This window comes from Lactuca sativa, chromosome 5 (genome assembly GCF_002870075.4).
Source record: "Lactuca sativa cultivar Salinas chromosome 5, Lsat_Salinas_v11, whole genome shotgun sequence".
Taxonomy (NCBI): domain Eukaryota; kingdom Viridiplantae; phylum Streptophyta; class Magnoliopsida; order Asterales; family Asteraceae; genus Lactuca; species Lactuca sativa.
In genome coordinates, this window is record NC_056627.2 from 237,091,236 (window position 1) to 237,163,324 (window position 72,089).

The 72,089-nt window shown below is 40.5% G+C and overlaps 2 protein-coding genes and 1 long non-coding RNA gene across 4 annotated transcripts; 2 read left to right on the top strand and 1 right to left on the bottom strand.

Annotated features, from left to right (window-relative positions):
- The first annotated feature begins 18,397 nt into the window (after positions 1-18,397).
- On the top strand, positions 18,398-20,421 carry LOC111887203 (deSI-like protein At4g17486). Of its 2 annotated transcripts, none has more exons than XM_023883359.2 (4): positions 18,398-18,890; positions 18,988-19,275; positions 19,572-19,649; positions 19,995-20,421. In XM_023883359.2, the coding sequence occupies exons 1-4, from the start codon at positions 18,629-18,631 to the stop codon at positions 20,120-20,122; spliced, it is 756 nt and encodes a 251-aa protein (XP_023739127.1). In that variant the 5' UTR covers positions 18,398-18,628; the 3' UTR covers positions 20,123-20,421. The 2 variants fall into 2 exon arrangements, with proteins under 2 accessions (XP_023739127.1, XP_023739128.1); XM_023883360.2 differs by having other exon boundaries at positions 19,998-20,421.
- Positions 18,572-19,999, bottom strand: LOC128134102 (uncharacterized). Its single transcript, XR_008232435.1, has 2 exons — positions 19,464-19,999; positions 18,572-19,379 (listed from the first exon to the last, which is right to left on the bottom strand). It is a non-coding gene; the product is annotated as an uncharacterized LOC128134102 (long non-coding RNA).
- Positions 20,422-34,249: 13,828 nt separating the features above from the next.
- On the top strand, positions 34,250-35,824 carry LOC111887206 (F-box/kelch-repeat protein At3g06240-like). Its single transcript, XM_042902286.2, has 2 exons — positions 34,250-34,689; positions 34,777-35,824. The coding sequence occupies exons 1-2, from the start codon at positions 34,413-34,415 to the stop codon at positions 35,550-35,552; spliced, it is 1,053 nt and encodes a 350-aa protein (XP_042758220.1). The 5' UTR covers positions 34,250-34,412; the 3' UTR covers positions 35,553-35,824.
- The last annotated feature ends 36,265 nt before the right edge of the window (positions 35,825-72,089 follow it).

Here is a 72,089-nt window from a genome sequence, read left to right on the forward strand (position 1 = left end):
AGTGTGTAGTTATTTCTTCTAATACAATAATACGAAGTATTTTATATAAAAATACGTGCTATGTGTATATATTGGGTTGTGTTATGTGTGAATGAGTATTCACTCTCTTCTATCTTATAGATCTGCTTATTTCTTTATGAGATATGTGTTATGTGTGTGTGTGCCTCATCTGTTATGTGATATATGTGTTGATTCAAGCATGCTATACAGGTTTTCTTTAAACTATGTATACAAATGTATATTTTTATCTACTAATATGTTGGGTAGAACATGGGTAGATAGTTGGTGTGTAATAAACAGATGAGAGGCCTCGATGTTGTTGTTGTTGTTGATCTAGTTATTCAGCGGAGTATGGATAACGACCACGGACTCTTTCTAGACAGTCCAGTGGAACGCTAGCAGGTTCATAACCTGTAGGTGTTGTGAACGATGTGTTCACCGGTGTACTCTATCCCCCTCATGGTTGCCTTTAGGATATCTATTGTTGAGGAAACCCCTTCGCAGTGATGTCCGTCCCGATGAAAATCCTAGATTAGGTCCCTTGAGATAGTTGTTTTAGGGACGTAAAGTGAGGATAACGGGAATGGGTAATCGGGATAGTGTTTGGTTGGTGAAATTAAATATAACTTATTTATTGTGGGTTGAAAACCCTATATGCTCACCAGGCTCCCAAGCCTGACCCACTCAGTTTTATTTGTATTACAGGAAGTGGCACAAGGGCGTAAGATGGATGGATCATCTTGTTGTTTTGTTTACAAGTCTGTATATGTATATATTTGTTGAATGACTTGTAATGTTTATCGTTTATGCTTTATGGTCTGTATCGGAACATGACATCCCGAGTTTTGATTATATAATGAAATGCATCTCTTGATGAAATGCTTTGATAAATATTATTTTATCATGTTTTGTTTTGGGAACAAATTCCGCAACTCTTTCAAATCAAAAGGATTTACTCTGAAAATATTTAAAAGCATAAATGAAAATCGGTCTTTTCTGGCCGAGATTTTGGGGATGTCACAGTTGGTATCAGAGCATTAGTTTAAGCGAACTAGGAATTTGTAGGATTTCTAGACTTAAACTTAGAATGCTAAATGTAATGATGAGATGTGTGTCTGTTGGATTTTAGACACGAGCACTAGTTTATTTTAGGAAAGTTGCCTAAAATGCTTTTATGTGCTAAATGTTATATGTTGCCATATATGATATTATTTGTTCGGATCTACGGTTTGTTGCCAACCGGATCTGAAGGTTTATGTGTTTAGGATTCTAAGCGTATGTATACGATATTAGAACTAGCATGTAATCGTTTGGAGTAATAAGGTGAAATTATTCGGTGTGTAGATCAAAATGGTGAGAACAAGGAGTGGCGTTGGAAACGCAGATGAAAACAGGAATCAACCGCCAGTGATTGAGCAAATACCTGTTGTAGCAGCAGCACCAGAACCAATAACAATGGCAGCGGTGCAAGCCATGATTCGGGCTATGCTAGCCGAACAAAGGGAGGAGATGCGACAAATGTTGCATAATAATAGGGATGAACCTATCATACCTATTGAGGAACCGGAATTGATTCCCGAGCAATCGGAGGAAGGGAACAATAGTCGCATGGTGAGTCAAGTTGGGACTCAAGAGGAACGAAGGAACAATCCAGAAAGGAGAAACAACAAGGATGGGCGTATGTACAAGAATTTCTTGGGCGCCAAACCGCCAAGTCTTTCTGGGAGCCCAAAGCCGGTTGAGATAATGGATTGGATCTCCGAAATGGAGATGGTATTTGAAAGTTGCGACTGTAGCAACAAGCAGAAGACCGTCTTTGCAGTTAGACAACTGAAGACTGGGGTCTTGAGTTGGTGGAAGTTGTTGGCAGATACTATGCCACGAGGAGAAGCTCTGAAAATGTCATGGGAGGAGTTCTTGGAACAGTTAAGGGTGCAGTATTGTTCGGAGATAGATCTGATTGATCTGAACAATGAGTTTCAAAACTTGAAGAAAGGGAAGATGAGCATAGATGACTATGCTACTGCATTTACTGAGAAGATGAAGTTGTTTCCGTACCTAGTGCCGACGGAACTCTCCAAGATTGAGAGGTTTGCTAACGGACTGCCTGCTGACTTTGGTCCGACAGTCAAGATGGCAACCACTCTGAAAACGGCTGTTCGTGCAGCTAAGAATGTGGAGGCCCAGCAGAAGGAAAAGGGTCTGGAAAGAATAGATGTTGGTGAGAAGAGGAAGTTCGATGGAACTTCAGGGTCCAACAAGAAAAACAAGTTCTCGAAGTCTGGTTCGAGGGGAGGTGGAGGTGAAGCGAAATGGTGCGACAAATGTAAGAAGAAGCATCATGGAAGATGTGACGTGGCGAACACATGCTACAAGTGTGGAAAGCCAGGGCACTATGCCAATGAGTGTACCCTCACAAAGAAAGTTTGCTATGGTTGTGGTGAGGAGGGTCATATGTCGAGGGACTGCCCGAAGAAGAAGGAGGCAGCTAGACCCAACATTCCGCCAAAGCCAAAGGCGAGAGCATTCCAGATGACACTGGAAGCTGCTAAAGATGAAGCTGATGTCGCTTCAGGTACCTTTCTCGTTAACGAATTGCCTGCCCAAATTTTATTTGATTCTGGAGCCAACTACTCCTTTATATCGCATGAATTTGGTAGAAAGCTAGCTTTGCCTGTTGTTAGACTAGATAATGCTTTATTAGTCGAAGTTGCTAGTGGCAAGTTTGTACCTGTTAGCTATCGCATGAAAAACATCTTAATTGATCTGAATGGGAATAAGTTCCACGAGGAATTATTGCCTATCGAACTTAATGGTTTCGACATCGTATTGGGAATGGATTGGCTTAGCGTCAATGATGCCGAAATTTTATGCAAGAAGAAAATAGTCAAAGTAAACCCACCTGGGAAAGATTCGTTTATGGTGTATGGAGATAAACGCAGAGTGAATTCTGGAATCATTTCATTGATGAAAGCCAGAAAATGTTTGACCAAGGGGTGTACATCGTATTTAGCATTCGTGATTGATGCTAAGAAGGAAAAGAAGGTGATGCAGAATATTCCAGTTGTGTGTGATTATCCGGAAGTATTTCCCGAAGATCTTCCTGGATTACCGCCTGATAGACAAGTGGAATTCCGTATTGACTTGTTGCCAGGAACAACGCCAATTGCGAAAGCACCTTATCGATTAGCACCGACGGAGATGAAGGAACTAATGATGCAACTTCAGGAGTTATTGGACAACGGTTTCATTAGACCTAGTTCATCGCCCTGGGGAGCTCCGGTGTTATTTGTAAAGAAGAAAGATGGAAGTATGAGAATGTGCATTGATTACAGAGAGCTGAACAAGGCAACAATAAAGAATAGATATCCGTTGCCGAGGATTGATGACCTGTTTGATCAATTGCAAGGTTCGAGTTATTTCTCGAAGATCGATCTTAGGTCAGGATATCATCAGCTAAAAGTAAGAGAGCAAGATATCGAGAAGACTGCATTCAGAACAAGATATGGACACTACGAGTTCTTGGTTATGTCGTTTGGACTAACCAATGCTCCAGCAGCGTTCATGGATTTGATGAATAGGGTTTGTAACCCGTTCCTTGATAAATCCGTGATAGTGTTCATAGACGACATTCTGATTTACTCGAAAAGCCAGGAGGAGCATGGCAGACACTTGCGAGAAGTGTTGGAAGTTCTGAAGAAGGAGAAGCTGTATGCTAAGTTCTCCAAATGTGATTTTTGGATTCATGAAGTCCAATTCTTGGGTCACGTGGTCAACCAAGAAGGGATAATGGTTGATCCAGCAAAGATCGAAGCTGTGACGAAGTGGGAACAACCGAAAAGTCCCACGGAGATTCGAAGCTTTTTAGGATTAGCCGGATATTACCGAAGGTTTATCCAAGGCTTTTCTTCGATCGCTAGTCCATTGTCAGCTTTGACCCACAAAGGAGCTACTTATGCTTGGGGTGAGAAGCATAAGGAAGCATTTGAGAAGCTAAAGGAGAAGCTATGCGAGGCACCGATACTTTCTCTACCCGATGGAGTTGAAGACTTCGCTGTCTATAGCGATGCGTCTGGTGTTGGTTTGGGTTGTGTTTTGACCCAAAGAGAAAAGGTGATAGCATATGCGTCTCGACAGTTGAAAGAGCATGAAAAGAATTACCCGACTCATGATTTGGAGTTGGCAGCGGTAGTTTTCGCTCTGAAAATATGGAGGCATTACCTCTATGGCACGAAGTGCAAACTTTTCACTGATCATAAGAGTCTCCAATACCTCTTTAATCAGAAAGAATTGAATATGAGGCAACGACGCTGGCTAGAATTACTTAAAGACTATGACTGCGAGATACTTTACCACCCCGGTAAAGCTAATGTTGTTGCTGACGCTCTCAGTCGGAAAGTCAATCCTGAAAGGAAAAGGCCAAGAGCGTTGAGAATTGAAGTTGTCTCAACTATTTTGGAAAGTATAAAGAAAGCTCAGAGCGAAGCTTCTGAGAAGAATGACAGAAAGGAGGAACGTTTGGGCAAAACGTTGGTGTTCGGTGTAAACAGTCATGGACTGAAGGTGTTCCAAGATCGGATTTGGATACCTAAGACAGGAGGAGTCAGAGATCTTCTGATGGAAGAAGCTCACAAGACCATGTACTCGATTCATCCAGGTAGCACTAAAATGTATAGGGACCTGAAACCCTACTACTGGTGGCCGACGATGAAGCTTGATGTTGCAAAGTATGTGGCCGAGTGTGTGACTTGTGCGAGAGTCAAGACACAACATCAGAAACCGTACGGGAGTTTAGAACCTTTGCCTGTGCCTATGGGTAAGTGGGAAGACATTGCTATGGATTTTGTCACTAAACTGCCCAGAACAAAGAATGGTCACGACATGATTTGGGTGGTCGTTGATCGATTCACTAAGAGTGCGCATTTCATAGCGGCCAGGGAGAAATGGTCTATGGAGAAGCTTGCGAATTCTTACGTGAAGGAAATTGTGAGGCTTCACGGTGTTCCGTTAACGATTGTGTCGGATCGTGATAGCCGTTTCACATCGAGGTTTTGGGAAAGTCTACAAGAGGAATTGGGTACCAAGTTGTGTTTAAGTACAGCTTACCATCCGCAGACTGATGGTCAGAGCGAACGAACGATACAAACACTTGAAGATATGCTGAGAGCGTGTACCTTGGAATTCCTAGGTAATTGGGATGAACATTTACCTTTGGTAGAGTTTTCCTATAATAATAGTTTTCACTCGAGCATTAAGATGGCACCTTACCAAGCTTTGTATGGACAGAAGTGTCGTACGCCGTCTTGTTGGCTTGAGGCTGGGGAAAAGCAGTTTATGGGACCGGAGTTGGTTCATCAAACTGCTGAAAAGTTGAAAATAATTAGGGAAAGAATGTTAGCGGCTCAGGATCGTCAAAAGAGCTATGCTGACAAGAAGCGGAGACCGATAACTTTTGAGGTTGGGGATTCGGTTTTGCTTAAAGTCTCGCCGTGGAAGGGACTTATAAGATTTGGTAAAAGGGGAAAGTTGAGTCCAAGGTTTATTGGACCGTTTAAAGTTCTTCAGAGGATTGGGAACCAAGCTTACAAGCTCGAATTACCCGAAGAACTTAATGGAATTCACAACACTTTTCATGTGTGTTATTTGAGGAAGTTCACGGGAGAAGTTCCCGACATAATTCCAATTTCTGAATTGAGAATTGATGAGAACAAAAGGTTGATTGAAGAACCAGAGGCAATTGTTGACCGAAAGACTAAGAAATTGCGACGCAAGATGGTTGGGTTAGTGCTTGTCCGATGGAAACACACGAATGGGCCGAATCTCACCTGGGAGACGGAGAGTGACATGATGGGTCGCTATCCGCATTTGTTTGTTGATGTGTGATTCCGGGGACGGAATCATTCTAAGGTGGAGAGAATTGTAACGCCTGTGTTTCCAGGCTTGCCATATTTAGCAATATAATAGTCTAGGTTAACCTTTGTAACCCGTTTTGAAATAATAAGAATGTATTATTTGAGTATTATGTGTTTTGTGCTTAATTGCTTAATTATGTGGTCTGATTAATTAAGAATAAAAATAAGCGTCAAAATTTAAGTGTGAAATAAACTTAATATCTTTGGTTAATGTTGTAGTAGTCGAAATGAGGTTTCCGAATATATATATAGAACGCCCAAATCTGACTTCGTATGAGGAAGTTATGATTTATCGAAGTTCCGGCTTAGCGGTGTGCAGCCCGAAATACTCGAATTGAGATCGAGCGGTTGTTAGCCGAAGCAATCTAAATGAGAATCGAAGATCTCGTTGTTGGTATCAAAGTGATACAAAGTTAGGCGAGAACGGACGTCAATCGAAGAAGTTATGAATTTATAACGAAAGTTTCTGTCGCGGCCTATTAAAAATAATTAATAAAAATAAAGTCAAAATTAGCCGACGGAGTCTAAACGAAAGTCGTAGAGCATGGTCTCACCTTTCCGTGGATATAAAGAACGTCGAAAACGGAGTTCGTATGAAGAAGTTATGAATTTCCGAAGTTTATTAATCATTTTGTATTTTTATTTAATTCAAAATCGGAGGCATTATCCGAAGCCGTGTCACCGGTGTAATCCGGAGTACGCCCCGCGTACGAGGTTACGCTATCGCGTAACTCCGATAGTGTCGACACTTCGGATGACGCATGCAGTGACGATTTCGGACGCGTACGCGCTGCGTACGCCTGTACGCCCCGCGTACTCCGAGGCTCCAGCCTCTATATAAAGGATCCGAAGGCAGCCTCATTTGTTGTTCAATTTCTTCTCTTCTCTCTAGTCTTTTGCATCGTTTTTCGTGCCGAAGCTACCCCGAAGCCCCGGTATCATACTCTAGCCCCGAGGCAAGTCCCGAGACCCCGAAGATCCCGAGAAGCGCGGTTCCCGAGTCGAAGCTCTGCCCGCGAGAAGTTCGATTTTCGAGGAGATCTTCCAGATCTGCTGTGGATACTACTTCTATAAGCCGTAGTGCTGTCGGATCGTCTTCTGATCATGTGAGTGTGTAGTTATTTCTTCTAATACAATAATACGAAGTATTTTATATAAAAATACGTGCTATGTGTATATATTGGGTTGTGTTATGTGTGAATGAGTATTCACTCTCTTCTATCTTATAGATCTGCTTATTTCTTTATGAGATATGTGTTATGTGTGTGTGTGCCTCATCTGTTATGTGATATATGTGTTGATTCAAGCATGCTATACAGGTTTTCTTTAAACTATGTATACAAATGTATATTTTTATCTACTAATATGTTGGGTAGAACATGGGTAGATAGTTGGTGTGTAATAAACAGATGAGAGGCCTCGATGTTGTTGTTGTTGTTGAGCTAGTTATTCAGCGGAGTATGGATAACGACCACGGACTCTTTCTAGACAGTCCAGTGGAACGCTAGCAGGTTCATAACCTGTAGGTGTTGTGAACGATGTGTTCACCGGTGTACTCTATCCCCCTCATGGTTGCCTTTAGGATATCTATTGTTGAGGAAACCCCTTCGCAGTGATGTCCGTCCCGATGAAAATCCTAGATTAGGTCCCTTGAGATAGTTGTTTTAGGGACGTAAAGTGAGGATAACGGGAATGGGTAATCGGGATAGTGTTTGGTTGGTGAAATTAAATATAACTTATTTATTGTGGGTTGAAAACCCTATATGCTCACCAGGCTCCCAAGCCTGACCCACTCAGTTTTATTTGTATTACAGGAAGTGGCACAAGGGCGTAAGATAGATGGATCATCTTGTTGTTTTGTTTACAAGTCTGTATATGTATATATTTGTTGAATGACTTGTAATGTTTATCGTTTATGCTTTATGGTCTGTATCGGAACATGACATCCCGAGTTTTGATTATATAATGAAATGCATCTCTTGATGAAATGCTTTGATAAATATTATTTTATCATGTTTTGTTTTGGGAACAAATTCCGCAACTCTTTCAAATCAAAAGGATTTACTCTGAAAATATTTAAAAGCATAAATGAAAATCGGTCTTTTCTGGCCGAGATTTTGGGGATGTCACAGTTTAGAGGAGTATGGTACGTATGAAGTCCACCTTCGATTGGCAGGATGATGGAACGACTTGTGTAATTCTTGAAGTTGTCCCGTAATCTAGAATTTCCATCACCAATCGAGTTGAAGTATGATTGATGATAGAAGATACGCATGGAAGAAGTCCTAGTAGAGTCTAGGAAAATTTTTATGATTATTTGGACACATTCGTATGTGTTAAATTGTTTTGTGATTTTAGGACTTGGGGACTGCGAGACAATACTTGGGACGAGTATGAGTAGGTGTGAATAGCAGTAGAGATCTATACTACTGGAAGCACATGACTCACGCTTGGATCAGGGAAAGTTACAAGGTTACCAAGAAGCTAGTGATTGGTCTCGTTTTATTCAAGTATGTCGTTACCATTGTTTCGGTAATGACTAATGTGATGATTGTTATTTTGACCCTAGCGGTCATGACAACTTGAGTCCGACTACGATGAGTTTGTTACGTGGTTCATAAATGTGATTATATCACGTTAGAATATGAAGGAAGGTATAATCCATTCTGGAATTTGACTCTAAGAGACTTGAGTCTAAGCGTTGCATCATACGATGAGAGGTCATTAGAACACAACCCATCGGTCTGTTACAATAGATAAAGGAATGTATTTATCCTAAGAAAAAGAAGGAGTTCACAATAAGGATTTATTTTGTAACTTGAAGGTTACGATTGAAAGTCCATCATAGTAAGAAGAGCAGATGAAGGACTGAGCATCACAATTATTACTTAGGATGGAGAGATAACGTATGGAGTTAGTATACGAATCCTGTTTCGTTGATGATTCCGGGACGTAATCATCCTAAGGGGGAGATAATTGTAACGCCCGTAGATCAGGGCTAGTCAATTTAGAGACGATAAGCATCAAAAATGACTTTTTGATGGAAGATTATTTAGAAGGATTAATCTTAACTAAGTTATAGTATATGTTACAAGGATTCCGTACATATAAAGAACGCCAAAATCCGATTTATAACGAAGAAGTTATGACCTGTCGAAGTTTCACGACAGAACCGGCACGACACAGCGCGACGTAAATAGTGAATTTACGTTAGAGCAATATTTATCCAAAAACATCTAAATGAGAATTGAAGATCTCATCGATAGTAGTGCAACGACGGAAAGACAGACGAAAACGGACGTCAGACGAAGGAGTTATGAGTTTATAACAGAGTTTTCCTGTCCCGGCCTACTAAAAATAATGTATAAGTAATATAATTATAATATATTAAAAATAAAGTCAACATTAGCCAATGGAGTCTAAACGAGACTTGTAGAGCATAATCTTACCTTCGCGTCGATATAAAGAACGTCGAAAACGGAGTTCGTATGCGAAAGTTATGAATTTCTGAAGTTCGGGGCGCGAAACCCCAAAACTGTTAGATACCACGACGTGGCAAGCAGTTCCACGACGTGGCCAGTCTTCTGACACCTCTGGGAGTCCCCCAGATGTAACTTGCGATGACGCATGTAGTGACGACCAAGCCCACGACGTGGGAAAAGGTGCCACGACGTGGCAAGGGCCAATTTTGCCCTATAAATAGATTTGAAGGGCCAGCCGTTTAGGGTTGCTATTTTCTCTTCTCTCTCTCTCGTTTTACCTCGATTTACGTGCAAGAAATATCCCGAAGCCCCGGTATCAACCCCGAGACCCGAAGCGAGTACCGAAGCCCCGAAGATCACGAGAAGAAAAGAGTTTCCGAGCCGAAGCTCTGCCCGCGAGAAACCCAGTGTGTGAAGATATCCCGATTTCACCGAAGAATACTACTCTTAGAGCTGTAGTGCTGTCTGATCATCTTCTGATCAAGTGAGTGTATAGTCCCTTTCATAACACGATTTTAATACAAGATATGTTGCGTACTTATATTTTCCAAGATACAATTGTACAAACCAATCTTCCAAAATTTGATTATATATCATCCAATCTAACCTTACATCTCATCCATTCAACCCCCATCTCACTAGATCTCTCTCTCTCTCTCTCTCTCTCTCTCTCTTTGTGGTGTAGTTTCGCCGGAAGAAAACAAGAAGCCAACCGGAGGCTGCTGCCTCCGATTTAAACCACCACATCACCCATTTTTACCCTTCTATAAAGGTCATACTGAATATGAAGAAAACAGAAACTGTTGTCTTCCCCTAAAGTAATCGTTCGTGTGAGAATAAGTAGACTAGTGATTCAATTGAAAAAGACCTGACTCCCTCAGATTGTACATCTCAGCTTCACAAGTTACAAAGCTCTAAGAGTTACAGAATAGGCTCTAAGAAAGAGGGAGTACTCCAGGATATAAACCAGGGAAACAAAAGTGGAGCATACGGCGATCTCGCCCGTCTTCATTTTGTGGATGTCCCCGGCAGAGGAAAGGGCTGTAGGTGATGGCATGTTCTGCTTCTTATCTAGAGAGGGGCGTTGTAATCCTTTCTATGGGCTCGTGCGTGGCAGCTGGTATAGGTGAATAAAGGCGGACCGAACGGGACTATATTAATATAATAGGCGGCAAAGCGGAATAGAAAAGCACGGACGAGCCACACGCAGGGAAACTTGCACGTGTGGTTCCGGCCGGGGACCCCGATATATTGTACTAATGTGTGTAGGTCCCCGTAATTCGAGTGAGATTGTCATGGCGCAAAAGCAGATATGGTCCGGTATTCCCTTGTTCCTTGTATTGGTTATGTTCTTTATTTCTTGTCTAGTAGAAACTAATCGAGCTCCGTTTGATCTCCCATAAGTGGAAGTTGAATCAATTGCAAGCTATAATGTAGAATATGTGCGGGATACGATCCTTAATAGTTCACTGTTGGCGGAAGCCAATGTCCCGGGGTCCCGGGGACTCATTCTGACTGAAACAAGGGGCGGGTCTTGTGACATCCCCAATTTCACGGCTAGAAAAGACCGATTTGTTTATGCTTTGTTTTATAAATCAGAGTAATCGTTTAAAGAAAACGGTTGCGGAATTTGTTCCCAAAAAAAGATATGATAAAAACTTATCAAAACATTTCTCAAAGAGAATGTATTTTCATTAAATAATAAAACCTCGGGATGTCATGTTCCGATACAGACACATAAGCATAAACAGAACATACATTCATTTACTCTAGTGATTTACGTCTCCTTTAATCTCTCAGTACAAAGCAACTTCGTATCTATACATGTGATACAATTAAACTGAGTGGGTCAGGCTTGGGAGCCTAGTGAGCATATAGGGTTTTCAACCCACAATAATATAATTAGTATATTTAATCATGAAACAATCAACCCAATTACCCATCCCCCTTATCTTCGTTTATCTCTTAAGTACCTTCCCTAAGGGATTATCCTAAGGGTCATCTCCTACATCGTATTTACCTCTTATCTCCTTACATCACTTTTCCTTATATGTTTGTTCCTAAGGATCATCGCATGAATACGTAGTCACAACATCGCCTGGACTAGTAATTCATAGTAAGGGTTAGAGTATCATCGCATGAATATGCAGCTACAACATCGCCTGGACTCGTAATTCATAGTAAGGGTTAGACTATCATCGCATGAATACGCAGCCACAACATCGCCTGGACTGGTAATTCATAATAAGGGTTAGTCTATCATCGCATGAATACGTAGCCACAACATCACCTGGACTCGTAATTCATAATAAGGGTTAGACTATCATCGCATGAATACGCAGCCGCAACATCGCCTGGACTGCTAATTCATAACCTATCTATCATCACCTAATTATCCTCACCTTTCTATCATCACCTATCTCTCATTACCTAATTATCATCACCTATTTCTCATCACCTAATTATCATCACACGTCATCTAATTCATCTACCCATGTTCTACCCAACATATTTGTAGATATAAAATTCATGTACAAATTAACTCATTTAACACCAATATAAGACATCCATTCCACACTCATCTCAAATAAACAACAATATATAAACACATAGCACGTATTTCATAGCAAATACTTAATATATATATATGTTAGAAGAAAGTGATCACATACTCACCCAAAACATATACTTAATACATTCAAACAATACTTGTATTAAAATAGTGTTATGAAAGGGACTATACACTCACACGTATAAACAACTTTATATTATACACATAGCACGTATTTTATAAAATACTTCATATATATGTGTAAGATGAAAGTAAATACACACTCACTTGATCAGAAGATGATCGGACAACACTACGGCTCTTCAAGTAGATATTTTCGGTGAAACCGGGATCACTTCACACACCGGGTTTCTCGCGGGCAGAGCTTCGGCTCGGAAACTCTTTTCTTCTCGGGATCTTCGGGCTTCGGGACTTGCTTCGGGTCTCGAGGTTGATACCGGGGCTTCGGGGGGTTAAAATTGCACGTAAAACGATGTAATATGGGAGAGAGATGAGAGAATGAGCAACCAAACTCGACTGGCCCTTCAAATCTATTTATAGGGCAAAACTGGCCTTTTCCACGTCGTGGCACCTTTTCCCACGTCGTGGGCTTGGTCGTCATCGCAAGTTACATCTGGGGGACTCCCAGAGGTGTCAGAAGACTGGCCACGTCATGGCACTGCTTGCCACGTCGTGGTATCCGACAGTTTTGGGGTTTCGCGCCCCGAACTTCAGAAATTCATAACTTTCGCATACGAACTCCGTTTTCGACGTTCTTTATATCGACGCGAAGGTGAGATTATGCTCTACAACTCTCGTTTAGACTCCATTGGCTAATTTTGACTTTATTTTTAATATATTATAATTATATTACTTATACATTATTTTTAGTAGGTCGGGACAGGAAAACTCCGTTATAAACTCATAACTCCTTCGTCTGACGTCCGTTTTCGTCCGTCTTTCCGTCGTTGCACTACTATCGATGAGATCTTCAATTATCATTTAGATCACTGAGGATAGATATATATCTACCTTAAATTCACTATTTACGTCACGCTGGGTCGCGCTGGGTCATGTCGGTTCTGTGGCAAAACTTTGACAGGTCATAACTTCTTCGTTATAACTCGGATTTTGGCGTTCTTTATATGCATGGAAACCTTGTGACATATACTACAACTTGGTTAAGATTAATCCATCTAAATAATCTTCCATCAAAAAGTCATTTTTGATGCTTATCGTCTCTAATTTGACTAGCCCGAATCTACGGGCGTTACAGGTCTTTACCAACTTTTCAATCTGCTATTTTAGGGAAGCCAAAAAACGTGAGCGCCTAGCGCGAGCCTGAAAAGGCCCTTTACTAAAAACATAGAAGGTAAGGTCGGCTTTTGAGCTGTAGCTTTACAACCATATGGCTTAGATAGGCCCTGAATTCTTATTATATTAGTAAGATAGGTTGCTTGAGAGCATTTTTACCCTTTCTATTAGTAAGGTTGTCGTATCGATCAAGGCTAAACTTGAGTTTGATTGCAGGGTCCGACGTCAAGTGTCGGAATTGCTGTCGAAGGGGCGGGAGAGTCTCAGTCCGTGTTCAACACCTGCTTGACTAGCTCAAAAGGAGGCAGCTGGAGTGTGTAGATGGGCTTTGAAGCAGGGCCACAAATATTTCAATTCGGAGACGGGGTGGAAAGACTTTCGTGAGAAGAGATGGTAGGCTTGATACGGATACAACTGCTTATCACCCTAGAATCAACCAGTTCGACTATACCCGCCTTAATTCCCTCATTCAGGACAGATGGAACCAGGTTATGGATTTGTTCAAGTTGGTCGATCAATCCCTCCTTTGTTTCCCCTACCTTCGGGCACCTTAGAAGAGATTTGATTAGAAGGAGGGCGAGGAACGAAGACAGTGGTTTGACTGCTGGGATCCCAATCGGCCTGCATCAGCGGAAAATAGAACTATCGAATCACGGGTGACTCCCTTTATCGGGATGGGAGGAATTGCTTAATTGGCATTTCTGTCAATCGGCGGAAGACTCATGCATCCTGGGAGGGTACGACTTCAAGGGATGGACTCGATCGAACGGCCAACCACTTTCCATTTTTGTAGGATATTAAATCCAAAAGACCATTATTAGCGTGTAGTAGATTGGCCCGAATGCGTATTACGCCAGTCGAGAAGAAATCCCATCAATGGATACGGTAGAGGAACGAAAGTGGTCGGCGGCGGTGTAGAGCTATAACTATAAGGAGCGAAGCTCACACACACCGGCTGATGTAGGGTGGGATAAAGTTGCCAATGCGGGTCACGCGCTTCTATATATACTGAATAACGAACCCAAACACCCCTCTGATCAGATGATGAACTCAGCGAAAGCAGCCTCGAACCATCACTAGTTTTGTGGGTTAGTTCTCCGGATAAAAAGGGCCATCGGTTACCACCGATTCCTTCATTCTTCTCATCTGTTTCGATCCTCAAACAGTTCCCTCGTCACCTCCTGTTTCATCCATCAATTCCTAGGTGAGAAATCCCTTCTCTCTGATTGTTTTTCAGTTGCTAAACCACAAGCTAGCCGCCACGCGCCACCGTGGCTGGTGGTGCGTGCAGCTCCGGCGACGGAGTCCAGTGATAGTTTTGGTCTCAAGGCAGTTTCCTAAAGTGTTATACTTAAACTCTTTTCTGTTTTGATTGTATCTAGATCAAACTCGAGGCTTTCAAGTGTAGAACTCGTTCCGAGCTCAAGTTCGTGAAAAACCTGTCATTCCCGACCCACGCATCTAGGGGGGGAGGGGGTACATGTGTGTTGATATTGAAAGCTATAAATATGAAAAAGTATATACATTTTGTGAAAAACTTGTTATAAATACTATAATATGTATATTTACTAAGTTAAGAAAACTATAAGTTTTCTTGATGATAATATCATGAAGGTATGTAGATGCAAATTGTTAAAGTCATGTATCAAAAGAATGTCAAAGTTGTTATCGGGGAAAAATAACAAAGTTATGATTAACTAGTTAATAGTAATGTTAGTCATAACTAAGAAGTATTATAAAAATCGATTTTATAAGTATATGGGTTTATTAAATAACATAGTATATTGCATGTTATTAAAAGAATAAGTTAGTATTCGGTAAATACGATAAGGGTTTCTCGTTAAATAATATAGTGAATATATATACATGACATGTATGTTTCAACAATATCATGGAACATAAATCAAAACACAAGTACATATATATACATATTCATACGACTAAAATGAGATAATGCGTAATTGATTTATGGCAGTATAAAAAGGATTATGGAAAATAAAAACCCGGTGGCTATCGTGCATAAAGTTGTTTACCTAACGATGAATGTCGTATTAACCCATTGATGAAAATTACATGATATTAAAATTATATGATATTAAAACCATGAGTTTTAAGTAAAGTAGAATACAAATTTTTTATGAATAATCATATTTATAATGCAACAATAAAATACGACTAATATAAAATTCCAAAAGTGGTTGGCATTACCAAATGTCGTTTCCTTAAACGACAAAGTGACTATAATATTTTATTGAAATATTAACAACAAAGGTCAGGGTTAGGATACCTACGTTCGCCGTTAGAACCAACCATATCCGGGCATTCCGATATGAACCATTTTATAGGTTAAGATCCAAAACCACAAGGTCCCTTGGTAAAAGCCCTCCCGATTATAACTGTATATCTGCAGAGAATGACTAATGACAAATATAAGTGTTATATTAATGACCTATATGGTTCGACCGCTCGTCTGGGAATTGCTAGCTACAACAACGTTTGACGAGACAAATTTTTGGCGTTGACATTAGTACCTTTTAAACATTCCCTTGTGTACCCCAAGGTGAATGGCTCGAGCATGCCTTTTTAAGGTGTCGGTGCAGAGTATGGTGTCATAAGTTAAGTTGTAAATCGTTGTATAAACCTGAAAACCCAAATATTGTACGATTAGGTAAAGAATTAAGGAAAGTAAGAGGGGTTTACCTTACTGATACTCCAATTTGCATTCAAAGTAACCATTAGTACGATTCGGTAGAGAATTAAGGAAAGTAAGAGGGTTTTACCTTATTGATACCTCATTTGCCTTCAAAGTAACCATTAGTACGATTCGGTAAAAAATTAAGGAAAGTAAGAGGAGTTTACCTTACTAAGATACCGTAGAGTTTGAATTAACATATATGCAAACTGTTAGTAATAATTTAACATATGATGATTCGGGTATCCAAAATTCTAGTTAATAATAACTTCTCATATTAATCTTGTGATAATTAAATAAAGTTCGAAAAAGAGAAAAAATGATTATTTTGTTGTCTCGAAAAATAAATAAAGATCGTTATTGTATAAAATATTTTATATATATATATATATATATATATATATATATATATATATATATATATATATATATATATATATATATATATATATAAAATATTTTATGGAGTCAAAACCTGTAGAACTCACTAACAATTTTGTTGACGTATTTTAAGATGTATCCTTAGAAAATTAAGGAATAAACTCTACGTAAGGAGTATAAGATCGTCAACTTATGTTTCTGTTATAAATTATGTCTTAGGTCCTCTTTTTTGTTTCTATGAAAATTCATAGTAATAATGTAATAACGTAAGATATAAGTATGAATCTGTGGTGTAAAACTTTAAGTGATGTTGTAATGTTTAATATATGCTATGTGTTTGATGTTCGATCTAAGTCGCCCTCCCGACATTTTCGTCGTCGGCTAGGGGTGTGACAGATTGGTATTAGAGCCTTAGCTATAGCGAACCAATATTTATTTTAAGATATACAACTATAGCCTAGGGTAAGACTTCTCTGATAAAGGTTTAGCCCTCTAAACCAGTAAATACACAAAGGATAACATTAAGTAATAATACGTGTCAAAGTAAAGTAAGAAAGACATACTAAGTAACCTCAACGCATAGTAATTAATAAAATGAACTTGAAACTCCAAATTTTAAGATCAAGTACTTAACTAAAGTTTTATAGTATATATGTCGTGCCACAACTAAACCTAGCTTGCGCACCTAAGTTTTATTATGGACCGATCGTATGTACATTTAACTTAAGGATAGTAGTTGATACATTAAAATTTCTTAGAATTAATGGCCATGAAGTAAAAACATTTCATAACTCAAACCATAACTATAATGATCAGTTTCAACTTGGATTATATGTAATAGCTGTCAAAATCGAGAAATAGGAATGTAGAATAAACTCTAACGTCAAGGAATATAGATTTCATATAAAAATGAGAAATCCATATCCAATTATCATATCATGAGCATTGACTCAAATATAATTGTAAGTTTTACTCAACAATAGGTTAACTTTAATTTGAATCATAATCGTTTTAATAAAATATAGAGATCTTTGCTCAAACGTAACATTTGTATAATCAGAATGCAAAGTGACACTTTCATGTAGGATTTGTGACTATTATTCGGCATATGTTCCCCGATAGAAGTCTAGCGGTTGATGTGTAAAATTCAATAACAAATGTTCAATGTGCAAACATTGCACGCCCAAGATATCGGTAGTGCTCCACGATTTATCTTCCATGTACTGAGTCATGGGGTCCAAATATCTCCAAGGGGCGTGGTTTCCCCTTTAAAAGAAACATGTGGAAGCTCCACATTTTTTATAAGCTTATTTAGATGTTTGGTACGATGATATCAATGACTTAATTCAAAGGTCCACCCAACCAAAGTACTTATAATCTGACTTTGGGCTCTACAAATCAGAAACAAACTTTATATTTTTAAGGCAAGACATGAAGATTTTGGATTACATGACACTAACCAGAGAATTAGGGCAAACATCAAACCTTCTTTCAAAGTTGTCTTTAGTCTAGCTAGTGCATGTTTTAACTTTCTTCATGCAATAACACAAACCTTGGAGATTGATGGATGATCTACAACTACTCCAAGAGGAAGACGAAGTCATGACACCAACTGTTTGCTTTATTTGTCACCTAAAACATCTTATTATCGAGTAAAGAAACCCGCATTGCTCATATGTACTGCAAAATGGACCCGAGTAAGCCAAATCAGGTTCAGGTTCAAGTCTATACCCGCTCATAGTGACCATTCGGGAGAAAATAAAAAGTTTGTTGACCTTTAAAATTTAAACCAAGTTAAACGACAAAATGAATACGAACTTAAAAGTTAAGTGATCAAATTTGACCTTAACCTTTTATTACATTATAAGTTTTATTATTTGTCCTTAATTATTGATTTTAAAATACATTTGCCAAAATAAAAGTTAGCAAAAAATGTATATCTTTTACATATAGTTTGCTTAATACATAAATCAAATTAACGTGGTTATAAAACATTTACACTAACCAAATTTCCTTTTAGCGTAATTATATGAACCATCCAAAACACATGATCCATATAGCAGCGCCTTGGTCGCGGCAAAATGAAATTAAAGACAATGAAAAGCTTCATTACGTCCAAACTCCGCCCCCCCACGGAGTCCGAGTTAACTCAGGAAGCTATAACTCGTGGCTTCCCTGATTTCATCTCTGTTCTCTAACACGATTTGATTCAAAAGCTTCGATCTTTTTCACTCTCCGGCCGGAGAGGGAGAACCCCTTTTGGTCGGTGTGTGTGTGTTTCTGGGGACAAATATTAATGCGACCCAGGAACAACCCATTCCTGCAATTAAAGGGGTTTTTTTCTTTCTTGCTTCATCTTCTTCTTCAATCGGTTCTTCCGAATCGATATAAGAGATCGAAAATGGGGGTGGGTAACACCTTATCACCAAACTGCTCAATCATAGGAACAAATGATGGATTTATAGATAGAGAGGTGTTCTTAAATGTATATGATCTTACCCCTCTTAATTCTTACAGCATCTGGTTAGGATTTGGTGTTTTCCATACTGGTATCGAAGGTAACAATCTCATCTAATCCCATTTCAATTTTCGTCAATTTGGACAGATTATCGTTTTGGGTTTTAATTCTTGAATGTTTCTCTTCAATTGTTGCAGTTTATGGTATGGAATATGGATTTGGAGCCCACGATTATTCAATTAGCGGGGTGTTCGAAGTTGAACCGAAGAGCTGCCCGGGTTTTAGCTACAGATGTTCAATTTCATTAGGGCATTTAAGCATGTCGGCTTCAGAGTTTAGGGAATTCATCGAGGCCATGGCTTCCGACTACCATGGCGATACTTATCACCTCATTTCCAAGAATTGCAACCATTTTTCAGATGATATCTCTCAACGGATAACCGGTAAACGGATTCCCGGGTGGGTCAACCGGCTCGCAAAAATAGGTTCGTTTCCTTTTCTTCACTCAAAAAATACATTTTTGTATCATGATAATGATGATTTGATTTGGGATTTGCTTTTTTATGCATCAAAGTTGCTAACTTTATCCCTGAAAAAAATTGGTGATAAAAAATCGGGCTAAATGCAAGAGACAACAACATTGTACTTACAAAAATTTATTAGGATATTATACTTTTTCAAAATGAACTAATGATGTGTTGCAAACGAAATTTGGATTTAATGATTGTGAAATATGCTCCAATGTATCAAAAATTTACGGGTTTTGGATGACTGTTTCCAGGTGCCCTTTTCAGTTGTCTCCTTCCTGAAAGCCTTGAAGTCACTACTATTAAACAGATGCCAGATTATCATACATATGGTATACTTTCACTATTAAATTGTTCTTTTTTTGCATTAAGTCAAAACAAAATATCCATATATATCATATATAGCTTATTAGATTAAGTAATTTAACTCAATTATTTTAGCTTAAATGGATGCATATAATATATGCATGATAGCGTTCTTTGTTTAGGGCATTTAATATCTAATGTTCGACATATTTGTTTGGTCTTATAAGGTGAGAGGAGAAATTTAGATGTAAAATGAGATGGGGCACATTTTACCCTTGTTAATGATAGTAAAATGACCATTTTACCCTTGTATGCTTCTAGAAGGTGGATATAAAATGATTGTTCATCTAAAAATTGTTGTAAACTTTCAGAAGATTATGGAAGTGATTCCGCATCAACTTCAAGTAGTCATGAAGCTTCAGAAAACGATGAGGTAGACCACAGGGTTTTGCTTTCACCCGCAACTGAAATAGTTTTGATTAGAGAGGTACCAAGGTAACATATTCCGTTTTTGCCCTTGTGTCTTCGTTGTATGGTCGAAATCGTCATTTCCATGATGGGAGATCGCAGAATCTTGAAATATTTGGGATGATCTTATTCAACGATGACTCATGGAAAATCCTCAGAAACACGACATGTGTTTTGTTTCTTTCTCGGGTTTTGAGTGGTGGCGACTTTTTGCATTTGCTTTATAATTTTTTGTAATTATTGGTTTCATGTATGCACGAGCGTGTTTGTATGATACAATCGTTGTAATAAATTATTATTTTCGATGAAGGGTTTTCTTTTGTTTCTAAATCGTTGTAATTAATATATATGTGAGTCTAAAGGGTAGTTGGGATTTGCTTCTTTAAAACAAATTTTTTTTTTCTGAAAGTATGTTGACTTGAATGATATTTAAAAGGAGTTTAAGAAAAAAAATTGTTTCGATTAGCTTCTGGTAGTGCCAAAACGAAAACTGTAAAAAGTTGTTTTTTAATGTTCGACAATTATTTACCAGCTATATATCTTAAAATTACAAAAAAATGACAGAGTAAATCGGTGAAAAAACGATACCTAGTACCAAACCAAACTAACATTACCAGAGAAATGTACAATTTTCGGCACTAGACTACTAGCATCAGTATCCAATCTCAAATTTCATAATTTAAGAGTACCGACTACCGTTTTATATGTTTACATTCAATATTAGTTGTATGGTATCAGTATGTGATCGAAATTTAGTACTAGATGCTCATCTCTAAGTAAATCCGTACTCCTCTAATATGATCATCCACAATAGACAAAACATAATGACTCCAATTTAAAGTGGCATGTTGATAATGGCCCTAAATGTTGGCATTAGTCTTCGAATGTAAGTCTTGTATAAGACATGTGTGAGGGAAGAAAGTCATGAACATTGTAAATCACTAATGAGTTGACTTAGGGACAATAGATTGTAATTGAAGTTTGGAACGTTAAGACATGTTTTGAATTAAATCTATCAAAAAGGTGAATGCCACATATCCTCTTAACTGGAATAGTGTCACCGTTAGATAGGATTACATAGGAACTTTATTTTTGCTTTGGTTATTTTCGACCAATATTTATGAGGTGTAATGTGCTCACTAGCTCCCTAGTCAATTACCCATGAATTTTGAGAATTAAGTTTATCAATCATATATGCCTTTGAAGTAGTGTTTGCCTTACCAATCATGTTGGCTTAGGGTTCGTCATCATGAATTTTTATGCACGGATCATTTTTATGAGATTATCGTATTCTTCCTTGGTAACTTTTGGTATGTCATAGTTTTCCAAAACCGCAGGAGCTCTTGCTTGTGGTTTTGGTTTTCCAATATAGTTTTTGGAGTTAGATGTCTTTACATTCTACCATTCTGGGTACCTAGTTTGCTCGAAACAACCATCAATGGTGTGGCTTGACTTTTGAGAATGATTGTACCATATATCTTCATTCTTTGTGTTTTCCCACGTTTATATATCTTGCTTGCTAGTTGTAAGAGAAGTTTTTTTATGGTTGTTTTGCAACATTCCTTGTCGTTTTGAGCCCAGCAACATCCCATGTCCGATCAACCATCGTTGCTTGTCTCGGCTAACAAGATGGTAAGTCGTCCAAAGTGAAGGAAGCAAATTGTTGATATGAGTTTTGACAACATTACATATTCTTCATTGAGTCCAATTAAGAAAGCATAAATACACTCTTTGTCATACATTCATTGTAATTTCTTTAGATAATTTACATCAACATCCTTTACCAATATATGTGGGCAGTTGACTTATTGATTGAATCTTGACCCAAACACCTCTTATTTTGGTGTGATAGACTGAGACAGTCGTTCCTTCTTGATGTATAGTTGTGATTGTTCAATTGAGTTCATAGGCTTTTGGTGTGTTTACTTTCCCAAACATTTCTTCGAGATCCAAGCACATGTTTTGGGTCGGGATTGCATATTTGACATTGCCCTTGATTTCTTTTTCCATCGAGCTTACAAGCTATCCTTGTACCATGACATTACATTGTTTCCAATTTATTAAATCAACTAAATCATCAAGTGCCATTGGTATCAAACCATATATCATATATGAACCCAATCTTATTCTCGGCGAACAAGACCTTTGTCATCTCCCTTTAGCAATTGTTATAAGTTCCATCACGAAGCAAATTTTCCCTAATAAAATTTTGTCCCGTGTGATATGCACATGTAAGAAAGTAAGGGGACGAAATATTCATTAGAGGTGAGAAAAAACGAGCCGAAAATCGCAAAACCAACAAAACTGAAACTGACAAACTATAAAAATGACAAAAACTGTGGTTCGGTTCGGTTTTGTATTATAAATCCACCTAGAAAAAAAGACCGACCCATGGGGTTAAAAACCAACCAAAAATAGACCCACAAAACCGATTGATCGTATATGATATTTAACGTTTATTTTATTTTAAATATTATTTTTATTTACTATTCATATTTTATGTTTAAGAAAAGTAAAAATACTCTTAGGTGGTTATTAGTTAATAGTTAATTTTAGTATTAATTTAGATTCAATATCATTTATACTTTATAGCAACAAACTTTCAATGTGTTTAAACCTGAAAACTTGAAAAACCGTGAGCACATACATGGGTTCAAACTGAAAACCCAAAAATCCAAACCAAAAAACTGATCCATATAGTAAACTGGCCCTTAAAAAACTGACTTCTACGGTTTGGGTTCAAATTTAGCTAAAAACTGATCCATGCTCAATCCTAATATTCAAGATCAAATTTTCTTTCACCACTTGGCTATGTGACGCTTCTTCAATCATTTTTTGAAAACAAAACTAGGGTTGAGTCCTCAGAGCGTTGATACCATATAATATTTCAAGAAGTAAATTATTTTGTTGCTTAATCTTAAGGTTAATACAATAGGTTATAATATGTTGTTAAAATCGGGATCTTACCCACAATCGCTTTATGTTTGCAAGATCGTGATCGTAAGATCGGATTAAGATCGAAAGATTGTAACATTCATCTTTCAGGTATTTTCCTTTTTAGCCAAATTAGTTAAATTTGTTGCAATTTTAGCCATTACATTGGGCATACCTGGAGTACGTCGGACGTAGTTGATGAAACTTCGATTGCGGGTTTCCCTCTGGTACGTTGGGTGTACTCGTGACGAACTTAAACCCTAATTTTAGGGTCTTGGACCCTATTTAAAGGCCTTAACTCTTGGAAAACCCTTCTTACCTCCAACCTCTAGTATCTAGGTCTGTAAACGAACTGAACAAACGCGAACGGCGGCTTGTTCATGTTCGTTTGTTTAAGTTAGACGAACAAATGAACGAACACGAACGGATAAACAAATGAGTTTTTTTGTTCATGTTCGTTCGTTTAACAAATTACATTGTTCATGTTCGTTTGTTTATGTTCGTGAACAAGTTAAACAAACATAAATGAACAAAGCTAAGAAAACATAATTGAACATATATGAACATATAATATAGTAATGTAATCAAACACGATTAAACATATATGAACATAAAATGAACTTATATGAATGAACATAAATGAATGTAAATGAACAACATATACGAACGTTCACAAACATAATTGAACGAACGAGACCATTGTTCATGTTCGTTCGTTTAACTGAACAAATGAGAATTTATGTTTGTGCTTGTTCATTTATTAGATAAACGAACATAAACAAACTTCCCGCCGAACGGTTCATGAACAGTTCATTTACAGCCCTACCAGTATCCCTCTCATCCTATACGAAACCCTAGCTTCTTTTGTGTGAATCTCAATCCTTAGTGTGATTTTTGGTGTGCTTTAGTGAAGAATGAGACCTTGAAAGAAGCATTGCTTGGCTTGAAGCTTGTGGATCCAAGCTCTAATCATCTTCATCAGCCTCAAGGAGGTATAAAGTCTTAACCTTGTTGATTCCTAGCTTAGATCTAGGTTAGTTAAGGTTTTGAGCATATTTTGGTCCCATGAGTTGATTCTTGTGAGTAAAAGCTACTCTAGAAGATGTGGGCTAAATTTATTGGTGTTTCTGGGGTCCCTTGTTCTTAAAAATCATGTCTTGATGGTTTTGGTCCAATCATGCATGACTTAATGGCTATCTTAGGAAGTTTAGAAGCTATAAATAGAGTTGTTTATGCCTTTTCGAGTCATGCAATAGCATAAAGTTGGCAACTTTATGTAACACTCGGAATCTTGAGGAGAATTGTTGGGAGTAAAGCACCCTTTTAGGATTGGACACGACGTGTTGGAGGAACCAACGCGACATATGTAGATTTGAATAAACGTGAAGATTAATGGACCAACACGGCGTGTTGTGGTATCTTAACACGGCGTGTTGGCTGTTGGGAAGGAAACCCTAATTTTAGGGTGTTACACCCTATTTAAAGGCCTTAAGTCCTCATGGATGGCCTCATTACCAGCCTCCATTGCCACTCAAACCCCAATTCGTTTCTAAATCTTTCTTGGTGGTTTTCTTAAGCCTTGAGTGGATTCTTGTGGTTATTTTGCTCATTCTAAAGGAAGCTTTGAAGATTGAAGGTGCTTAGATTGGAAGGAAGATCATAGATCCATAATCTCTCCACTTCTTGTAGTCTCTTTGAGGTATCAAGTTTGCATCTTGACTTGTGTTTGATTAGATCTCCTCATGGCTAGTTATTATGATTTTGGTCTCCTTTTCGGGTCTATGGACGAGTTGGGTTGTTTAAGGGATTGTTTTTTCAGATCTGAGTTTATTTTGGTATCCTTGAGCATAAAGTTGCAAGATTTATGTGAAGAATGGTGTCATGCATGTTTCAAACCCTCTATTAAGTCCCTTTTTAGTGTAAGAGCTTCATTTAGTCATGTAGGGACGTAAAGTTGGCAACTTTACATGATAATCCAGCTCAATGAGGCCAAATATATGTTTTAGGGCCATGTCTTTATAGATTAAGTGCTTAATGGTTGACCTGTTGAATCTAGGGCAAACACGATGTGTTGGCTAGGGATTTCTCGATTTTCTGGATGATGGAAGAACACGGCGTGTCCAAGGGGGCAATGCGACATCTTTGGTCAACATGGATTGTTGACTTTGACTTTGACCATAAGTTTGATCCGGGTTGACCATGAGTTATGTTGGGCTATGTTTGGGCATTAGGGTAAGGCCCATGTAAGGGGTTTGAGCCCAATTTGGAAAATTGGGCCAAGTATGGGCCTTAAGTGATTAATTGGTTTTGGGCCTTTTAGATTTCGAGTTTGGGCCTCAGTCTTGGACCAAGCTAAGTTAGGGGTAAAATGATATTTTTAACCCAAGTATGAATTTTTGGATTATGGATTGGAACCTAATTGTTAACTGGGTGTTGTTTTGATGTTGGCAGTTCGGGGATCTGTCAGCCAGCAGCCAGGGATTGTCTTTGTGATTCGGAAGTGCAAGGTGAGTTTCCTCACTATGTTTAGCGGGCAGGGCTCGATGTCGGGCGAGGCCCGATGAATGGAATATATGCTAGTGTTTATGATCTTTTATGTGTTAGAATGATTATGTGATATATTGTATGTGTATAGTGGGCGAGGCCTGAGAATAATAGATATGTAATCCGAGTGGGGCTCGATGTCGGGCGGGCCCGAGGCCGAGTGGGACTCGAGACCGTGCAAGGCCCGAAGGAGGGCGGGGGCCCAGTATGTGATTTATGTATGTGTGGTATAAGGTATCATGGGGAACTCACTAAGCTTTGTGCTTATGGTTTTCAGTTTATGTTTCCGGTACTTCGGTTTTCAAACGAAAGAGCTCGAGATGGTTGCAGGGCACACACCACATGTTTCCGCATTCTGTGAGTTACCCTGATTTGATGCAGTTTTACTAAATCTTGATAACCATGATTTTATGGAAATGATATGCATTAACTATTTATTAATTTGAGAACAAAATTTTATGTCATTATTTTTGGGACGTTACACTTTATGGATTAAGACCTTATTTAGAAGTAGATCTAAGCTTTAGATGTTAGGGTTTGACGGGGTTAAGACGTTTTGATTGACAATTGGAAGCTGGCCAGTACGTCGAATGTACTTCAGCGTATGCTGAGTGTACTGGGATTTAGTCCGCTTTTCGGTGATCGCCGTGTACGTGCTACGTAAGGCTAGGTATACATAGCGTACTCCCAACATACCTTTTGGGCCAATTGGGATTGGGGCTTGTTTTGGGCTTTAAGGTTTTAACTTGTTGGGCCACTAGTCTTTCTGAGTTGGGCCTTTGTTAGGCCTTGTGCCTTTATGGATTTGGGCCTATATTAGGCCTTGAGTGTCTTTTGGATTTGGGCCATTATTGGTCTTTGAGTGCCATTAAGTTTGGGCCACGGTTAATTGGGCCAATTGAGGGAAGGGTAAAATGGTCTTTTACCCTAGGAGTCGGGATTAGTAAAAAGCCTCGATTATGGTTTATGAACCAATTATTGAATAAGGTTATATTTGATTGGTTAACACAAGGATTCTCCGGTCTAGTAGCTTGAGCATCTATTTGATTGTCAACGGACTGAGGTGAGTTTGCTCACTATACTATAGGACACTAGGGATTGTATATGTGTAACATATCGGTTTCCAGGTATGAGATTTATTATTTTTAAAAGTTAAGTTTTCCTTGGAACTCTTCGATTTGATGCCCTCAACTCGACGTGTTGAAGAGCTTTGGGCCGCAAATCTTTTTGGACCAACTCGACGAGTTGGAGAGGCAAACTCGATGAGTTGGTGGCTGATTAAGAAACCCTAATTTTTAGGGTGGTGTACCCTATTTAAAGGCCTTAATTCCCATTAGTGGCCTCCCTAATTGCCTCCTCTGTCCAGAAACCCTAATTTTCGTGCATCCTCTCCCAAGTTGAGTGTGTGAGCTTGAAGAGTTGGTCCTTTTGGTGTTCTTTTAAAGGAACTTGAGGTTGGAAGTGCCTAGAGTGAAGGGAAGGCTTCAGATCTAGAAACTCTTTGAGTATTACAGTTCTTTTGAGTTAAAAAGTCGACAACTTGCTTATCTAATGCTTAGATCTCTTCCTTAGAAGTTTATTGTCATATTTGGCTCATATTTGGGATTGTTCATGGGTTGAGTATTTCATGAAGTTATCACTTCAGATCTGGATGTTTGGTTGCCTCATTGGACTTAAAGTTTCAAGATTTATCAAGTTCTAGGCCTCCTTCATGATTTAGGTCCCTTATTAAGCCTTCCTTGAGTTTTGGAGCCTGTTTGTGTCATGTATGGACGTAAAGTTAGCAACTTTACGTGGTTTTCTAGCTTTTGGGTATCATATCTACATTTTAAAGCATTAGACTTGATGAAAAAGGAGTAAATGTGTTAAGCTGGGAAAACTTGACGAGTTTTCCAGCCAACTCGGCGAGTTGGCTAGGGTTATCCTGATTCTCTGAATACTGTAAGAACTCGACGAGTTGGTAGGTGCACTCAACGATTTAGGTCAACATGGATTGTTGACCTTGACTGTTGACCTTGACTGTTGACTTTGAATTTGACCCTGGTTGACCAAGTTGACTTTTGAGGGTATTTTGGGTATTTTGGAGTTTGATGGAACTGGTCGCATGGTGGTTGTAGGCATTTGAATCAGGAGTTGAGATTTGGGAGTTGGATCTTATCAGTCAGCACTGCTTGTGAGGTAAGTTTTCCTCACTATACTTAATGGGTCGAAGGCACCAAGGCCGACCCATTGGATTGTTACCCTGGTTATTGTCTGATGCTATGTGTAGGGATCTGTTAGATCTGTATTCCAATTATAGAATAATGATATGCTTAGTAATCTGTTAGATCTATTTGACTGATTGTGCATGCTAGCTAGTGCTTGATATAATATATATTGCTATGTTATCTGTGGTTGGGTTGAGGCGGTCCTACTTTGTGCTGAAGGCCAACAAACCCAGGGCATCCCAGATAGACTGAAGGCCGAAGGAAGCGTACCAGTCAAACCGAAGGCCCAGAGAACGTACCAGTTAGACTGAAGGCCAGTGGGGCGTTCTAGTCAGGCTGAAGGCTCTATATGCATGTTGTTTATTGTATTGTTCTAGTTTTGTTGTGTGTTGGTATATTGGGGGAAACTCAGTAAGCTTTGGGTTTACAGTTTTGGATTATGTTTCAGGTACTTCTGAGGATTGTCGGAAGGCGAAGGCGTGATCATGCACCTCCTCATGTTTTTATTTCATGATTTTGGGATCTCTCTGATGTTGAACTTATTTTGAAAACAATTTGTAATAAATGACGGTTTTGTGGTTATTTAAAAAGTTTAAAAATTTCAAGAATTTTTTGAATGTTACAATATGCTTGTAGTCTTTGTGACTCTTGTTGTATGTCTGAATGCATGTGTGCCTGTTTCCTATATGTATGTGGGGTGAAATAGACCTGAAATAGTGTTGGGCTGGCATAGACCCGGTACAACCTTGAGCTGACGTATATGTATGGTATGTAATATTTTAGGGAACTCACTAAGTTTTGTTCTTATGGTTTTCAGTTTATGTTTTAGGTACTTCCGGTTCGAAGGGGAAGAACTCGGGATCATCGCATTGCACACACCATGATTTATGCGCTATTTAACTCTGATGTATTATTGGGATGATTATTGATATACTCTGATTTCCTTTATGATTTTCTACAAACGTTTTTGGTTGATGATTTTATTAATACAAAAAAAAAATTGGTTCTAAATTTTTGGACGTTACAAGTTGGTATCAGAGCCTTGGTTTGAGGGATTCAAGCATACTCTCGGGTGTGTCTGAACTCAAACTGATGGTTTGGCATATTTTTCATAAAAAGAAATGTTTTATTAAAAGATTTTCTAATAAAAGAAAAGGGTGTGGTGTATGCAATCGACCGAGCTCAAGTAAGTTTTCCAAAAAAATCCATACATGCTCTTTGTGATTTCTAGATTAGAGCTAAGGATCTACTCAGGATTTCATGACAGAATGGTAGGAGAGATGCCTTTATATGCCTACTGTATGAGCTTATAGACTTGCATGTAAGTACTGGTTCAATAACTGATAATGGCTTGTTTGGGTTATGTTTTGATTATGATTACTCAATGCTCGAATGCTAATTGCGTTGTGCTTTTAAGAGTTCCCATTAACACCATCTAATTAGTAAGCAAATGTGTTAAGTTACATGTTACTAAGATTGGCTAATTTAGAAGGTTAGGTTTAACCCTATTGTGCAGCTATTGTCCGAGTCTAACCGTTGTAGTGTGAGACCTTTCATTTGGAGAATTATCTAGTGTCGGTGGTATGTAATTATGTTTGTAGGCTAGTTAGAAGGTGTTGAAGGGAGTTCCTTCTGCAGATGATGGCGAAGGGTGGTTTGATGGTAGCCCTACGAGGTGACTTGGTGTTGTGAGCTTGATTTGCTAAAGATCGTATGGATTGATAGGGAAGTGAGTTGCGGGAAATCGGGGTGATCCTTGAGGAAAGTACGGATAAATATGGAAGGTAGTATGGGCCCATACTACTGGAAGCAGAGGATCTATAATCGAGTCAAGCAAAGTCACAATGATACCAGGGAGCTTGTAGAATGTAGCATTCTTCGAGTGTGTTCTGATGGTTTGTATGGATTATTTTCAATATGGTGGTCACTCGAGGGAGTTCTGATATGGGTGCCAATGTTGGTTTTGGTGTCAGCGATGGTTCGGGTTCGGGCTTTAGGGTTGAACATATGGATGATCAGATGCAGGAGTTCATTTCATCAGAGGTTACCCACAGTATTTTGAAGCAGATTCCTATGATCTTCGGTACGATCAAGGAGGGTATCATGGAAATTCCAGATAAGCGCTTGGGCGTTTTTTGTATTAAGATGGTGGGAGCTCGCTTGTTGAATTTCCGAGAGTTTTGGGCATGTAGGGCTCCAAAGTTCTTCGGGAAGAAGGACCCTATTTTAAACAGGCGTTGGTTAGTGGATGTCACAAACGCCTTCCGTACTAGCTGCTACCCCGAGGCGGCAAAGGTTAGACTTGCATCATATCTTCTGAAAGACAGAGCTCGGGACTAGTGAGAAGGAGGTTGGTCACGCCTTGGGAGGCGAAGTGGTTGATTCGATGACATGGGAGGATTTTGTGTTGAGGTTTCGGGCGGAGTTTGCAACTGTGATTGAGGTCTAGTAGTTGGCGAGGGAGTTTCAGGACCTTTGCCAGACTACTGAGATGGTGTCGAAGATCACTGCTATGTTCCGTGAGAGGGCGTTATTGGTTCCACGGTATGTGGCTGACGTGGAGATGAAAAATGTGAGATAACACGATATGTTGAGGAGCGATATCAGACAATTTGTAAGCATATCCAGTTGCAGGACACTAAATGGTATGGTGGCGAGAGGCAGAGAGAGGGAGATTGACTTAGAGATGGAGAAGAAGAGAAAGACAGATCAGGTTCAGAGTTCTGAGGGTTCGGGCAAGAGGCCCAAGTTTTTTGAGTCGAGATCGAGGGGCTAGCAGGGTCGGGCCGGCTATGGCAAGTGCGGCAAGATGTACGATGGAGCTTTCAGGGGGTGGTTCGAGCTGCTACAAGTGCGGCAAGACTGGGCACTTTAGCCGAGATTGCATTGCCACCACCCAGGGATCGATTCTGATTTGCTTTCATTGCAATCAAAGGGGCCACAAAAAGGCCAATTGTCTGAGTTTAGTAGTGGTAAAACCAATTGCAGCACCCGCTACGGCGACCTTGAGGATTAGTGATGGCCGTCAGGGCAAGGTAGAGGCGCTTGTTGTGAGGAGCAGGGCATTTCAGGTGATAGCCGAGGAGGCTCGTGCAGCACCAGATGTGGTGACGAGTATGTATCTTTTCCTTATCCCTTTATTTATGTTTCCGAGTATGTATCTTTTCCTTAGGGTTGCTCCTTGTGAATGGTACCTCTGCTCTGGTTTTGTTTGATTCAGGGACTACCTGATCCTTTGTATCTCTCGCACTCAACAAGAGGTTTTTCGATGCTCTGGAGGAGCTGGATTATCCATTAGAGGTCGAGATTGTTGATTATCATCATGTGTGAGTATCGAGGGTTCATCAGGGATGCATATTGGAATTGTTTAGTGAGCGGTATCGGATTGATTTGGTTCCTATTCCCGTGTACGAAAGCAAGGTTATTATGGGGATGGATTGGTTGAGCCTAAATGGGGCAATGATTGATTGGGAGCATCAGTTGGTACGCATTCGGACCCCAACTTGGGGAGATTTAGTGATTCAGGGAGAGGGTGTTCAACATGGATCGACTCTTTGTTTAGTAGATAGGGCCAAATGTTGGGGGATGTCATTTTCGCCCTCAAGATTTAGCGACATTACCTTTATAGGGTCCATTATACTATTTACACGGATCACAAGAGTCTGAGGTGCTTGTAGTCATTGTAACTCCATTATACTATTTACACTTTCAACATGGATCAACTCTTTGTTTATTGGTGTTTTGGTTGAATTAAAAATAAAATTTTTACCTTATAATTTTTGCGACGTTACATAGCGATTGTATGTGCTTGTAGTCATTGTAACTCCTGATGTATGTTTGAATGCTTGTGTGCCTGTTTGCTATATGTATGTGGGGTGAAATAGACCTGGTACAACATTGTGCTGACATATGAGTTGAAATAGACTCGGGGATGAAATAAAATCAGTACAGCTTTGAGCTGACATATGAGTTGAAATAGACTCCGAGGTGAAGTAGACCCGGTACAACCTTAAGTTGACGTATATGTATGGTATGCGATATTTTGGGTAAATCACTAAGCTTTTTGCTTACGGTTTTCGGTTTATGTTTCAGGTACTTTCGGTTCAAAAGGGAAGAGCTCGGGATGATCATATTGTACACACCATGATTTCCGCGCTATTTGACTCTGATGTATTTTTGGGATGATTATTGATATACTCTGATTTCCTTTATCCTTTTTTTACAAACATGTTTGGTTGATGGTTTTATTAATACATAAACAAAACTTTTGGTTCTAAATTTGGAATGTTACAAAGATCCTACCAAAATAAGTTCATATTCAAATTTTTGGGTAAGGTATTGGGTGTGCGATATTCATTATAACTTAATGTTGATTAAGCTGTTGATATGGAATCAACTTTACCCATTTAAAAGCATGAACCATAATTTTTGTTGTTGCAAACTATAAAAATTATGAACTAAACATCTTAATCACAAAAAAAAACGAGATCATTGTGACCATGTACAACTAAAGGCTTAAAATCACAAAAGAAATATCATGAGTGTAACATGTATAATTCGAGATGAATTGATGAAGTGAAGATGCTCTATGAGGCTTCTTGCAACTTGCGATGCTTTATTTCAAGTTAAATAGAAGAAAAATTTAGTCTCGACTATATAATAAAACTAAACAGTGAGATCAAATCGTGTTAAGATCTTAAGATCCTAGTCAGATCTTAAGACCCACTATATATCTTACTTTAGATAGATATCACTAGTGAGATGGAGATTGTTTTTCACTTGTAGTGTCTTAATATCATAAGATCTTAAGATTCAAATCGAGGTTTTAACAACCAATTGTATCGCTTATATAGGGAAAAGTTTAATAGAGAATCATTATTAATCAAGGAACCAAGAAACTAATCCATAACGTCGTGATTTAAAGCAATCAACAGTAAAAGGAATGGTTGTAGATTTTTATAATAGATGCACATACACCAGATTATAACAAAACTCACTTCTTTTTTTAGTTTAATTTTTTAGGACATGTTTTTTTATCGAAAAAAAATAAAAATACCGTTGTTCATGATTTTTCGTCCTCTTTCCATAGAGATCTATATTGCTATATAAAAAACGAACTTTTTTTAAAAAAAAAATTCACTTCATTTTCTTTGTTTTTTTGAAAAGTTAAGGTCTAATATTTATCGAAAAAATTAATAAATACATCAAAATTCATATTTTTAGTACTATTTAAACATAGGTCCATATTGATATTTAAAAAAAAAATCAGTTCAGATTCACATTGTGAATCTACAATGTAAATATGCTCAGATTCACAGTGTGAATAATAGTAAGTCAGATTCACATTGTGAATTCTAAAAACTAAATTATATACAATTCAGATTCACAATGTGAATAAATCCATTTGTTGATTTTACAAAACTAATTTACGAGTAATCAAAACGTTAAAATATTCTAAAACTATATAGAAATATATTTTGATTCATATGTAAATTTTATTTAATTTGTGAATAATCAAAGAGTTGAAATAGTAAGTCGGATTCATATTGTGAATGTTAAAATTGAACTATTTACAGTTTAGATTCACACTGTGAATATAAAATGATCGAATTTTTTTAATCGATGTTGATCTTTATTAATAGAAGACACTAATTTGAAATTTTTAGAATAATCAGCTTTTTTTTTTATAAAAATAAACTTAGATATCGAGAATAAAAACAACAAAACGAAGTGGTTAGATCTCTATAGAAAGATAACGAAAAATCGTGAACAATAATATATTTGGGGGTTTTTTTTTTCGATAAAAAACGTAGTTTAAAAAAATTAAACGAAAAAAAAGATATGAGTTTTGGTAAAAAATGTGAGTTTTATGGTATAATTCGTTATATGTACGTCCAGTGTATAAGTTTACATTCATTCCTTTGGCCATTGATCATTATAATTTCGACTTAAATGATTATTTGTTAATAATAGTTTTCTATTACTTATTATATTATTATTTGAAAAACATAAACCGTGACAAATACATTGTGCATGAAAAACCTGTATTTGGAAACCTAAACGGTGACAAAAACTTAAACGTGTGCACGAAACCTAAACGGTGACAAAAACTTAAACGTGTGCACGAAACCTAAACGGTGACAAATATGAAGGGATATGAAATACCAAAGAGGCAAGTCAAAGGAAAGTCAAAGAAAAAAACTTGTGCATGAAGTAAATAACTTGTTCTTGAAGAACACGAAAAAATCAAATCTATAAAATGATTATGAAAAGCTAGTTTTAAGTTTACAATTTTTTTTATAATTATTTAAAAGTTTAATTTTACGAATTTGGATTTAATTAAAATTATTTAAAAAGATGGGTTAACATTTTTACAAACTCTGTCCGAATATAAAATCAAAATTTTCAACTAATTTAACTATAAAATAATAGAATCGTAGAATCAAATCATAACATGATTTTGTATTTGCTATTTTTTTTTCAAAAAATTTAAGATATACATTTTCTTCCACCTTTATCTCACCTTACATGTATCAAATAATAATACTAATCAAATAAGATAAACCTCTTCTCCGTTGTCACACACACCTATAAATACAATAAATCTCCACCCGCACTCATACCTACAAAACCCCCATGGCGGAGCACCACCGTCCCCATAAAAAGATCACGACGGAGCTTCCATCTGACATCCTATTCTGCAACATACTACCAAGGCTGCCGGCTGAATCTCTACACCGTTTCAGGTACGTTTCCAAGAAATGGCACTCAATCATAAGTTCGCCTGAATTTATCAATTCCCACCTCCACCACATCACCAAAAACCACCGTCAAAACCACCACAAACTTCTCCTCTTATCCACCACAACACCATGCAACGTCCACACCATCGATTGTGAATCACCTGAAAACGGTTTAAGTCCCCGTCGCCCTTTTCCAATCAAAGTGAGCCCTGAAAACATGACGATTATAACATCTTGTAATGGACTTGTTTGTGTAGGCATATCCAAACGTAACTACGATGATAACTACGATGATCTAATATTATGGAATCCTTTAACTGGTGACTACAAGAAGTTGTCTAAATCCCATTCTCGTAAAGAATGCTACTACGGGTTGTATTACAGTGATTCATACGATGACTACAGACTTCTATGTGTAACCCTCCATCACCATGCTTATATATACTCGTTGAAATCAGATTCATGGAGAAAGCTCGATTCTAAGACTAGTGAATTGAAACGTATAACTTGTCTGATTTCAGAAAGTTGGGGGGAGAGTATTGTACAGAATGAAAAAGTGTATTTTTTAAAACAAGGCAAGAGAAGAGCTTTAGGTCATCTGTCTAATTCGATTATAAGGTTTGACACGAAGACAGAGAAGTTCAGAAAGATAGTAACTCCATGTTTTGGAGTTGGAAGGAGAGATTGTTTGAATTTCACGCTTCTACATAATGATAGATATGTTTACTTGTGTGTGATATATAAAGAAAATTCTGTAGAGTTGAGTGCCAAGTTGTGGAGAATGGATGGAGATGGAGATTGGACAGAGATTATAAGCTATCCGATTTTGCCGAGTTTGTATTGCTTTCAGAAGCCTGTGCATTTGATGAGGAATGGGAATTGGGTGACATATTGTTTGCATTCTGGATGTCATGTGTACAAACTGGATCCGGAGAGACGTTTTAATGAGATGTCATACTCAAATTATGATGATGAGTTTGATATTCCTTCAAGAGGGAAATATATTGAGACTTTGGTGTCACCGAATCGGTAGATGAGACTTTTTTTTAACTTTGTCGTTGTTCTTGGTTATTGCTGATTCATTGTTATGATCTAAGTTATTCCCAAGATTATGCTAATATGTTCATCTATGTGACTTCTAAAAATTGAATTTTAGATCCATTAGATCCTTTTTATTTTGTTCACTATAATATGGGCTAAATGTAACATATAGCAATATGTGACTGTTATAGCACCCAACTTCCATTTCTTTCTAATTCTGTTAGGGAATTATACTTACAATATTTTTTCTTAATAAGTCATTGTACATTGTAAAATCTACCCAATTATAGCATTGTATTTTCAAGTTTTTTTTTTCTGATTAGGAAATTGTACCTTGAAAATACTTACACCATTATAGATTGATGTGTAATTGGAAAATATTGCTATTAGTGGATAGACTTTTCAGAATACAAAGTTGTAATAAGAATAAACAAGGAATGCTATAATAAACACACTAATAGAATTGTGTTGGTATTTCTTGGGATTTTTTTTAGACAACGTATCGTCGAGATAGTTTAGGTGCTACTTCTTTTTAAGAAGTAAAGAAACCTTATAAATTATGTACCAACGACTTGTCATCGTCATAGTCAATATACTTAATATGTTTCTGATCCTCTCTTTTGTGTTTTTTCTTTCTATACGCAAACATTTTAAAACAATAAATTTAATAACAAAAACATTAAAATATTATAGACACTCGGTTCAAACATCTACAAAATTCATACAAGTGGTTTACCAAAACATTTAAAATATCTTAGGAAATTGTTTAAAAGTTTCATACAATTTAACCATCACTTTCATCAATTTCTTCATTGACCCGATTGTTTGGAACTTGTAGTTGTGAGGGATCAAAATGAAATTGAAACGGTGGTAGGGGTTGGGAGTTTGGATTTTGAGACAACATCATTTGATGCATTTGTTGAATTTGTTGAGTCAATTGTTGAGCGAATGCATTGAAGTTTGTAATATTTGCTGAAATACTCGGCATGTAATAAGGTGATACATGTTCAGTTACCTACAAATATGATTGCGTCTTTCTCCAAATGCACGTATGAGGATTTCTACTGTAACATCCATAAAAACCATGCCAAATTTGAACTTTTTAAAACATTTAAAAATTATTAAGTTATTACAATTTGTTTTCAAAATAGTATCATATCAGAGTTCCCATAAATCATAATCATAAATCGAGGAAGTGTACGGTCACGCCTTCGCCTTCTCGCGATCATTTGAAGTACCTGAAACAATAATCGATAAATGTAAGCTCAAAGGCTTAGTGAGTTACCCCCAAAATACCAACGTCATGTAGATATAACCATATCATATAAACATATAGACAAACGGCATGCATAATGAGCCTTCAGCCTGACTGGACCGCTTCGCATGCCTTTAGCCTATCTGGACCGCTCTCAAGCCTTCGGCACGTCTAGACCGCCTCGCAGGGCCTACAACCTATCCGGACCACTTGCTGGGCCTTCGGCCTAGCTGAACCCCTTTGCAGAGCCTTCAGCTTAACCGAACCACCTTGGGTATGTTGGCCTTCAGCACAAAGCAGGACCGCATCAACCCAACCCCCAATCAACAAACATGTGCACATACATATCATACGCTAGCATATATAACAATCAAGACGATCTAACAGATCACTAATCATAGCAACATCCTATTACCAGGATACAAACCTAACCAGGTCACTAATCATATCACCATCCTAACTACCAGGATGTAGACCAATAATCATATCATGCAATAAACCCGGATACAAATCCGACAAGGGCCGACATTGGCGCCTTAGACCCATTAGATATAGTGAGGATAACTCACCTCACAACTGCCGCGCTGAAGTAATAAGCTAAACTCTCGGATCACCGTCACAAACTCCATCACCTATATTCACCATAGAACCATATCCATAAATTTCCAATTTTCCCAAAATGCCCCAGAAGTCATCTGGTCAACCCCTGGTCAAATTCAATGTCAACGGTCAAGGTCAACAGTCCATGTTGACCCGACTTGTCGAGTGCAGTTCACTGACTCGTCAAGTCCTTCCAGAACTCGAGTAGTCGTGAAATCCCCTATTGACTCATCGAGTTTTCCTGCGACTCGTCGAGTTCATGCATATCCAAATGTCGAGGAAGCCTTAGCTGATTCGCCGAGTCACCCTTCTGACTCGCCGAGTCCATGCAGAAGTCCTTTCACGACAACCTTCATCGGAATCGCCGAGTTGACCATCAACTCGCCGAGTCCCTTCGGACCTTTCTTCATTTAGATGCTTTGTAAGCCATTCTAAGGCTCCATATTGCAGATCAAGCTTCCTAAGGCATGTTTATCTCGTAAAGTTGCAAACTTTATGTGCATGCAAGGCTCTAAAGACTTAGAATATCAAATCCAAGCTTGAAATGGGGTTTAACTCATAAGGAAGGGTTTATACTTGCTAAAGCTAAAAAATTTATGGACTTAAAGACCAAGGTGAGCCCAGATCTGGAGTTGCGACTTCAGATCCTAGATCATACTCAAGAATAGCTACATAACATGCTAGAAAAGCCCTAATCTTCAGCAAAATAAGATCTAGGAGGAAAGAAGGTCAAGGTAACAACTTGATACCTTCAAATGATGCTAAACTGAGGTAGATTTCAGATCCACATACGTTCCTTACTTCAAGCTACTTGATCTCCAAGCTCCTCTTACCAAGATCCACCTTCCAAAGCTTAAATCACCCAAAAATGGAGCACACAAATGGATTAGGGTTTCTGGACTCTCAGGAGGCTGTAAGGGAGGCTAATGACCCTTTAAATAGGGTGCAAAACCCCAAAATTTATGGTTTCATCCTCCAGCTCCTACTCGTCGAGTCCTATCTTGGACTCGGCGAGTAGATCACTTATACACGTGGCCAAACCGGCTTCTACTCGACGAGTCAGGGCATCCAAATCGTCAAGTAGACATTGCAAATTATGAAAATTAAAGCCATAAAGTTAATACCTGAAATTCGAGGTGTTACAATTCTCCCTCACTTGAACTAGACTTCGTCCTCAAAGTTCGCTGCGGCAAACAATTCTGGGTAGTGCTCCCACATCTCCGCCTCCGGTTCCCATGTCCACTCAGACCCTCTTTGGTGCTCTTACTGTACCTTTACCAAAGGTATCTCCTTGTTCCGCAGAACCTTCACCTTCCTCTCCAGAATGGCCACGAGCCTCTCCACATAATTCAGGCACTCATCGACCTGGATGTCATCCAATGATACTACTGCCTCCTCATCCAGGATTCACTTCTGCAATTGCGAAACGTGAAAAGTGTTGTGGATCTTACTAAGCTCCTCAAGAAGCTCTATCCTATAAGCTACCTTGCCAACCCTGGAAATGATCCTGAACGGCCTAATATATCGGGGACCCAACTTCCCCCTCTTCCTGAAGCAGATCACACCCTTCCAGGGTGAAACCTTCAGTAATACCATGTCCCCCATCTGGAACTCCAACTCAGATCAGCGTCTGTCGGCATAACTCTTCTGCCAACTCTGAGCGGTCTACAGTCACTGTCTAATCTGCTAACTCTTCTTGACATTCTGGAAGACTACCTCTGTCCGTCCCATCTCCCTGTGTCCAACCTCGCCCCAATAAACCGGGGTGCGACATTTCCTCCCATACAACAGCTTGAAAGGTAGGGTGCCAATGCTGGAATGATAGTTGTTGTAGGCGAACTCTGCAAGGGGTAGGTGGGAGTCCCGGCTCCCAGGGAAGTCAATGAAACACGCCCTCAACATGTCCTCGAGGGTCTGTATGGTCCGTTCGCTCTGACCATCGGTCTGGGATTCTACGTTGTGCTAAAATGCAGCCTCGTGGAACTTCTGTCAGAAAAGGGAGGTAAATCTAACATCTCGATCGGAAACAATGGAGACCGGAACCCCGTGGTGAGCAACGATCTCGCGAACATACACATCGGCCGATGAACTCTCCCGTATGGCCAAGAAATGGGCACTCTTGGTCAATCGATCCACAATGACCCATATAGCATCAAACCCCTCCGTCGTCCTCGACAGCTTGGTAATGAAGTCCATCGTGATCTGTTCCCATTTCCACATGGGAATCTCAAGGGGATGCAGCATGCCATGTGGCCTCTGATGCTCGGCATTAAACATCCTACAAGTCAAGCACCTCTCGACGTACCAGACAATTTCTCGCTTCATTCACGACCACCAGTAACTCAAACTGAAGTTTCGGTACATCTTGGTGGGCCCTGGGTGAATAGAGAAGTGAGACTTGTGAGCCTCCTCCATAACTATCTATCTGATCCCACCAGACATCGAAACCCATACCCGACCGCATCGGGTCAATAATCCCCAACTATCCTGCACAAACCAGGTGTTCACACCCCTCATCCTCTCCAGTTTCCATTTCTCTGGTCGCATGCCCTCAACATGAGCATCTCTGATCAAACTCACAAGCGGAGAATCCATCGCTATCCTCATACATATCGCTAGGGTGGAAGACCCAGGTAACTTGTGGGTTAGAGCGTCTGCCACCAAATTTGCTTTACCGGGGTGGTCAAGGATCTCGCAGTCGTAGTCCTTGACTACATCTAACCACTTGTGTTGTCTCATGTTCAGGTTCAGCTGATCCATGATGTGTCTCAGGCTCTTATGATCCGTGTATATGGTACAGTGGACCCCATAGATGTAATGTCTCCAAATCTTGAGAGTGAATACCACCGCTCCCAACTCCAAATCATGGGTAGGGTATATCGTCTCATGCGGCTTCAACTGCCGTGATGTGTAGGCTATCACCCATCATCTTTGCATGAGGACTGCTCCCAGTCCCGTGATGGATGCATCACAAAACACTAAAAAATCTTTGACTCCCTATGGAAGATTAAACACTGGATCCTCGCATAAACACTGTTGGAGGGTCTCAAACGCCCTCTGCTGCTCAGGACCCACCAGAAATCCACCCATTTCCTCGTCAGACAAGTAAGGGTACTGCAATCTCAGAGAAATCATGTATGAATCTTCGGTAGTACCCTGCCAATCCCAGAAAGCTCCTGGTGTCTGAGGGAGATTTCAAAACCTCCCACTGCATGACCGCCTCGATTTTGGCCGAATCGACCAAAATCCCCTCTTGGTTAATGAGGTGTCCTAAGAACTGGACTTATCGTAACCAAAACTCGCACTTCGAGAACTTGGCATAAAGCCGTTCTCGTCTCAGAACTCATAGTAACTCCCGCAGATGCTCCTCATGCCATTCTCGGGTCTTGGAATACACCAAGATATCGTCGATGAATACTATGATTGAGCGATCGAGCATCGGTCTGCAGACCCGATTCATCAGGTCCATAAACACTACTGGCGTTGTAACGACCCAATTTTCACGCCCAAAAATTTCATTTAAATTAAGTAGTTTGTAAAACATTTTTAGTAAAGCATCATCCGATCATATCATTTCATAAAACATATCTCGTGTCTGAAAACCCAAAACATGAAAAATAATAATAATGTCAGAGTACAATCCCAGAACATCTCATAATGCGGAAAACCAATGTGTGTGTATGATGTGCCACTACCGCGCCAGCTCCTTCCCCTTCGCTGAAGAGGTACCTGAAACCAAAACTGAAAACTATAAGCACGAAGATTAGTGAGTTCCCCCATCGTACCACATACCACACAATCATATCACATACATATTGCCAGGCATTTATGGGGTGCCCGACCTACCCGGTAAGACCATTCTGGGGTGCCGACCTACCCGTACGACCATTCTGGGGTGCCGTCCTTCACGTGTCTAGCCATTCTGGGGCGCTGACCTACCCATGTCGAGCCATTCTGGGGTGCTGACTACCCTTCGGTCCTAACAACCGAATCTCGGGGACTATTTCACCCCCTACTACTAATATCACATATCACATAACATAAACATATTATCATACATATCTGGGGTGCCTAAACTACCCTTCGGTCCTAACAACCGAACTCGGGGACTGGTCCCCTCCTACTACCTCTATCGCATATAACATAACAAGCCAGCATGCAAACATATCATCACATACTGTCAGACGTATCTGGGGTGTCTGACTACCCTTCGGTCCTAACAACCGAACTCTACTACTATCACATACAACATATCATGCTAGCATATAACATATCAGGTAGTAGAAAACCTAGATGATATCACAAAGACAATCATCTATCATACATCTCCTACTAGTGGGCCGGCATTGTGGCCTTAGACCCACTGCTACTGGAAGGTAACTCACCTCGTAGTAGCTGCTGAACTGTACGGGAATCCTCCGACCGCTGTTGTTGCTACTCCGGAAATCCTTCGGCTAAAATTCCCATAAAACACTTAGTCAGAAACTGACATCTACTCTTAGGGTAAAATGACCATTTTACCCCTTGACCAAGTCAAAGTCAAAGTCAACTTCTAGTTGACCTGACTCGCCGAGTTGGCTCGCCAACTCGCCGAGTCCCTATCCTTCCATTAGACATCATACACATCTCTACTCGTCGAGTTAGGCGATGACTCGACGAGTTTTCCTTCTAAATGAACACCGACTGAATCCTCATCCGACTCGCCGAGTTGTATGAACAACTCGTCGAGTTCATCATCAACTGATACTCATGTCCTGCCTCTGACTTGCTGAGTTATATGAACAACTTGTCGAGTTACTCTTCATCTTATGAACACGATCTGTCCTCGACTCGCCGAGTTGATGAACAACTCGTCGAGTTCTATGAAGATTGCCTTGGACTCGTCGGATCCGTTCATGCACTCGCCGAGTACCATGAATTTCCAGAACAATTTGCTTAGTTCAGAACGTTGGGTCACTCCCCGGGACTCTCTAAAACCTTTCCACACTCATCTGGTCCTTTTAACCCTCACTGATATGGGACAGAACCCTTGGACTCGCCGAGTCGGTCACATCCCCTCCTTAAAACTTCGATTTCTGATGTACAACACTTGACCAAAAGATAGATCCATGCCCCTAAACTCGATCTAGCACGTAAAGTTACAAACTTTACGTGCATGCATTGGACTTTTGAGCTTAAAAGGCTTTAAAATGGTTCTTTTGTTGCATGGGGCCTTCCTTGAGTGCAAAAGCAACCCAAATCTGTCTTGTGATTCGAATAATGACATGATCCAGAAGCTCAAACCGCCAACCATGTTTGCAAACATGGTTGGCCACCAAAATGGCTTATAAAAGCCCTAAATCACCCCAAAGAGGGATCTAACAAATGAATGAGCAAGGTTCAGACTTTATACCTTCTATAGATTGCAAATGGTGAACCAAGCTCGAATCCTTCAGTCTCCTCTTGATCCTTCTATGCTCTTCCTTCTTCCTTGAGGTCAAAACTCACAAGAATCACTCAAAAGCCTTGGATTTTCTCAAAAACGGCTAGGGTTTGCTATGAGAAGTGCTTGGGGGCATAAAGGGGGAATGGAGGCTGCATAAGATCGTTTAAATAGGGTGCAAACCCCTAAATTAGGGTTTTTGTACAGACAGCGGCTACTCGCCGAGTCCGGGACCCGACTCGATGAGTCCGCAACTTAAACACCGTGCCTCATCCCGCCTCTACTCGACGAGTCAGTCCTTCGACTCGCCGAGTCCAAGGATAAAAATGCAAAAAAAAATGAAGATTTAATAACAGAATATGTACCAAGAACCAGGTGCTACAAAGCTCCCCCACTTATTTTAGACTTCGTCCTCGAAGTCTGCTGCTCGATCTTGAAACAGCTCGGGGTAGTGCTCCATCATCTCATCCTCCGTCTCCCAAGTCCACTCCGACCACTTCTGGTGCTGCCATTGCACCTTCACGAGTTCTACTCTTTTGTTCCTCAGATCCTTCGACTTCCGGTCAAGGATCGCTACAGGCCGCTCGATGTAATTCAGGCTGCCATCAACCTGAATGTCCTCCAAGGGTACCACTATTGATTCGTCCACCAGGCACTTTCGCAGCTAAGAAACATGGAAAGTGTTGTGTATCTGACTGAGTTCGGCTGGCAGATCCAGTCGGTACGCCACCTTGCCCACCCGGGCTACAACCCTGAAGGATCCAATGTACCTAGGGCCCAACTTTCCCCGCTTCCTGAATCGAATGACTCCTTTCCAAGGTGACACCTTCAGGAGAACCATATCTCCGACCTGGAACTCCAGGTCGGATCGACGCTTATCAGCATAACTTTTCTGCCGACTCTAAGCAGTCTGAAGCCTACCCCGGACCTGCTGAATCTTCTCTGTCGTCTTGAGCACTACTTCGGTGCTCCCCATGACTCTCTGGCCAACCTCGCCCCAACATATCGGGTCCTGCACCTTCTCCCATACAACATCTTGAAAGGAGGACGCTTCTACTCGGCAAGTTAGTCCTTCGACTCGCCGAGTCCAAGGCTAAAAATGCAAAAATAAATGAAGATTTAATAACAGAATACGTACCAAGAACCAGGTGCTACAGGCGCGTTGGTAAGCCTAAACGGCATCACCACGAACTCGTAATGTCCATAACGAGTTCGGAACGCGGTCTTCTCCACGTCCTCCTCTTTGACCCTGACCTGGTGATACCCAGACCTCAAGTCTATCTTGGAAAACCAAGACGCACCCTGCAACTGATCAAATAAATCGTCTATACTCGGGAGCGGATAACAGTTCTTCACCGTCAACTTTTTCAACTCTCGGTAGTCGATGTACATCCGGTGTGAACCATCCTTCTTTCTGATGAAGAGTATCGGTGCTCCCCACTGGGAACTGCTCAGACGAATGAACTTGTTTCCTAGCAGTTCCTGCAGCTGTGATGACAGCTCCTACATCTCTAGTGGTGCCAACCGGTACGGCGCCTTCGCGATAGGAGCCGCACCTGGAACTAGGTCTATCCTAAACTCGACCTGCCTCTCCGGAGACATTCCGGGTAACTCCTTCGGGAATCATCAGCAAACTCCCTGACCATTGGAACCTCTGATACTGAAATATGATCTCTGTCCCACGTATTCACCATGTACGCTAGATAACCTACACTCCCATGCTGAATATAATGTCGAGCCCTGGCAGCTGAACAAAACACTGATCCCTGTCTGGTACCCTCGCCATATACGATCAGTTCTCCCCCACTTGGGGTTCGAACCACCACTCGATGACCCTCACAGTCGATCATAGCACCGAATCGACTAAGCCAGTCCATACCCATAATCACACACGCACATCCCCCATGGGGATCAGAATCAAATCGATCGGGAAAGACACCCCAAAGATCTCCAACTCACATCCTCGGTAGACTGAAGAAGCACAAACCCCGTGTTCGTTGGCAATAGAGACTCACAAAGAACACTCTAGCTCTCCTACTGGCACACTAAAATCCCTACTAAACGTCTGAGATACAAACGACCGACTCGCCTTCGAGTCAAATAAATCCAATGCAGGCAAGGAGTTCACTAAAAACATACCTAATCACAGGTACAACAGATAAGTATAAAACAGATATAAGCGATAAGATAAGGGATAGAAACATACCAACAACCACATCCGGTACTGCTCTGGCCTCCTCAGCTAAGCTGGAAGTCGTGTCCTTGAGCCCTCGGGGGCTCTGCTCTACACTGCCTCCCATTGGTAATCCTCAATGTATCCAGCATTGGAGACTGCGTCGGCCTGGCAACGAGCTGCGGACAGTTGGTCTTCACATGACCAACCTGATGACAATGATAACATATCCTCATATCCGGGGCAGGGGCGGTCTGGCGGCAATCACTCGCATAATACCCCTCCTTGCCTCATTTGTGGCACCCGTTACCCGATCAGCATACCCCCAAATGAACCTTCCCGCACTTCCCATAAGTGTGGCCCTGCTTCCCTCCAGACCTAGTATCAGTGGTCTTGGACTGCTTCGGCGCTGGCTGGGACTGTGTCGGGGCATGCCTCTGGTCTCGAAGCTGCAACCCAATCTCAAGCTCCCGCCGCCTGGCGGCCTCCTGTAACTCTAGCAAAGTATCACATCGTTGGGTGGCAACAAACTGACGGATATTAGTCTTGATCATGCTCATATAATGCGCCATCTGAGCCTACTCATAAGCAAACTCCGGGCAAAACATCGCTCTCTCGGTAAATATCTGGGTGAACTCCGTCACCGACTCGGTACCCTGTCTCAGATCCAAGAACTCCTGAGCTAACCATTCTTGCTCAACTCATGGAATATAGCGAGCGTGGAACATATCCTTGAACTACTCCCAAGTAACTGCAACTCCCTGATCATCGGTATAGGACCCAGTCATCAACCTCCACCAGTCCTTTGCCCCAGACCTCAGCAGGTTTAGGGCACATCTGACGTTCTGGTCAGTATGAGACAAACATGGGAAGAAACACGCCTCCACATCAGATAACCACCTTATGGCCTTGATGGGATCCTGAATCCTATTAAAAGTAGGGGGCTTCGTGTTATCAAAGTCCCGGTACTAGAACGCCTTACTAGCTCATCCCCCTGTCGTTGTTACAACCGTTGTAGCTGTTGCGACAGCCGTCTCAGCAAGGGCTGAATATCTGTCATTGAAATACTCCATCATAGCGGTCTTTATAGACCCAAACAACTCCGGAATATGACCCCGGAGAATCTCGACTACCTCCTCATGGATGATCTCCCTGATACGATCCTCTGTCAACGCTGGCCCATCCTGGCCGATAACCTCGGGGGCTATCGGGGCCTCCTGATCGCCCTGCCCTGATCTCGATCCAGTCACAAAACACCTCGTAACCACCATACTAAAAATATAACAGGAATATATATGCATAAATAACAGGGAACCAACTCCGGACTAAACCCTAGGGGTTGTGACTTCCTTGCTACACGTATGGGTCCTGTGCTTTCAGTAGTACGGGCCCATACTACCTTCCACACCTACCCATATTTGTCTTAAGTATCACCACAACACCCTAACAACATACATATACATGGTGGTCGCTCAATCCTCACTCCTAGAGGAAGGCTAATTGTCTCACAACTAACCTACCGGCCTCACACAACCCACATATCCATTAAACTTCCACCAACCCTGCCGCACTAGTGTATGCTAATCATACATAACGCTGGAACCTATAGACTTTCTAATGTCTGATCCTACCCTAAGCCCCCAATCAGACAAGAACATAACATGTAAGGCCAAACCAAGCATTCTTAGGCTATAAGATCTTAATTGTGTACGACCGTGATGCATACACTAAGCAACTATAGTAATGATGTCAATTTCATATAAGGAAAACTCTAGGCTATCAGGCATCACGTAATCAGGAAATTCTATCATTCAATTCCTAAAGGTCCCGAGCCAAGTACTAGCATGTTGTTCTAACATATCACATAATCAAATAACCGCATGGTATTTTGGGGTCTACTTTCTGGCTTTGGCCGATCGTACACTTGCCTCCTCCTTCATTATTTTGAAAACCATTTGAAAATCATTTTGAAAATCTTTTCCTTGATTTGAGACTAGAGGCACACGAGTGTTCCTCCAATTCACTCAAACCAAGGCTCTAATACCAACTTGTAACATCTATAAAAATCATGCCAAATTTGAACTTTTTAAAACATTTAAAAATCATTAAGTTATTACAATTTGTTTTCCAAATAATATCATATCAGAGTTCCCAGAAATCACAATCATAAATCGAGGAAGTGTACGGTCATGCCTTCGCCTTCCGCGATCATCAAAAGTACCTAAAACAATAATCGATAAATGTAAGCTCAAAGGCTTAGTGAGTTACCCCCAAAATACCAACGTCATACAAATATAATCATATCATATAAACATATAGGCAAAAAGCATGCATAATGAGCCTTTAGCCAGACTGGACCGCCTCGTAGGGCCTATAGCCTATCCAGACCGCTCGTTGGTCCTTCGGCCTAACTTAACCCCTTTGCAGGGCCTTCAGTTTATTCGGACCACCCTAGGTATGTTGGCATTCAGCACAAAGCATGACCGCCTCAACCCAATCCCAAATCAACAAACATGTGCACATACATATCATACGCTAGCATATATAACAATCAAGACGATCTAACAGATCACTAATCATAGCAACATCCTATTACCAGGATACAGACCTAACCAGGTCACTAATCATATCACCACCCTAACTACCAGGATGTAGACCAATAAGCATATCATGCAATAAACCCGGATACAAATCCGACAAGGGCCGACATTGGTGCCTTAGACCCATTAGATATAATGAGGATAACTCACCTCACAACTGTCGCGCTGAAGTAATATGCTAAACTCTCGGATCAACGTCATAAACTCCACCAGCTATATTCACCATAGAACCATATCCATAAATTTCCAATTTTTCTAAAATGCCCCATAAGTCAACTGGTCAACCCCTGGTCAAATTCAATTTCAACAGTCTATGTTGACCCGACTCGTCGAGTGCAGTTCACTGACTCGTCAAGTCCTTCCAGAACTCGAGTAGTCGTGAAATCTTTTATTGACTCATTGAGTTTCCATGCAACTCGTTGAGTTCATGCATGTCCAAATGTCGGGGAAACCCTAGCTGACTCGCCAAGTCACCCTTCTGACTCACCGAGTCCATGCAGAAGTCCTTGCACATCAATCTTCATCGAACTCGACGAGTTGACCATCAACTCGTCAAGTCCCTTCGGACCTTTCTTCATTCAGATGCTTTGTAAGCCATTCTAAGGCTCCATATGGCAGATCAAGCTTACCAAGGCATGTTTATCACGTAAAGTTGCAAACTTTATGTGCATGCAAGGCTTTAAAGACTTAGAATATCAATTCCAAGCTTGAAATGGGGTTTAACTCATAAGGAAGGGTTTATACTTGCTAAAGTTGGAAACTTTATGGACTTAAAGACCAAGGTGAGCCCCCAGATCTGGAGTTGCAACTTCAGATCCTATCTCATACTCAAGAATGGCTACATAACAAGCTAGAAAAGCCCTAATCTTCAACAAAATAAGATCTAGGAGGAAAGAAGGTCAAGGTAACGACTTGATACCTTCAAATGATGCTAAACTGAGGTAGATTTCAGATCCATACACATTCCTTGCTTCAAGATACTTGATCTTCAAGCTCCTCTTATTAAGATCCATTTTCCAAAGCTTAAATCACCCAAAAATGGAGCACACAGACGGATTAGGGTTTCTGGACTCTTAAGAGGTTGTAAGGGAGGCTAATGGCCCTTTAAATAGGGTGCAAAACCCTGGAATTTAGGGTTTCATCCTCCAGATCCTACTCGTTGAGTCCTATATTGGACTCAGCGAGTAGATCACTTAAACACGTGGCCAAAATCGCTTCTACTCGACGAGTCAGGGCATCCAACTCGTCGAGTAGACCTTGCAAATTATGAAAATTAAAGCCATAAAGTTAATACCTGAATTTCGAGGTGTTACATTTACCTTATCGATTGACGATTTATCACAATGGCACCTTCAAGCAATGCATCAAATTTTGGGTCTAAACTAATTCCTTCTTTGCCTATATTTTGTTCATATGCTTTTGCTCTAGCATAACATCATCTTTTGCATCAAACATCTCATGTTTGATGTACTACGTTTTCTTCGAGCCCAAATGTTGTCAAAATCCAAAGTAGGATATTTCTCACTGTGATAAATCCATGTCTGTTATGATTATAGAAACCCACAGTCATGTATATGGGCATAAACCGTAGATGTATTCACACAATCTTTACATGGGCAACTCACTTTGCCTTCATCGTCAACATGTCTTTAGCAATCTCTATAAAGCTATTAAGACCTTTCAAGAATTCTAGAGACCTTCGATTTGGCAATTTAATCCAACACTTATTAATTGTCACAATTGTTTCATTATTACAAATTAGATTATATGCATAATAAATACATGACTAATTTGTTTATATTTAGTTATTGAAACTTCGATTGTGTAACCCGATTTAAGGTACTTTTCATTTTTGACCCTTAGTGTGTAGATAATTTGCAAATTAATTTGGTCCCAAAGTGTGTAAAATGTAACTTTAAGGTAAGCATGCGTACGCTAGGCGTACGTCGTCCAGGGACAAACCCTAAGCTTTAGGGTTTAGACCCTATTTAAGCATCATTATGACCCATGATCCCTTCATTTCTCAGCCTCCATTAACCTTTGAGCCTCATTTTGAAACTCTAACCCATCTATAGAAGATTCGATCCTGTTTGTGTGTGTTTTTGTGTGTGTTGGTGAGTCTTGAGGAAGAAGAATCTTGAAGAATGAGCTTTGACCAAGGGAGAGCTTGTAGATCCAGATTCCACTCATCATTTCCAACTTCATTGAGGTATTGTCACGCCCCGAAAACCGAAGGCGGAAACATTTCCGGGGTTGACTCCACGTTGAGTATCAAATCCAATGCACATAGTAAGTAAAGTAAAACAACCATTACATTACATATAGAAAAGTTTACATTTGTTTCAAAAGTAAAGTTATACATGTGATACATAGTATATATGAACAAAATGAGACGAGTCTTCTGCGCACTCCGTCTTCGCCAAAAGAGATTGTCGGGTACCTGTCTAATGCGGACCTGAGAATACAAGCGGTTTGAAAATCAGCATAAAGCTGGTGAGTTCATAAGTGGTTAGTTTTTCTGAAAATGTACGAGTTCCTTTGGTTTCCTGAAAAAGTAGTTATCCAAGAAAATCCTATATTTTCTTAAAAGTTGGTTACCAAATCCAAAATGTAATGTAAAAGGTGTACAATGAAAACATGATTGTTCTTGTCAATTGTAAAGTTTGGTTATCTAACTTGTTACACTTTTCTAGTTACGTACCACTGTTACCCAGGAAAATCCTATATTTTCCTACATGTGTGTGTGTGATGAACTGTTACCAATTCTGATTATGTTCAATGTTATCCCCAGGAAAATCCCATATTTTCCTGAATGTGTGTGTGTGCGAATTCTCCTGAAAGTCTGATTATCCTTAATTGTACATTAGTTTTATTACGTACATAAAACTAATAATTAAGTGTGAAGTGTTCATAATCTTGATTGCGAGTTCCATAACCATACTTCAGACCATATATGACTCGAGTTGTGGCCAGTATCCTTTTTATGACTTTTGTCACCCTTGAACCTTTCAGTTCGGCTGTAGCTAGCAGCCAGGTGTAGGATTGTCAGTCCCGTATAGATCTATACACTCAAGTCACGCTGCCTATCTAAGAGATTCTGGTTACAGGTGCGGTCCTCCACTCGCGTATCTTTGTGGAGTGTTCACCGAGGACGTGTCTCCAATCTTTAAGATTACTCTATACTCTCGTGTCTAGGGAAGTAGTATCTATGACTAACTAAGTTCTAATGGTGTCTGTCCTTTACACTCGAGCATAGGTGTTTTATTAAGGACATTACAAATGTTTCATGTTTTCTAATGGTGTCTATCCTTTACACTCGAGCCTAGGGTGTTTTATTACAGACATTACAAAGGTTTTATGATCTTTATCAATATAAGTGTGAACAATCAATTGTGAAACATAACAGTATATAATAAGAATTGAAATCGTTTGAACAAACAACTATGCAAGTTAAAAAGTTTGTTAGTAGGTTTTCAATTCTTAAAAATGTGCGAGTATGAAATCATTTAAATGAAATAATGAATTTAAGTACAAGATATTCTTGTACTTTTGCTTGTATTCCCCCCTGAAAACATTTAAAAACCATTCAAGAAGGGTAGGAGTATGAACTCACCGGACGCGGAATGTGACGACTAGGATGCTAAACGTCGGATCGAGGCTTGAATACGAGCGAGGTTCCTATGTAATATGAAATGGTATAAAAATATATCTAATTAGATTTATAAACTCTAATTAGATATTATATTACACTCCAATGAGCGAAAACACTTCAAAACGAGTGTTTGGAGTGACCCGGGTGACATCTACGGACGTGTATTGATACGAGGGACTTGGGAATTGAGTTTACTCTTCAAGAGTAAAGTCCTAATGGAGTTTGCGGCCTTATACACCACTCACACATGAGTTCACGACCGTGAACTCATGTTGGCAAGGTTTATGGTGATTAGTGGGTCAATAACACTTGGAAGGAGTTGGAACAATTTTACCTAAGGCATGGGAGTAATTAAATTCACCAAATGACATTATTTAAGGGAGTTTACGGCCCTAGCATGGAGCTTACGGCCGTAAGCTCCCATACTCCCTTAGATTGTGATTTTAAGGCCTTAGATTAATCACATGTGATTCCTATAATTTTTACAAGCCTTGATATGAATTTGGGGCTCCAAATGACACACAATTAGGAGTTTACGGCCCTGGAGCACATTCTATGGCCGTAAACTCTCAAATGAAGAGTTTTGTTATGTTTAAGGTCCACAAACTATTTTTGGTTGGTTCTATGATTTATTCTAAGGCTTTTGGTGAAGTTATATGGCTTTCTAACATGTTCGAAATGAGTTTACTCCCATGTTTGAGGGGTTTACGGCCCAAGCAAGTTCTTGGGCAGTAAACTCAATTTTAATCCTCAAATCACATGTTTAGGGTGTTCTAAGTCCGAATTTGTAAGCCATAAGGTCATATCTAAGTCCCAATGATGGTTTGGAAGGGTTAAATTGCTCAAAAACCCATGTTTTTATGTGTTTACGGCCCAAGCATGCTCCTTGGCGATAAACACATGTTCCAAGTCCAAAATGATAAATTGAACATGAATTTGAAGGCCTAAGAGGTTAAACAACAAGTTGGGGATGTTACCTCAAAGATTTGGAGCCTTAATTCGATGTTTTGGACCTTGAATCTTTGATTGAGGAGAGAGGTTAAAGAGAGAGTAGTGAGATGAAGCAAAAGCTTCAAATGAAGGCTTAGAACACTTTAAATAGTGTTCGGGATTTGGACACGGTGAAATTCTACCTGATACCGGCATTAAACGGGGCTTTTGGTCGCACCCGATTAAGTTTCCGGAACTCGATATGGTTGATTCTAGAAGTGATCCGATTACTAATATGAGGTGTTAGAATGAGTTCTAAAGGCATTAGGACACCCATTAAGTCATAATATAAAATACACGTTAATGACTTAATTAAATGACGGAATCAAAAACGAAATTGGAAACGGCGATCGGATTATCGAAATGAGTTACGAAAGGGGGTACAAGCAATGAAATGAAATTTCGGGTTGTTACATTATCCCCCCGTTAGAGGGAATTTCGTCCCGAAATTCAAAGATTTGGAACACAAATCGCGAAGTGAAAAGAGATATGAGGATGAATCTACTGCTTCGGTCCTTCATGCTCCTAAGTGGAAACGGGTCCCCGCTTGACATTCCAGCGAACCCTCACTGTCGGGATGCGGCTTTGTTTCGAACGGTCAACCTATCAATACATGATCTCAATTGATTCATCCATGAAGGTTCGGACTTCCGTTGGTTTCGATCTCATCAAGGGATTTCTAGGGTTTCGTCAGGTCGGCACTCCTTACGAACAAAGATATGGAATACCAGATGGTTGCTGCTGAGTTCTGAAGATAGTTCGGAGAGGGCTACGGAATTGATTCCTAATGAGGATCTCGAAGGGTCTAATGTTCTACGAGTTGAGTTTTCCGCACATCCAAGGGCGTACAATGTATTTTCAAAGTAAGACTTCCAACAAGAGGGCACATCTTCATGTGGCAGAGTAGCTAAGGGTCCGATGGTCCTAAAGGAATTTCTAGACGGTTTTGCAATAATAGTCGGTGGGACCCAAGAGTTGACGGGTTTCTATGGGTATCTCCAGTGCCGACTAATTCTTTATTGTCTTAGCTTTTGGAAAGGTCCATGAGTATGACTGTTTTTGTCACACCCCAAAACCAAGAACGGCGGAAACGTTCTGGGGCGGAGGACGTCATGTAAGGTAATCACAACACAGTAAATGTAAATAGGCAAACAACATCATCCATTGCATTAAATATATATTTTTAATACATGCGTGTTCTGTACAGTTTTAGACACTAAAAATATAACGTAAATCAAAATAATAAAATGATGAGTCTTTGAGTACGCTCCATCATCTCAAAAGCTGGCATCGGTACCTGTCTACTGATGACCTGAGAATACAAGTTATTTTGAAAGAGTTTATCAGCATTAAGCTGGTGAGTTCATAAGTATTTTAGTGTCAATGTTCGTTGTCAAAAACGTTTGAACCTGTCTCAATGTATAAGTTTGTAAAAATGTAAGTAAATGTTTAAAAGTGTTTGCAAAAGTTTGAATCTCTCAGAAAATCCTATATTTTCTATAAAAGTAACCTTCTACCGAGGCTTAAATGTTTTGTAAACTCGTATGTTGTAAAAGTGTGTAATTACCCAATTATAACTATCATTTGATAAAATATAGTTCATACATTAATGCTTAAGTGAGATTATCACCAAAATATGTAATGGGTAAATCATTGTAGTACTGTAGTTTTGTATAATAAGAACTACTGTTGTACTAATTACTACTACCTTAAACCGGATTTATATTAAGGTATAATGTGATAATTGCACCATACTATCGACTGATAACAACGACATAAAGAACGGTCGTAATAACGGAATGACGTTTGGCACCCGCAGACCTGCAGGTCCGGCTGTAGCTAGCAGCAAGGTGTAGGATAGTCAATCCAGTATAGATCTATACGCAAACTCAACGCTCTCCCTCCAAGAGAATTCTGGCTACAACTCGGGCCATGACATTTAAGGCATGCTCCGATACAGTGGATCACATTTGTTATCGTATTCTTGCATATGTGATGAAATGTTTCTTGTTCTAGCATAGTTGTATATGTTCTCGTAGTATAGTTGTATATATTCTCTTCCTAGTGTAGACTCATGAATGAACTGACTCATTGATCTAGCAGTTGTAATAGTATGGTTCTGTGTTACCCCGATGGTAACTTGTTAACGGTGCGTCTAGTACGTATGGTTATGGAAGTACTTTTATGTCTATATATGTATATTTGATATATACTTAACATGGAAACGACCTTCGGATGGTCACCCAAAATCCCACCAGACCACATCCAAATCGAGGAAAAGGAAATAGGGTGGATGGCCTTCCTAAGCCCTTTAAACATTATTTATACGTCTATACATGTATGGGCATGCAATTTATAATATAAAAACATAAATAAGTATTTATAAGACATTTGAAACATAAGTATTATTTTTAAAGAAAGATTGACTTGATGTCAATCTATAAAACAATTTGAAGGCGTAGATTTGATTAAAACATATTAAGTATAAGGAACATTTGTTTAAATCACAGTTGCAGTGTAAATTCGAAAAGTAAATGGGTTTGGAAAACATTTAGAAGTAAAACAGTTTGATAGATAGTTTGAATAGTGATAAAATCACTGATTTCCCTAGTTATTAATCACATGTGATTAGTGCAATCACATGTGATTGAAACAATAACTATAAGTATTTAACTTGTATTCCCCCCCCCCCCCCTTTGAAAGCATATAAAAGCATTTAGAATATTTAACAGGTTGATTAAGGGGTATGAAACTCACTTGATTGATTGAAGAAAGCGAGATGGAAAACCGGGCAGAGTTTTGTCTCGGAAAACGGATTTTTCTCGGGATTCTCGGGAATCTCGGGAGTAAAATCGACCCTCGGGACTTGAGCAAAAAGACTAGAGCTTCGGGTTATAACGGGCACGGAAAACGAGGCAAGGTTGTGAGAGAGAGAAGAGAAATGAGCAACATTTTTAGAAAGCCTCGCATCCTATTTATAGGAAGGCTGAACTGCCTCCGTACGCGGGGCGTACGCTCGTACGCAGCGCGTACGCGTACGTCATGCATGACCGAAGCCTCGACTGCCTCCGTTCGGATGGGACGGGTTGCTGGGTACGCGGGTCGGATGGGACGGCGGGTCGGACGGGACAGCGGGTCGGACGGGTCGGAGCTTCGGACGGGTCGGACGGTTTAGAATTCTTCGGATAGTGCGACGTGGACGATCCGAGACCCTCGATCTCAGTACGCGGGGCGTACGAAGTTACGCAGGGCGTACTTCGGTCCAATCCGATGACTCCCCTTCGGATATTACCGGGAATTTATAATTAAATTTATATTTATTATAAATAAACTTCAAAAATTCATATCTCCCTCATACGAACTCCGTTTTTGACGTTCTTTATATCCACGCGAAGGTGAGACCATGATCTACAACTTTCGTTTAGATTCCGTTGGCAAATTCCGAAATTATTTTTTATTATTTATTTATTAAAATGACGTGATTAAGGAATTTCTTCAAAATTTCATAACTTCCTCATCCGAAGTCAGATTTGGACGTTCTTTTTATGTACGCAAACCTTGATATGATTCCTACTACTTTATTTAATCCGAACAAGATTTTAGGAAGGTTACATTTTGACCTAATTTTGATCGGTTTTACATTACATTGACTCGAAATATCGGGTTGTCACATCATCCCCCCGTTAGAAGGAATTTCGTCCCGAAATTAGAATTTTAAGCAAGTTAGAAATTACAAATAACTAAGCAAAAAGGTGAGGGTATTTCAGTTTCATCTGATCCTCACGTTCCCAAGTGAATTCCGGTCCTCGCTTGGCATTCCAGCGAACCTTCACGATAGGGATACGGCTTTGCTTTGTCTGCTTGACCTCACGGTCCATGATCTCTATAGGTTCTTCCACGAAGTTGAGGCTCTCGTTGATTTCGATCTCGTCGAGTGGGATTACAAGAGTCTCGTCGGATAGACACTTTTTCAAGTTAGATACGTGGAATGTAGAATGTACGTTACGAAGTGCGTCTGGTAGTTCGAGTTTGTAAGCTACGGGGCCGACTCTTGCAAGAATCTCGAAAGGCCCTATGTACCTCGGATTAAGCTTTCCACGCTTGCCGAAGCGTATCAAGCCCTTCCAGGGTGAGACTTTGAGGAGAACTCGGTCTCCCACCTGAAATTCCAAAGGTTTCCTTCGTTTATCAGCGTAGCTCTTCTGTCGGTCTCTAGAGGCTTTCAATCGTTCACGGATCTGAACGATTTTCTCTGTTGTTTCCCGAATGATCTCCGGACCGGTGAGAGTACTGTCGGAAGTTTGCCCCCTGGCTAATTGGGTATCACCCACCTTAGCCCAGCATAGAGGGGATCTGCACTTACGGCCGTAGAGAGCTTCAAATGGAGCAGCCTTGATGCTCGTGTGATAACTGTTATTATAGGAAAACTCGACAAGGGGTAAATGAGTATCCCATGCCTTCCCAAAGTCAATCACGCAGGCTCGCAACATATCTTTTAGAGTTTGGATGGTCCTCTCACTCTGTCCGTCGGTCTGAGGATGGTAGGCTGTGCTCATGTCCAGCCTTGTTCCTAGGGAATGTTGTAGTGATTGCCAAAATCTTGAGGTGAACCTACTATCTCTATCGGAGATAATGGACATAGGTACACCATGTAGCCGTACGATTTCCCTAATGTATGTTCTCGTAAGTTTCTCCATCTTGTCGGTTTCTTTGATAGGCAGGAAGTGTGCAGACTTGGTCAATCTATCAACGATGACCCATATGGTGTCAAGTCCACCCGTTGTCTTGGGCAACTTGGTTATGAAATCCATAGTGATCCGCTCCCACTTCCATTCCGGGATCTATGGTTGTTGCAATAAACCAGAGGGCTTCTGGTACTCGACCTTAACCTTTGCGCAAGTAAGGCATTTACTTACGAAGGTAGCAATCTGTGCTTTCATATTAGGCCACCAGTATAGCTTCTTAAGATCCAGATACATCTTATCTGAACCTGGGTGGACGGAATACTGAGTGTTGTGCGCCTCGGTCATGACCAAGTCTCGGAAACCACCATGTTTCGGTGTCCAGATCCGGTTCATGAAATATAAAGCTCCGTCACCCCTGGCTTCTAAATTCTTGTCTATTCCTCTAAGGGATTCATTCGACACATTTTCAGGTTTCATGGCCTCAAGTTGAGCCGCCTGAATTTTCTTAGTCAGGTGTGAATGGATGGTTATCGATAACGACTTGACTTTGCGACCAGAATATTCCTTCCGACTTAGGGTGTCTGCTACTACGTTGGCTTTACCCGGATGATAACGAATATCGCATTCGTAATCACTGAGTAGTTCGACCCATCGTCGTTGTCTCATGTTGAGCTCCTTCTGATCGAAAATGTGTTGTAAACTCTTGTGGTCGGTAAAGATAGTGCTCTTCGTTCCATACAAGTAATGTCTCCAGATCTTCAGAGCAAACACTACTGCTCCTAGTTCAAGATCGTGGGTCGTGTAGTTAACCTCGTGTGTCTTCAATTGTCTCGAGGCGTAGGCGATGACCTTACCTCGCTGCATCAGAACACATCCGAGCCCTTGATTCAATGCATCGCAATAAACTTCGAAGTCTTCTATTCCTTCTGGAAGGGATAGTATTGGTGCGGTGCACAAGGCTCGTTTGAGCGTTTGGAACGCTCTTTCTTGTTTCTCTTCCCAGTCAAAGGCCACGCCTTTCTGGGTTAGGGTTGTAAGAGGCTTCGCTATTCGTGAGAAGTTCTGAATGAACCTGCGGTAGTAGCCAGCGAGACCTAGAAATTGACGAATTTCTGTAGGCGTCTTCGGTGCTGACCAGTTCTCAATGGCCTTAATTTTGGATGGGTCCACGTGGATTCCCTCTTCGCTTACCACGTGTCCTAAGAATTCGACTCTTCGGATCCAAAATTCACATTTCGAGAACTTCGCATATAGTTTCTCTTTTCGTAATGTCCCTAGAACTTGTCGTAGGTGATCGCCATGTTCTTTCTTACTTCGGGAGTAGATTAGGATGTCGTCAATGAAAACGATGACGAACTGATCCAAGTAGGGTCGGCATACTCTATTCATCAGATCCATGAAGACTGCGGGCGCATTGATCAATCCGAATGGCATCACCACGAACTCGTAATGTCCGTAACGAGTTCGGAAGGCGGTCTTCGGCACATCCTCCTCTAGCACTCGTAACTGGTGATATCCGGATCTCAGATCAATCTTAGAAAAATAGTTCGCCCCTTGCAGTTGGTCGAATAGATCATCTATGCGTGGTATAGGATAACGATTCTTGACCGTCAGTTTGTTGAGTTCTCTGTAGTCAATACACATACGGAAGGATCCGTCCTTCTTCTTAACGAACAACACCGGTGCTCCCCAAGGTGAGAAACTTGGCCTTATAAAGCCCTTGCTGAGCAGTTCGTTAAGTTGACCAGAGAGTTCCTGCATCTCAGCTGGTGCTAAACGGTAGGGCGACTTGGCTACTGGGGTAGCTCCTGGGACCAAATCGATTCTGAACTCGACTTGTCGTTGCGGAGGCAACCCGGGTAGTTCTTTTGGGAAAATGTCGGGGAAGTCGCTCACTACTGGGAGGTTCTTTAGTTCTTTCGTTTCTAGGTTCGTGTCGACGACGTGAGCAAGGAATGCGTGGTATTCCTTACGCAGGTATTTCTGTGCTTGAATACTTGATATGATGCGAAGACTTGCACCGGGTTTGTCGCCATAGACTATAAGAGTTTCGTTAGACGGAAGGTTTAGACGGACTGCTTTCTCGAAGCACATGATGTCTGCACGATGAAGGCTTAACCAATCCATGCCAATGATGACGTCGAAACTTTTTTATTGAGACTGGCATGAGGTCGATTGGAAATGAATGGTTATCTAGAGTTAGGGTACAACCTAAGTATATGCTACTCGAATTTTCAGTTTTTCCATTAGCCATTTCTACTGTGAATAGTTCTTTGAGTGCGTGCGGTGGTTGATTAAGCATGCGAGCAAATTTATGGTTTACGAAGCTTCGCTCCGCTCCACTATCGAACAGAATGCATGCATAGGAGTTATCGAGGAGGAACGTACCGGTCACCACTGTCGGGTCAGCAACTGCTTCCCCGTGGCCAATAGCTAGTACCCTCCCTGCTCCTCCCGCATTCCTCGCCTTGGGGCAGTCCCTCTTAAAGTGGCCTGCTTCACCACATCCATAGCAGGTTGGGCTCGCGCCAGAGCCAGGGACTTGGTTGATAGGTTGTGCCGGGAACTTACAGAATCGGACGGTGTGTCCTTTCCTGTTGCAGTTAGAGCACTGCAATTCACGGCAGGGGCCGTTGTGGTGGTAGCTGCATTTGTTGCACTTGGGCGAACTTCCAGCATACCGACTCACCGGAGCAGTAGTAGTAGCAGTAGGGGTTACTGCGGCATGAATTGCCACCAATTGCTGCTTTTTGGCAGCCTGCTGCTTCTTCCTTTCATCCCAGAATTTCCACTTAGTATCGGCGGGTTTGGAGGGTTCCGGGATGGCTAGGGTGGTTGTGGTTGCAGGGGTTTTGACTCCATGGTCAATGAGTCGTTGTGCCAATCGTTTGGCACTGTCGAAGGTAGCGGGGTTTGACGCTAGCACATTCCCCTGATACGGAGGCACTAGTCCCCAAATGTACCTCTCGATCTTCTTCCCCTCGGTGGGAACCATATTGGGGCAGAGGGCCACCAGCTCGCTGAAGCGGGCAGTATAAGCGACCACATTGGTGCCCTTCATTGACAGGTTCCAGAGTTCCTGCTCCAGTTTCTGGATCTCACCCCTCGGGCAGTATTCCTCAGTCATGAGGTCTTTCATTGTTTCCCAGCCCATGTCGTTGGCTACGACGATAGTTAGGGCTTTGACGTGGCCGTTCCACCACGTTAGGGCTTTACCCTCAAAGGTGCATGCGGCATATTTCACTTTGCACGCAGCAGGGCATGAACAGATTTCGAAGACTGATTCAGTCTTCTCGAACCATTGTGAGAGAGCAATGACTCCGCCGGTGCCATAGAAAGGCTTCGTCTTGCAGTTTGTAAAATCCTTGTAAGAGCACTCCCTTGAGCGCACAAGGATTTCGATCGGAATAGATTCCACAGGGGTTCCACCTCTGCTGGCATCAGAAGAGTGATACTGAGCCATGGCATTTGCCACTGCTGCAGCTACGACAGCATTCAGGGCTACAGTATCGATGACCGGAGGCGGAGGAGGTGGTGGAGGTGCAGGATTATTCCTATTCCTGGGAGACTTGCGAGGAGGCATCCTTCAGCTATAAGTTTATAAAGATAAGAAAGATGGTAAGAATCAATTTGTAAGCAACGTGAGAGTGACACATGGACTAACTAACCATAGTCCAACAGTTGAAAGAGTGCTTGAAACCACAATAAGAAATATTAGAAGGAAAACATAAGTGTATAGATTTTTCCCAGATAGATAGATCTCAAAAATACTGGCATTACTGATGTAATAAGTTCAGGGAAAATCGACCTAACAGTAGGTCATACATCATACCATATAGAAAAGTTTGACAGTTCTTAGATTTCAAATTTGAGTACGGAAGTTAGAAACATTTTACACACAAGTGCTACTTGGAGCACAGATGTTAAAGGCTATCCTTTAATTAAAAGACGGAGATGTACTAGACATCAACCAATGGCGATGGGAAAGTCCCAGGCGAGTACTGCGGTCAGATACTTGACGAAACACCTCTTGAATGGGTCGATCCTGAGTCCTCTGACGAGCTCGAAGTTCCAATATTTCAGCTCGTGAGGCAGCCAACTGCTACTGCAGGGTTTTATTTGTCCTCTGGGTCCGTTCCATGTCTTCTTCAAGACGGCGGATGCTGACTGTGTTGATACCTGAGTCGGCATCAATCTCTATGACCCGGTCGACGGCTGCTCCACCTTGCTCGACAATACGAGCTATTCTGCGGATAATGACAGGCAGAGCCCGGTCAGTAGAGCCACCATCGCTGACGTTGTAAAAGGTTCGGTCCCCAAAGTATTGTAAGGGTTGACCCTGATCATTACTCCAGCGGTTCAGGTTGTTGACTTTAGGCTCGGAGTCGGATCCATCTGAAAAGCCTTCTGCAAGGTGATCATCCAAAGGGATTGGATGATCAACTTCAGGCTCTTCATCGATCCACCCGGCATTGCCTTCATTAGGAAAGTACGGGTCGCCATGATGGATATCTAGCCATCAAGATCTACGCGAGAATAGAGGTATAAGAATATAGTATACGTGTAACCAGTAGCGCAAAATACTCCTATAGTATTTTAAGTTTAAGTTCTATTGATCTTCTTGTGGTATTGTTGGTAAGTTTTTAGACTTGTTAACCTATCACAACCATTCTAAGGCATGTGCTAATCACTCCTAGGATCAGCATAGTTGATCAGGCTATGCCATTCCCAGGACTGACCATACATCCCCGAGCTCACTTGTGATATTTAACAATCGTAATACTTTTGTTCTTGTCATTGTGACACTTATTTTAGTATGAATGCAGACTAGTATACTTAGTTAAATATTTTATTATTTAAAGTATAGACTCTTGGTCAGAGTTTAATCCCTAATGGGTTTATAGTTTAGTATATCTTTTATGGGTTGATATACTCAATTCACTATAAACAATGCTCTGATACCAATCTGTCACACCCCAAAACCAAGAACGGCGGAAACGTTCTGGGGCGGAGAACGTCATGTAAGGTAATCACAACACAGTAAATGTAAATAGGCAAACAACATCATCCATTGCATTAAATATATATTTTTAATACATGCGTGTTCTGTACAGTTTTAGACACCAAAAATATAACGTAAATCAAAATAATAAAATGATGAGTCTTTGAGTACGCTCCATCATCTCAAAAGCTGGCATCGGTACCTGTCTACTGATGACCTGAGAATACAAGTTATTTTGAAAGAGTTTATCAGCATTAAGCTGGTGAGTTCATAAGTATTTTAGTGTCAATGTTCGTTGTCAAAAACGTTTGAACCTGTCTCAATGTATAAGTTTGTAAAAATGTAAGTAAATGTTTAAAAGTGTTTGCAAAAGTTTGAATCTCTCAGAAAATCCTATATTTTCTATAAAAGTAACCTTCTACCGAGGCTTAAATGTTTTGTAAACTCGTATGTTGTAAAAGTGTGTAATTACCCAATTATAACTATTATTTGATAAAATATAGTTCATACATTAATGCTTAAGTGAGATTATCACCAAAATATGTAATGGATAAATCATTGTAGTACTGTAGTTTTGTATAATAAGAACTACTGTTGTACTAATTACTACTACCTTAAACCGGATTTATATTAAGGTATAATGTGATAATTGCACCATACTATCGACTGATAACAACGACATAAAGAACGGTCGTAATAACGGAATGACGTTTGGCACCCGCAGACCTGCAGGTCCGGCTGTAGCTAGCAGCAAGGTGTAGGATAGTCAATCCAGTATAGATCTATACGCAAACTCAACGCTCTCCCTCCAAGAGAATTCTGGCTACAACTCGGGCCATGACATTTAAGGCATGCTCCGATACAGTGGATCACATTTGTTATCGTATTCTTGCATATGTGATGAAATGTTTCTTGTTCTAGCATAGTTGTATATGTTCTCGTAGTATAGTTGTATATATTCTCTTCCTAGTGTAGACTCATGAATGAACTGACTCATTGATCTAGCAGTTGTAATAGTATGGTTCTGTGTTACCCCGATGGTAACTTGTTAACGGTGCGTCTAGTACGTATGGTTATGGAAGTACTTTTATGTCTATATATGTATATTTGATATATACTTAACATGGAAACGACCTTCGGATGGTCACCCAAAATCCCACCAGACCACATCCAAATCGAGGAAAAGGAAATAGGGTGGATGGCCTTCCTAAGCCCTTTAAACATTATTTATACGTCTATACATGTATGGGCATGCAATTTATAATATAAAAACATAAATAAGTATTTATAAGACATTTGAAACATAAGTATTATTTTTAAAGAAAGATTGACTTGATGTCAATCTATAAAACAATTTGAAGGCGTAGATTTGATTAAAACATATTAAGTATAAGGAACATTTGTTTAAATCACAGTTGCAGTGTAAATTCGAAAAGTAAATGGGTTTGGAAAACATTTAGAAGTAAAACAGTTTAATAGATAGTTTGAATAGTGATAAAATCACTGATTTCCCTAGTTATTAATCACATGTGATTAGTGCAATCACATGTGATTGAAACAATAACTATAAGTATTTAACTTGTATTCCCCCCCTTTGAAAGCATATAAAAGCATTTAGAATATTTAACAGGTTGATTAAGGGGTATGAAACGCACTTGATTGATTGAAGAAAGCGAGATGGAAAACCGGGCAGAGTTTCATCTCGGAAAACGGATTTTTCTCGGGATTCTCGGGAATCTCGGGAGTAAAATCGACCCTCGGGACTTGAGCAAAAAGACCAGAGCTTCGGGTTATAACGGGCACAGAAAACGAGGCAAGGTTGTGAGAGAGAGAAGAGAAATGAGCAACATTTTTAGAAAGCCTCGCATCCTATTTATAGGAAGGCTGAACTGCCTCCGTACGCGGGGCGTACGCTCGTACGCAGCGCGTACGCATACGTCATGCATGACCGAAGCCTCGACTGCCTCGGTTCGGATGGGACGGGTTGCTGGGTACGCGGGTCGGATGGGACGGCGGGTCGGACGGGACAGCGGGTCGGACGGGTCGGAGGTTCGGACGGGTCGGACGGTTTAGAATTCTTCGGATAGTGCGACGTGGACGATCCGAGACCCTCGATCTCAGTACGCGGGGCGTACGAAGGTACGCAGGGCGTACTTCGGTCCAATCCGATGACTCCCCTTCGGATATTACCGGGAATTTATAATTAAATTTATATTTATTATAAATAAACTTCAAAAATTCATATCTCCCTCATACGAACTCCGTTTTTGACGTTCTTTATATCCACGCGAAGGTGAGACCATGATCTACAACTTTCGTTTAGATTCCGTTGGCAAATTCCGAAATTATTTTTTATTATTTATTTATTAAAATGACGTGATTAAGGAATTTCTTCAAAATTTCATAACTTCCTCATCCGAAGTCAGATTTGGACGTTCTTTTTATGTACGCAAACCTTGATATGATTCCTACTACTTTATTTAATCCGAACAAGATTTTAGGAAGGTTACATTTTGACCTAATTTTGATCGGTTTTACATTACATTGACTCGAAATATCGGGTTGTCACAGTTTTGCTTTTCTACATGACCAGGAAAATGGCTTGACCGAAGGGCACCACTACTACCTCGTAGTGATCATATCAAGCCCTGGTTGCTGTCTTGGACACATCATCCTCACTAAGGTTTTGGCTACGAGGTAATTGCAGGGATTAGGTCGATGTAAGACTTGACTACGCCCGGAAGGAAATTCTCAGGAAATCTTTGGAAAATGCATCTGGGAAAGAGTTGCAGACTTCTCGTTTTCGATGATCACATGGACGAGGAATACATGGGAAAACTTTTTAAGCTTCGATGCACGAAGATCATGAGAGTCGGGTCGGAGGTAGGTTAAGACGAATGGCTTTCTCGAAACCAGGAATAACAGTATGAATGAGGCTCGGTCATTACATGCTAAAGATGACATCAAAGCATTTCATGAAAAGTTCTCCATTAGATCGAACAGAAAAGAATAATTGTTCGGATTGAGGATACAATCTACGGATATGACGTTAGCGTTCTCATTCTCACTTGATAACCATCTCGACGGTATACATTTTCGATTACTCATGAACGACAGGGTTTAAAAGATGTTCAAATGGATGGTTAGCGAATTTCTTTTGGTGCTAGAATCGAAAAGAATCACAGGCATAAAATTTAACGAGGGGAAATATACCTGTGGCAACGGTGGGATCGGTGGCTGTCTACTCTTGTCTTATCGCTAGAACTCTTCCGATGTTGCCAGATGTTACTGCCTTGGGGCAGTTTCGCTTGTAATGTCCGACTTCTCCACAACCATAGCAGGCCCGACCAATGCCCGCTCCGGAAGCTTGACTCGTTGATAGAGTTGGTGTCCTACAGTTTTTCGCCATGTGACCCTTTATGCCACAACTGTTGCAAAATACCTCTATACATGGACCGGAAGGAAGGTGATGATAGTTGCACTTGTCACAACTAGGAAGGGTTCCAGCATACCTACTGGCAGGTTTTCGAGTTGAGGATCCAACAACAGAAACAGTTGCAGGGGAAGTGGCAGCATGAACTGCCACCGTTTGCTGCCTCTTCAAAGACTGATGCGATGTCTGGCTTTTCTCCTTCTTCCCAATCTTTCGTTTCTCACCACTCCTCTCCGTTGGCTCAGGAGTAGTAGCTGTCTCCTCAGGGTCATCACTATGATCTTTTAAGATTTGTGCTAAGCGTGTGGCGCTATCGTATGTATCTAGCCTCGCAGCTATGATGTTTCCTTTCGTTGACTGGATCAGCCCCCAGATGAATTTCTCTATCTTCTTACTCTCCGGGGTAACCATTCCCGAGAAGAGTAATGCCAAGTCGTCGTCGAACCTAGAAGTGTAAGCGGCGATATCGAAACCTTTCATCTTCAGGTTCCATAGTTTGTGTTCTAACTTCTGCATTTCGCCTCGAGGGCAGTACTCAGCCAGCAGAAGTTCCTTCATGGCTTCCCAACCCATGGCGTTGGCTACAGGTAAGGTTAGGGATTTGACTCGGCCGTTCCACCAAGTCAGGGCTTTGTCGATAAAGGTGCAGGCGGCAAACTTCACTTTGTCAGATTCTAAGCAGGCGCAAATTTCAAAGATGGATTCAATCTTCTCGAACCATCGGGTGAAGGAAATGACACCTCCAGTGCCATCAAAGGATGTGGGTTTTGCGTTCATGAAATCCTTATAGTAACCCTCTTTTTGGTGTCCCTGACTACTTTCTTGGTTTTGGGTTTGGGTACCACCTCCCGAACTACCGGAACCGCCAGAGTTCCGTTGAGACATGGCAGCTGCCACTGCGGCTGTAACAGCTGCCTGGAATACTACAGGGTCTATTTGGGGAGGAGGTGGTGGCGGAGGGTTGTTGGTCTTGGAGCTGTGTCTCTTTCTGGGAGGCATCTTGATCTAATAAGATCAAGAAAGAGAGGATGATAAGTCCTCTGAATTGAATCAAGAGATATGACGGATATATGCTGAATAAGCGATAAAGCAGGAAAGAGTTATCTAAGCGGGAAAAATTATCGCTAAGGGAATGATCAAAGAACAATGCAAGAACGAGGATTTCTACCAAGGATTGGCTCGAGAAATACTCCCATAGTATTTCATGATTCGCTGTGATACTGGCTCGATGTTTGTGGTATTAGGGTAAGTTTTAGGCATGCCGCATACCACAGTCACTCCCAAACACGTGTTGGCCGTGTCTCGAATGAATATATTTGGCCAGGCTATATTGATCCTAGACACGACTACATAACTGCCCAGGTTAAACTGCAGTACACAACACCCATTTACTTATGTTTTGTTCTACTTGTAGTTACAGATCTCGACGGTTCGGTATACTTATATACTTTTGAAAATACTTATATTTTGAAGGATACTTTTAGTTCAGATCACTTAGGCCCCTTAATGTTTATAGTTTTATACCATGTAAGGTTTGGTATACTTTATTCACTATAAACAAGGGCTTTGATACCAATCTGTCACACCCCGAAAACCGAAGGCGGAAACATTTCCGGGGTTGACTCCACGTTGAGTATCAAATCCAATGCACATAGTAAGTAAAGTAAAACAACCATTACATTACATATAGAAAAGTTTACATTTGTTTCAAAAGTAAAGTTATACATGTGATACATAATATATATGAACAAAATGAGACGGGTCTTCTGCGCACTCCATCTTCGCCAAAAGATATTATCGGGTACCTGTCTAATGCGGACCTGAGAATACAAGCGGTTTGAAAATCAGCATAAATTTGGTGAGTTCATAAACGGTTAGTTTTTCTGAAAATGTACGAGTTCCTTTGGTTTCCTAAAAAAGTAGTTATCCAAGAAAATCCTATATATTCTTAAAAGTTGGTTACCAAATCCAAAATGTAATGTAAAAGGTGTACAATGAAAACATGATTGTTCTTGTCAATTGTAAAGTTTGGTTATCTAACTTGTTACACTTTTCTGGTTACGTACCACTGTTACCCAGGAAAATCCTATATTTTCCTACATGTGTGTGTTTGATGAACTGTTACCAATTCTGATTATGTTCAATGTTATCCCCAGGAAAATCCCATATTTTCCTGAATGTGTGTGTGTGTGTGTGTGTGCGAATTCTCCTGAAAGTCTGATTATCCTTAATTGTACATTAGTTTTATTACGTACATAAAACTAATAATTAAGTGTGAAGTGTTCATAATCTTGATTGTGAGTTCCATAACCATACTTCAGACCATATATGACTCGAGTCGTGGCCAGTATCCTTTTTATGACTTTCGTCACCCTTGAACCTTTCGGTTCGGCTGTAGCTAGCAGCCAGGTGCGGGATTGTCAATCTCATATAGATCTATACACTCAAGTCATGCTCCCTATCTAAGAGATTCTGGTTACAGGTGCGGTCCTCCACTTGCGTATCTCTGTGGAGTGTTCACCGAGGGCGTGTCTCCAATCTTTAAGATTACTCTATACTCTCGTGTCTAGGGAAGTAGTATCTATGACTAACTAAGTTCTAATGGTGTCTGTCCTTTACACTCGAGCCTAGGTGTTTTATTAAAGACATTACAAATGTTTCATGTTTTCTAATGGTGTCTATCCTTTACACTCGAGCCTAGGGTGTTTTATTACAGACATTACAAAGGTTTTATGATCTTTATCAATATAAGTGTGAACAATCAATTGTGAAACATAACAGTATATAATAAGAATTGAAATCGTTTGAACAAACAACTATGCAAGTTAAAAAGTTTGTTAGTAGGTTTTCAATTCTTAAAAATGTGCGAGTATGAAATCATTTAAATGAAATAATGAATTTAAGTACAAGATATTCTTGTACTTTTGCTTGTATTCCCCCCTGAAAACATTTAAAAACCATTGAAGAAGGGTAGGAGTATGAACTCACCGGACGTGGAATGTGACGACTAGGATGCTAAACGTCGGATCGAGGCTTGAATACGAGCGAGGTTCCTATGTAATATGAAATGGTATAAAAATATATCTAATTAGATTTATAAACTCTAATTAGATATTATATTACACTCCAATGAGCGAAAACACTTCAAAACGAGTGTTTGGAGTGACCCGGGTGACATCTACGGACGTGTAATGATACGAGGGACTTGGGAATTGAGTTTACTCTTCAAGAGTGAAGTCCTAATGGAGTTTGCGGCCTTATACACCACTCACACATGAGTTCACGTCCGTGAACTCATGTTGGCAAGGTTTATGGTGCTTAATGGGTCAATAACACTTGGAAGGAGTTGGAACAATTTTACCTAAGGCATGGGAGTAATTAAATTCACCAAATGACATTATTTAAGGGAGTTTATGGCCCTAGCATGGAGCTTACGGCCGTAAGCTCCCATACTCCCTTAGATTGTGATTTTAAGGCCTTAGATTAATCACATGTGATTCCTATAATTTTTACAAGCCTTGATATGAATTTGGGGCTCCAAATGACACACAATTAGGAGTTTACGGCCCTGGAGCACATGCTATGGCCGTAAACTCTCAAATGAAGAGTTTTGTTATGTTTAAGGTCCCCAAACTATTTTTGGTTGGTTCTATAATTTATTCTAAGGCTTTTGGTGAAGTTATATGGTTTTCTAACATGTTTGAAATGAGTTTACTCCCATGTTTGAGGGGTTTATGGCCCAAGAAAGTTCTTGGGTAGTAAACTCAATTTTAATCCTCAAATCTCATGTTTAGGGTGTTCTAAGTCCGAATTTGTAAGCCATAAGGTCATATCTAAGTCCCAATGATGGTTTGGAAGGGTTAAATTGCTTAAAAACCCATGTTTTTATGTGTTTACGGCCCAAGCATGCTCCTTGGCTGTAAACACATGTTCCAGGTCCAAAATGATAAATTAAACATGAATTTGAATGCCTAAGAGGTTAAACAACAAGTTGGGGATGTTACCTCAAAGATTTGGAGCCTTAATTCAATGTTTTGGACCTTGAATCTTTGATTGAGGAGAGATGTTAGAGAGAGAGTAGTGAGATGAAGCAAAAGCTTCAAATGAAGGCTTAGAACACTTTAAATAGTGTTCGGGATTTGGACACGGTGAAATTCTACCTGATACCGACATTAAACGGGGCTTTTGGTCGCACCCGATTAAGTTTCCGGAACTCGATATGGTTGATTCTAGAAGTGATCTGATTACTAATATGAGGTGTTAGCATGAGTTCTAAAGGCATTAGGACACCCATTAAGTCATAATATAAAATACACTTTAATGACTTAATTAAATGACAGAATCGAAAACAAAATTGGAAACGGCGATCGGATTATCGAAATGAGTTACGAAAAGGGGTACAAGCAATGAAACGAAATTTCGGGTTGTTACAGGTATAAAGATTGGAACTTGCTCATTGTATGTTTAGATCTAGTCTTTATGGAGTTTTGGTCACTTTGGTCCCATGAATGAGATCTAGTGGGATTCTTCCACTCCAGAAGTTAGGAGTTGTTTTTCTTGATATTTTTGTGGTCCCTAGTCGATGAAGTTAGCATCTTGATGGTTGATGATCAACCATGCATATGTTTATGTCCATTTGGTGAAAGTAGGATGCTAAATATAGGTTTTGAGTTCTTTTAAGCCATGAAGAGGCTCCAAGTTAATAACTTTATGAATTAAGACATTCCCCAAGGCTTGGATCTGGAATTTAGACATTTAATCTTAAGCATTAAGGACTTAATGGATGAATAGTGTTGAAGGCAGCGTACGTCGGGCGTTCGAGTGTGTACGTTGCGCATACACATTGGAACCCCGACTCGGTGAAGCCACTTAGTATGTCGGGCGTACTAGGGGAACACTTAGCGTTCGCAGCCAGGTGGACTTTTATCTTTTGGGCTGCCTTTAGACTTTAGGGTGTTGGGCCACAAGTCTTTCTAACGTTGGGCCATTGTTAAGCTTTCGGCCTTCTTGGATTTGGGCCCATATTAGACTTTAGGTATCCTTTAGGAATTGGGCTATATTGGGCTTTTAGTGTCATTGGGTTGGGCCTCGATTATTAGGCCAAGTGAGGAAAAAGTAAAATGGTCTTTTACCCTGGGTGTTGGACAAATGAACTAGATTCCCGGTTATGGTTTATATCCCACTTATTAATTTGGGTTTTATTTGATTGGTTAGCGCGAGAATTTTTCAGTTCAGAAGCTCGATCATTTGTTTGACTGATAGCAGACTGAGGTGAGTTTGCTTACTATACTGTAGGACACTAAGATATGTTATATGCTTGTAGTCTATATGACTCATGATGTATGTGTTGTATGCATGTGTGTCTATTTGCTATATGTATGTGAGGTGAAATAGACATGGGGGTGAAATAGACCCAATACAGCCTTGTGCTAACATATGAGTTGAAATAGACTCGGGGGTGAAATAGACCCGGTACAGCTTGGGTCGACGCATGAGTTGAAATAGACTCGGAGGTGAAATAGACCCAACACAGCCTAGAGTTGGCATATATGTGTAGCACCTGGTTCTTGGTACGTATTCTTTTATCAATTCTTTAAAATGTTTTGCATTTTTGCCTTGGACTCGACGAGTTGAAGGACCAACTCGCCGAGTAGAAGCGGGATGAGACGCAGGGTTTAAGCAGTGGACTCGACAAGTCGGGTCCCGAACTCGGCGAGTAGGCCCTGTCTGGACAAAAACCCTAACCCGAGGGTTTGCACCCTATTTAAACACCTTAACTCGACCTCCTTCGTCTTATTTGCTCCCAGAAGACCCCCATAGCAAACCCTAGCCGTTATTGAAGCAATCTAAGGCATTTGGAGTGATTTTGGTACTTTTGTGACCCAAGGAAGAAAGGAAAAGCTTGAAGGATCAAGAGGAGGCTAGATGGATCCGATTTTGAGCATCATTGGCAGTCTACAGAAGGTATAAAGTCTATACCTTGTTTGTTCTTTTGATAGATCCCATTTTGTGGAGTTTTAGGGCTTTTCTAAGCCATTTTGGTCACCAACCATGATTGCAAGCATGGTTAGGGGTTGATGTTTTAGATCTAGGCCCTTAGTGGGGTTACAAGGCAGAAAGGAGTGACTCTTGCACTCAAAGAAGGCCCCATGCATTGTAAGAGGTTGTTTTAGGACCTTTTGAGCTCAAAGTCCCATGCAAGCACGTAAAGGTTGTAGCTTTACGTGCTAGATCGATTGTAGAAGCATAGATCTATCTTTTGATCAAGGGTCGTACATCAAAAATCGAAGATTTAGTGAGAGGATGTGACCGACTCGATGAGTCCACTCTTGGACTCGGCGAGTCCAAGGTTTCTGTCCCATATCAGTTGAGATTCATAAGGACCCAGTTGAGTGTGGAAAGGTTTTAGGGGGTCCCAAGGAGTGACCCAATGTTCTGGACTAAGCCATTGTTCTGGAAGTTCATGGGACTCAGCGAGTGCATGAGCAAACTCGGCGAGTCCAAGGCAATCTTCTTAAGGATGAAGATGAACTCGACGAGTTGTTCATACAACTCGGCGATTCAAGGACAAGACCTGTGTATCAGTTGAAGATGAACTCGGTGAGTCGGATGAGGATTCAGTTAGAGGATTCCCGCACAGATCAGCAGCTACTACGAGGTGAGTTACCTTCTAGTAGCGGTGGGTCTACGGCCATAATGTCGGCCCAGCAGTAGGAG

What these genes read in the sequence shown, in the direction of transcription:
- LOC111887206 (XM_042902286.2), top strand. Translation starts at nt 34,413, where the DNA reads ATGGCGGAGCACCACCGTCCCCATAAAAAGATCACGACGGAGCTTCCA. An exon ending in TTGTGAATCACCTGAAAACG is followed by an intron (nt 34,690 to 34,776) that starts GTTTAAGTCCCC and finishes TTGTTTGTGTAG; the next exon opens with GCATATCCAAACGTAACTAC.
- LOC111887203 (XM_023883359.2), top strand. Translation starts at nt 18,629, where the DNA reads ATGCGACCCAGGAACAACCCATTCCTGCAATTAAAGGGGTTTTTTTCT. An exon ending in CAACCGGCTCGCAAAAATAG is followed by an intron (nt 19,276 to 19,571) that starts GTTCGTTTCCTT and finishes GACTGTTTCCAG; the next exon opens with GTGCCCTTTTCAGTTGTCTC. An exon ending in GCCAGATTATCATACATATG is followed by an intron (nt 19,650 to 19,994) that starts GTATACTTTCAC and finishes GTAAACTTTCAG; the next exon opens with AAGATTATGGAAGTGATTCC.